The sequence below is a fragment of the Diadema antillarum genome, unplaced genomic scaffold (assembly GCF_040938485.1).
Source record: "Diadema antillarum isolate AM-2024a unplaced genomic scaffold, OU_Dant_1.0 scf00000143, whole genome shotgun sequence".
NCBI classification, from domain to species: Eukaryota; Metazoa; Echinodermata; class Echinoidea; order Diadematoida; family Diadematidae; genus Diadema; species Diadema antillarum.
In genome coordinates, this window is record NW_027271032.1 from 2,802,360 (window position 1) to 2,874,448 (window position 72,089).

The window sequence follows — 72,089 nt, forward strand, 5'->3', positions numbered from 1 at the left end:
CTGGGAAAGAGGCAAAGTCGACGTAAACACACACCATGAAACCCAACAGACTGGGTCAAACAACACACACTTTTTAAAGCTCTGCGTTTGTGTACCTGTCTGTAACACATAACACGGTTCATTAAAGATATATAGCACAAATTTCTAGCTACTGCATAGTCAGCCATACAGTATTCTATTCACTTCTCTACAGGATAAGATCACAATTTACACACACTCTCTATGGCAAGCAACTCGGCACACAGAAATTTTGTTGGAGCCAAGAAATAATATAAGGATTTAAAAAGATGGATAATATCTGGGGAATCTCCAAAGCGCAGGTTGAACTGTGAACATTCAACTCTCCAGGTACCAGCCATTATGATTGCTACACATGCCACCACATATCATGGATTCAAAGGGTGATCCACAACATGAAATTTGAGCAAGTTGCAAGCTCCGCATGTGAGGATGTTGCAGAAATTGTATGTGCACGGAGAGTATCTCACGAGTGCGCACAGTATTTTGCGACTGATTTCCCGTTGTGCTGCTTACATTCAATTTTCTGTCTCACGTTCTGTGCACAAATTTTCAAAGTAGTTTGATGTTTCTCAAGTTTTGCACACATTTTTCACACGTTTGAATACATCTTATTTTGAGTATGTTACCAATTCTTGAGGATGTTGCATAACATGTACAGTGCTGGCTTCTGAGGATATTGCATAAGAATTCGAGCATGTTGCAGCAAAATATTCAAACCCTCATGGACCACCCTCATGGAACATGCTTAAAAATAAAACAATCATACACTGAGGAAGGCAGTGTCAAACATACTGGCTATGCTTAAGGAGTACAGATATTCGAGGAAAAAATCTTTTGGAACAAGATCTCCGGAAAAGTCCTGCAAATTTCAAAATGACAAACACATTTAATACCACGAAATGAAATAAATTGCTCATTGTACGAGATGTATAATCACTATTAATCTAAGGGCTATCAAATACACACAAAAAGACTTCAACATAGATTCACTAATAAGCACTAAATACACACACATCTGATTGGCCATATATCAATGACAATTACTTACAGAAATCACACTATCAGTATCAGTTGCTTCTGTCATCACATAGCAAATGCGTTCCATGTATCTTTACAACCAGAATGGCATCCATCAAGAATGGGCAGGCACATTGCATTGGCAGTGAAAATTGAACGCATTTCATGAATTTTCACTCCTGTAAAATCTGATTTTTGAAAGTTTGACAAAATTGACAACAAATTGGCATGTATCCCTCTTGAGAGGGAACTTGGTTATCATCTATTTTGTTTTTGTTTGTTTTTTTTTTTGTGCTATTTTTTTTTTTGGGGGGGGGGATGCACTTGTTAATGGTTTCAACATACATACATTTTGTATTTAATCCCTGAAAATCATTGCATCACATCAAAATAGTGACAACGAAGAACAGGTTCAAGACAAATTAAATCATGACTTACACAAAATGGGGAAGACTAGTCACATAGAAGAACTGCTCAAGATGGTGAACAAATTGATCAATTTCAGTTTACGCAAAATATTTCAAAATTTGCAGACAAGAACTAGCAAAATATCATATCAAGGATGATTAACATTTCATTTTAGTTTACAATCAACAACCCATGAAAGGTATGCATATATCTTTACCCTTCAACTAATATCTATGAAATATAATTTCATCACATGATCTTTATTTGTTCAAACACACAAGGCATTCTGCACCTCACACACTGCACTGTTTCATCAGATGAACTGGCACACGAAGACACTTCCTATGCCACATTTTATATCAACAGTACAACTAGAATTTCTACTTCAGGCCACACAACCATGTCTAAAAAGAATTATGCTGAGTGTCAAAAATAAGTATACCATCGATATAGAATGTACATTTTTCACCGCAATGGGGTTCTTTGTTCGTGTACAAGCACAACAAATTGTATTAACAAGTCAACATTTCTCATATATTCAGAGCACTGCTCAAAAGCAATGACTCGCCTTCACTGCATACCCATCATATGTTTAACCTACCCTGTCACTTTAATACTCCTGAAAAACCACACATGTCTGGTTGCCATCAGGCACCGAACGCTATTTGATTATCAATCTATATCTAGGGGATGCATATTTTATGCATCTACAAACAGAGGCAGTCACTAAATCTTGCACACTAGGATATTGCCTCTATGTTAACAAGGCGTAACAATACACGAGTCACTGAATTTCATCTTCTAAAAGAGAGTAAGAAGAGAATTCAAGATCAGAAGAATGAGGCAGGATAGGTTTGCAGTTACTAAATTAATGTCCATCAAGTGCATGATTCTGAAGACACTTGCGAACCAATGGAAGAGTTAGTACATGACTTATTTGCTTCATCTAATTAACATAAGAGGTCACGACCATTATCAAATTTCATAAAAACATGTGAAACTTTTACATTCTACAACGTTTTCTTTTTTCATTTTGCCTGATTTTAATGGAAGGTTATCATCCATTATGCTCGATCAAAGTATAACATAAACATGGAGTTACAAGCCACTTCAGCCATTTCAAGGCAACCTTACAACACCCTCATCCATGTGGTTAATGCAAACATTCAAATGGCTGTGCTGGACTGCTTTGTTCCCTCTGTTCCACCGTCTGACTGAGCCACGGCGTTGTAGTTGGCACTGTTGGATTGGTCCGGACTGTCTGAGCCCGACAAGCAACATCGCACAATTAACGAGGTTATTGATACCAGGGCCAGTAAAACAGTAAGACCAATGAACACCATCTGAACTATGAAGCGAACGTTTTTCTTCGGTTTTTCCTCTGCAAGTGAAGACAATATAAGCAGAAAGAATTGTAAAAGTTGATTTTTCTCTTTCTTTTTTTTTAATGGTGAGGGGCTAATTTCAATGAACTTTGCTTTGATTGTTGGAAGTATTGCAGCACAAAATCAAGTAGCTCCAAAAATGTTTGTGCTCTGTTACATTTCGCTTTAGCTCCAGCTCAGGAAAATGTTTCACAAACTTTCCACATAGTGAAATATTGCACAATGATATTTGTCCTTTCTGTGTCACACACTTTGGACAGTGTGTTCCACACTTTGGGGTTTCTTTCTTCAGAATCCTTCCTTTTTTTTTTTTTTTCCTTCTTTTTTTTTTTTTTTTTTTTGGGGGGGGGGGGGGGGGGAATCATTCCTCAAAGCACACCAAGGGTTAAGCTGACACTCTAAGAAACATTAAATCAATGGATTTTCATACATTTACTCGAAATATGTGATCTTATAATCAAGTATAGTTAAATAGTTTTGTGTATATATTGTGCACATCTGGCTTATCTTTCTTCAAGTGAATAAAACAATAAAATTTTGTCAGGCTGAATACATTCCATACATGTACACAAAACATTTAAACAGACAGAAACATATGTAAACAGCACATCAAATGTCTGGACAGACAACATACAACATACAACAGAATAAGCACAGCATCATCTGGACTACAGCAAAGTTCTCAAGGACTCTACTCCATTTGCAAAAAAGCTTCTTGCCTGTTGGCAAGCTGATACACACTGAACTTGCGCCTTGCTATTAAAACCTTTCCTAAATACTCACCCTTGGGAACAACTGCCTCACAGTCCAGTAGAGCGATACCTTGCTTGTCACACCCCTCCAACGGAAGCTTCTCATTCAGAACAAACTTGCACTCAGACAGTTTGCCCCTCACACTCTGGCTGCAGTTGAAGACCAGCGGTGAGGCACTCAGCAAAGTGGCGGGCCCTCCCGCCGTCAGATTGGTGTTCGCGGGGTCGTGTCCAAGCTTCTCGCAGAACGCCTCGCCGCTGTGGCTACCCAACGAGGAGAGACAGAGGTAGCCCCACGAGCCGTTGTAGAACACCTCTGGCCTACCGAATGAGGACGATTCTCCGCCGGCAATACGTGCATTGAAGTCTGATGGCAATGTGACAGGAGAAGTTGCAACTGATAAACAAATTTGCCCTTCACTGGTAAACATATGCAAGTAAACACCAATTATTCAATGTTTCAGTAGAAGCTATGATAAAAACCATGGGCATTCATATTCAGGTTGGACTGATTACTAGACAGGCATCATATCCACTAGAATACATTTTTAAATTTACTTCAGCATTCTTGATTAGTAAAAGTCTTTCTTGTCACTAACCATCAACACTGCTTTGTGATTATGTTCTTGAGAAGTTGAATCAGAATACATAATGCAGAGCAGTGCATCTACTTCAAACTCATGTCCAGCCCAGTTCTAGAATCTATCATGAAAACATATCACCCCTAGACTAGATCACGAAGTAGAAGTTGACATTCTGCAATAAAGACACTACCACCAAAATGAAGACCAGAATGACTCCCACCATAACACAATCGAAAAGACAACAATGACGGTGACAACAAAATTAATACAGTGGACTACAAAACCTGAATTTTCGCATGCATGAAACGTTTGCAATTTTCGCAAGGAGCCAAGATCTGCAACAATTCATGAAAGTTGCATGCCATGAAAAAAGCGGCTGGCTCCAATTTGCTAAACTTTTGTGCCACAAATGTTTCTGGTTTTACAATATGCATTACTACCCTACAATCCTGAAGCAACAATAATTGGCAAACCTTGATAGTTCTGCACCGACCCGGAGCAGTACACGCCAGCCAGTTCTCCGGATGGGCAAGATCCCGGCGGGCCCTGGTGCAGGCAGTCTGCAATGTGGCTCTCCCTCTCTGTGCATGCCACTCCCGACATCACCACGGGACCCTCGGAGCTGCCGTAGTCGCCGGCCCACTCGATGCCGCCCCACTTGCCCAGCATACGGCAGACTACAGCCGCATCTTCATGAGTAAAGCCAGTCCGGCAGATCCCTCCCCACTGTCCATCGTACCCAACCTCGACTCTTCCTTCATACTTCTCGGGTGAGCCAACAAGACGAACTTGATAATCTGCTCATGAAAATGATAAACAAGACAGAAACAATGTGTGATGACAGTTTCACACAATTGGCAAAATATTAAAATGACAAGTTCGACACAAATGTGCTGAATGTTCACTTTCCTAGAACTAGGTTCAATTGGATGAATGATTAAAATGTCAGAGTGCAGGTATTTTGGGAACTGATGATTTTTACTTGACTTTTGACCCTTTTATAAGTTTATGCATTGAGTAATTGTCAAGGTATTGAGAAAAAGTATAATTTCAGTATCAAATGGGAAAATAGCATTATCTAAACCTGGCCTTTGACCTTTGACCTCACAGTTCCAAAGAGAATCACTGTTAGGTTGAACATGCATAGATATGTAAGTTTCATGATGATACCTTGAGTTACTTTCGAGATATGGAGGAAAAAGTGCAATTTAGCACTTTCACTTGACCTTTTACCTTTTGACCTTTTGGCAAGAAACTTCCCAAAAAATATATATTTGGTAATACATGCCATACATCAAGTTAAAAAAAAAAACAACCTTCAGGCATTATTTTGAGGAGTTGACCTTGACCTTTGACCCCTGACCTTTGACCCATGACCCCCAACTTCCCTAGATAATCACTGCCCATCGGTACAAGCATACATTGTATATACTAAGTTCCATGAAGATACCTTGAACCATTTGCGAGATATGGAGAAAAACATGAAATTTCAAATTTTTTTTCACAAAATAACCTGCAATGACCTTTGACCTTTGACCCTGTGACCCTAAAATCCACACAAAGTATTATCCCCCAAGGATATACCCTCATACCAAGTTTGATGTAAAACCACCACACGGTTCTTGAGATATCGACAAAAACAAAACGGGACGGACGGACGTACGGACGGACGGACGGACGGACGGACGACCCGAAAACATAATGCCTCCGGCCACTTCGTAGCGGAGGCATAAAAAAAACACTTGTGCCACATGTCATGCATGCCATGCATAAAACTCACCCATTGATAGATCTGCATCTTGTCACAAGCTATTAGGCAACAGTTATTCAACTATCACTTTACAAATGACTTCAACATTCGAAAAAAGATTACCGTCATTTAGTTTTGACCAATTTGCTACAAAAACAAAAAACAAAAAGAAAATCTTAGTTCTAAAACCGTAAGCCATAAAAGACTACCATTCAGAAAACACAATCCTAAAATGGCCGCCACAGACTTATAATGTAAAGCAATAAATCAGAGTGATTTATTAAAACCTGGCTTCTTTATCCTTAAGGGTTGAAACAAATAGTAGGCCAAGTTGATGAACATAGCTCAGTTTTATTTCTTTATGAGACACAGCCACTGACTGCTCCGACTCTGTAAAATTCAAGTCGTCATTTCATTCACCTTCGGGCGCTCGGTAATCATTGCCGCAGATGACGCTGGCAGTCTCGCCCGACGAACACCTCACACCTTCGGGACCAGTAAAGCTGCAGTCACTGAGAGCACTCTCATTCCCGTAGCAGACAACGTTGGACATGTATGACGTCCGCATATCCGATCCAAAGTAGGCCAATCTGGGAGCTGCCACGGCCGGTTCAAAGCCAAGCTGGCGACACAGCACATTACCCGCTTTCAAGTCCCAGGTACTACTCGAACACACAGCTCCATATCGATTGCCAACAGCAACCTCTACCCTTCCCTCATACTCTGTCGTTCCCTGAACCAAGCGCACATCAGAACCTAAGAGAGAGAGAGAGAGAGAGATTGTAAGAAAGTTTGGATAGAACAAACGGCTCAGCATTTCAGTAAATCAAATTTCAAAGTGCTATTCATATGCAACTATTCCTTTGCATATATATTCAAACGAAGGCAAAATTGCTAACTCATGAGACAACCATATACAGCAGCAAGGATGAAATTGGAACCTCTACAAGCATGTCCCATAGTGCATACTCTGAAAAAAAAAAAATTTCATGTGCATCGTGAATTTTGCGAGAAGCCAAGATTCGCAAACTTAAAATACACACAAAATGTTCTTGCCTGCACTAGTCTGCAATGAATGCCGGTGGCAATTCATTAAAATTTCATGCTGTGAATATTTCTGGTTTCACAGTACATACTTGACGTCCATATTCTGATTAAATGATCATGATTGTCAGGTAGTCTTTACAAAAGGCTGAATGATTTTATGTTATACCATGTCTGGTGGTATATAAGTTTAGTAATCTGTGGAGATCATTGGTCTCCATACTCACTTCCTACTTGCTTGCACACAGCATACCTATCTAGGGCCAGCAAACTTGTAGGTTTTCCAAATAGGTTATCTTTTTAAGACTACCATACAGGTGGCATGGGAGTGGTCAGACTGTACTCACCTAACGGTACAAGTGTCTCATTGGTGCATATGATAGTGATATCATAGTCACCGAAGTAACATGAGAATTCCCGTACCTCGTAGTCACAGTCAGCAAGGCTGGTTTCATTCCCCAAGCAGGTAATATCACTGGGAGACAATAATAATCATATCAATGTACCAGTAATCAAGCTTCTCTAACTCTTTGCGTGCCATGTTCGCACACCTCACTCACTCGACAGCTTACCATTTCGCATATTTTGCTCAAGAACAAACAGTGCACAAGCCTATAGATTAATCACAATATGCGTCAGTACATTACAAACGTCACAGCCATAGCTTTGTCATAAGATTAACATCACAGCAAGCCCGCAATTTTTGCGATAACTTTGCTGCAATGCATTTCTAGCACAAGTGCCTCTATAAAAAGTAAAATGGCTTTGAAAAACATAATATTTTCCAATAGCACTTATGTGCCGAGGTTTAAGAATAATGTGGCAGCACACAGTGAGTTTACATCATGACACATAAGGAGTTAATAGTGTCAAGATAAAAATTACTCATCTGTCATCACTTCTGGTCCAGGCCTAGCACCAATGATCAGAAAACATCTGACAGTAGGACAGCAAGGCCTGGATCCTGTTTCATAAATCTTGTTTTCAGTGTGATGACAACTGCCACATCTCTACAAACAAATTTGCTCTCAGCCAATCAGATGCAAGGATTTCAGTAGCTTGTAACAACTATCGTAACTTGTTATTGATGACAAATTTTATGAAACAGGGCCCTGATTTAGGTGCAGAAAGGCGCTAGAAAGGATACCAAGACTACAATACAGATCAGCTGTGTTCAGCGGAACACACACACACACACACACATACAAAAACAAACAAGGAAAAGTAGAAATTACGCGGTGCGTAACATATGTCCCCGCCGGAAGTAGCATTTTGTAACAAAATGTGCAATATAGGTAAAAAATCAAGGTCAAAGGTCAAAGAAGTCAAAGGTCAAAATTCTGTGTAGAAGTTTTGAAGCCCTCACCTAGTGCCATCACATAAAGCACATGGAATCGAAATTGGGTTAGAAATGGCGAAGGAGTAGCATTTTGTAGCCAATGTACAATATAGGTCAAAAATCAAGGTCAAAGGTCAAAGAAGACAAAGGTCAAAATTCTGTGTAGAACTTTTGAAGCCCTCACCTAGTGCTATCACATAAAGCAAACGGAATCGAAATCGGGTTAGAAATGGCTAAGGAGTAGCATTCTGTAGCAAAATGCACAATATAGGTCAAAAATCAAGGTCAAAGGTCAAAGAAGTCAAAGGTCAAAATTCTGTGTAGAAGTTTTGAAGCCCTCAACTAGTGCCATCATATAAAGCAAACGGAATCGAAATCGGGTTAAAAATGGCGAAGGAGTAGCATTTCGTAGCAAAATGTACAATATAGGTCAAAAATCAAGGTCAAAGGTCAAAGAAGTCAAAGGTCAAAATTCTGTGTAGAAGTTTTGAAGCCCTCACCTAGTGCCATCACATAAAGCAAACGGAATCGAAATCGGGTTAGAAATGGCGAAGGAGTAGCATTTTGTAGCAAAATGTACAATATAGGTCAAAAAATCAAGGTCAAAGGTCAAAGAAGTCAAAGGTCAAAATTCTGTGTAGAAGTTTTGAAGCCCTCACCTAGTGCCATCACATAAAGCAAACGGAATCGAAATCGGGTTAGAAATGGCGAAGGAGTAGCATTTTGTAGCAAAATGTACAATATAGGTCAAAGGTCAAGGTCAAAGGTCACGACTGAAATTCTGTGTAGAAGTTTCAAAGCTCCCATGTAGTGCTATCATATAAAGCAAACAGAATCAAAATTGGCTCATAAATGACAGAGAAGTAGCAAATTGAAGATTTTGATCACACACGGACGCACACACGGACACACGGACGGACGGACACACGGACACACACACGTACGGAGCCCGTTTCATAGTCCCCTGCTCGAACTCGTTCGGCGGGGACAACTAAACAAACAAACAGAAATTTGAAACATCAAATCAACTAACTCATAGATTGGGGTAATGCCCTTCCTTCTGGACAGTCTATCGTCTCTCATCAGAAGATGGCGGTAGCCTAGCTGATGGCAGATCACTGTGGCTACCTCCTCAGCAACTTGGTAGCTGCAGGTCAGGCGCCACCACTGGCCATGGAAGGAGACCTCCGCCAAACCCTCACCAGGGAACTCCCCCTCCACCAGTCTGACCGTGTCTCCTGTGGAGTGTGAAGGTAACCACGAAAAGTGCAATGTCACCATTTCTATAGCAGTAGACTAATTCTGCTTTACAAACACTTCTTGATCTCCAATGACTTGTATTAACCCGCTGAAGATGGGTCCCAAGAATACTCGGGCAGGTGTCTATGGGAAATGTGTGTTATAGCAAAACCAGTCCGTCCTCAACGATATCATTATAGTAAATTATCAATTGCTTGTACATGTATATCAGTTTATCTCTCACTTTGTTTCATCAAATTCTTTCAGTGAATTATGACGATGGTCATGACCTTCGTTGTGACCTTCGACCTGTAACCTTTGGGAGAGAAGATCAGACAATTTCATATTCAACAAGCCAGATAATAATTTCATTCACATTGATTTCATAGAAACTGCATTTCCTAGAACTTGATTTACAAAATCTTTGCTTCTTACATGTACCTTTTGAACATGTAACCCAGAATTGTTGAGACAATATTTTTTCTTTTTGATTCCTTCAAGAGAACTATCCTAGATTCAATCAAAAGAGCTGTGGCGGTTATAGTTTGTCCTTGAACAAAATTTGATTTCATTTCTATCATGTACTCCTCCAGTTATTTTAAGAACCTTTGAATCAAACACAATACAATGTCTTGCAGTACTGGTGTATGTACTGTATACGCCATATATTTCGCGAGTCTAAATTTTCGCGAATCGGGAATTCCCGATGATTTCGCGAGTGGTTAAATTCGCGATCGTGGAGTCCTGCACTGAACGGAGAAATGTACACGCGAATGTTACATCCACATCGGGATCAGAGTCAATATTTTCGTGTGTTTTTAATTTCGCGAATAGCACCCAACTCGCGAAATTCGCGAAAATAAAAACCTCGCGAAATATTCGGCGTATACAGTAGTTTGCAGTGTTCAGTCTAAGAGAAGTAATGGACCTGGAACATAATTACGGTACCATCATATCAATACAAAAACACTGGATATTTGCTTTGGTACACAGACTGCACTACATAGGATAAAAATAATTATTGAGGGAAGTCCATGTGGAATTATAAGTGTGACATTGGTCAACAATGAACTTGTAGCATGTTCTTATTGTGGCCTTTGTCTTAGCCACAGTCTATGTACATTTAATGTATTGATTATGACGTACACTGTATGTGCGTGTAAATAAGTTATATGCGTATTCTATTATTGAGTAATAATGGGCGCTGCGCTATTTGAGGCGCGCTTCTTTGTGTGTTTTCTGAGCGCGATGCGCTCATTTTTTAGCATTGTTGTCTCGTTGCCAAGATGTGGGATTCTACCAATGCTTTGGTTTGCAGACATTTGTAAGAGATAGATACTTACTTACTTATGTACTTACTAGACAATTCACAAGACAGGAGACAACCAGATAATTGCCCGATAAATTTTTATGGAGAGAACTCGACACCATTTTTCTTCAAAGACAGTTGCTACACTTTCCGTTCGGACTTTGTTGTTACACTCAGTTTAATCGCTACCAGAACTCTCTTGACTGTCTCATCGCTACCCGAACTCTCCTGACTGTCTCATCGCTACCCGAGCTCTCCTGACTGTCTCATCGCTACCCCAACTCTCTTGACTGTCTCATCGCTACCCGAGCTCTCTTGACTGTCTCATCGCTACCCGAACTCTCTTGACTGTCTCATCGCTACCCGAGCTCTCTTGACTGTCTCATCGCTACCCGAACTCTCCTGACTGTCTCATCGCTACCCGAACTCTCCTGACTGTCTCATCGCTACCCCAACTCTCTTGACTGTCTCATCGCTACCCGAGCTCTCTTGACTGTCTCATCGCTACCCGAACTCTCTTGACTGTCTCATCGCTACCCGAGCTCTCTTGACTGTCTCATCGCTACCCGAACTCTCCTGACTGTCTCATCGCTACCCGAACTCTCCTGACTGTCTCATCGCTTCCTGAACTCTCTTGACTGTTTCATCGTTACTCGAATTCTCTTCACTGTCTCATCGCTACCCGAACTCTCCTGACTGTCTCATCGCTACCCGAACTCTCCTGACTGTCTCATCGCTACCCGAGCTCTCTTCACTGTCTCATCGCTACCAGAACTCTCTTCACTGTCTCATCGCTACCCGAACTCTCTTCACTGTCTCATCGCTACCCGAACTCTCCTGACTGTCTCATCGCTACCCGAGCTCTCTTCACTGTCTCATCGCTACCCGAACTCTCTTGACTGTCTCATCGCTACCCGAGCTCTCTTGACTGTCTCATCGCTACCCGAACTCTCCTGACTGTCTCATCGCTACCCGAACTCTCCTGACTGTCTCATCGCTTCCTGAACTCTCTTGACTGTTTCATCGTTACTCGAATTCTCCTGACTCCTGACTGTCTCATCGCTACCCGAGCTCTCCTGACTGTCTCATCGCTACCCGAGCTCTCTTGACTGTCTCATCGCTACCCGAACTCTCTTGACTCTCTCACCACTACCCGAACTCTGTTGACTGTCTCATCGCTACCCGAGCTCTCCTGACTGTCTCATCGCTACCCGAGCTCTCTTGACTGTCTCATCGCTACCCGAACTCTCCTGACTGTCTCATCGCTTCCTGAACTCTCTTGACTGTTTCATCGTTACTCGAATTCTCCTGACTGTCTCATCGCTACCCGAACTCTCTTGACTGTCTCATCGCTACCCGAACTCTCCTGACTGTCTCATCGCTACCCGAACTCTCCTGACTGTCTCATCGCTACCCGAGCTCTCTTCACTGTCTCATCGCTACCCGAACTCTCTTGACTGTCTCATCGCTACCCGAACTCTCTTCACTGTCTCATCGCTACCCGAACTCTCCTGACTGTCTCATCGCTACCCGAGCTCTCCTGACTGTCTCATCGCTACCCGAGCTCTCTTGACTGTCTCATCGCTACCCGAACTCTCTTGACTCTCTCACCACTACCCGAACTCTGTTGACTGTCTCATCGCTACCCAAGCTCTCCTGACTGTCTCATCGCTACCCGAGCTCTCTTCACTGTCTCATCGCTACCCGAACTCTCCTGACTGTCTCATCGCTACCCGAGCTCTCTTGACTGTCTCATCGCTACCCGAACTCTCTTGACTGTCTCACTGTCTCGCTACCCGAGCTCTCCAGACTGTTTCATCGCTTCCTGAACTCTCTTGACTGTTTCATCGCTTCCTGAACTCTCTTGACTGTTTCATCGTTACTCGAATTCTCTTGACTGTTTCATCATTACCCGAGCTCTCCTGACTGCCTCGTCGCGACCCGAACTCTCTGAACTTCATCATCTCCGCAAACTCTCTGGACTATTTCATCGCTACCAGATCGTCATCATATCCGCGAATTCTCCGGACTGTTATATCGCTACCAGATCTTCATCATCTCCGCGAATTCTCCAGACTGTTGTATCGCTACCAGAACTCCATCATCTCAGCGATCTCTCCTGCCTTTTTCAACGATACCAGAACTTCAACGTTCTTGGCTTCCTGTTACCAGTATAGGATCTATCCCTTTGTATTCATCATCTTAAGACTTCACAGACTTCACACCTGACTGTTCGTATATAGACCTATTTAATAATATTCTCAATTGTCACAGTAACATGTTACTCTAATTTAATTGCCTTATTTTGGTTATAATTCGTACAGTTCAAAGTAATCTAACTTAATGAGTGTATATTGAAGTTGTTTATAATCCAAGAGAGTGTAGAACGTGGTCTATTACTTATATTAGATTTATTTCGGATCCCAATACAATTGTCAAGTCCTCATTTTTGTCATCGGTTTCAAACAGATATAATTTCAAGTTTCAGTTAAGAAATTCACTGAAGAATTTAATATTTCATATTTCAAATAATAAAAGAACATAATTGATTATTTAATCAATTCCCTTGTTTACATTTGTTGATATTTGTGTTGTCTCAACCGATTTTCTCATAGTTTTTGGAGGTTATACACGAAAGAATATGTGTTAATATATTTGGTAGTTTCAAATCCTCCACAAACTCACCCAATCTTGTCCTGGGCTGTGAAGTGCAGTTCACAGTTGCAACACTGTTACCAGCCCCGCAGAGGGAATAATTCTTGAAGTTGACCAAGGAAAGAGAACAGTCCAGGAGGTCATCTGTAAATTAGAAACACGTGGAGAGAAAGGGGAGTGGGAGTAACAAAACTGATAAATCTTCTCTTCTCTTCTCATTTAGCCATATTGTTATAGCAGCAAATTATCACAGATAAAAAGGTTTCTTCTGGTATTTGTTCTCTTCCTATCTATATCTGCTCACATCATTACAATAGGCAGCTACCTAACTGGACATATTCTTCAGTAAACTATGGGATGAAATCACATTTGGAAGTTCATAAACATATTTCAGAGTTTAGATCAAATTTGGCAGCAACAAATTCAAATGATTTTTGTATGATATATAAATACATATACACATATATTACATGACTTGATAAGGGAGAAAGTAGATTATGATGTATTTTTTTCTTCTTGTGTGTGTGTGTGCGTGTGTGTGCGTGTGTGTGTGTCTGTGGTGTATGTGTTTTTTTTGTAGGAATAGTACATATCAGGAATTTCTATCAATTTGTATGACAAAATATTCATTTTTTTTTCATTGCAATATCTCAAAATGTATCTGATTTTAGTCAACAGAAAAAGCACAGCAGCTTGGAATTTGGCCAGTCCTAGGCAAATAGGAGTCCTTTATGGGTAAAAAAAAGGCTGTTTTTGTGTGTGTTTATGTGTGCTAAAGTCCCATTTTGTAATGTCTTCTTTTTCATTTGTTGTTGATGTCTTTCTGTACTTTCCTTAGGTATTCCATAATATTTGATGTCCAATTTTTGTTGTTGTTTTTTTTTCACAAACTGATAGTAGATTCACACCAAAATTTGCAACAAAAGTATGCATTATAAATGGGAACAGTGCTGATTTATGAAGATAAATGTTGTTTTGACATACACTGATTTATGAATATAAGCAGTTTTCCCACAGGATATCACACATTTAGATGCTAAAGATCCAAGTTATGATGGGCATGTGATCCGTTATTGTAATTCGACTCATGAACCATATGTCCAAACCCCCACAAAAAGTTGGTATCAAATTTGTGGAGACAGATGAACACACTATGAAGCCACAGTTTGATACCATTCACTCCAAAGACTGAAACTCTTTCAACCACTGGATTGGAAGAATACCATTACGGTACAAACAGAGCAATTTTGCCATGCAAAAGGGAGGAATATTACCATCAACACGCTCACTAAACAAATGAGAAGATTTTACACTTGACTATTGACTGTGGGCATACATTCAATACACCAGTAAACACATATTTCATGCCAATTTCCTCCTTGTAAGTTTTTCTCCAATGTGGGTCAGAACAGGGTGTGTTCTCAGCAATCCAAATAAAAACAGAGCTTAACAACGCACAGCTGCAGTCAAAGATCTCATAGATTCTCATCTACCACAGCAGTGGCACAGCATAATTATCATTTTAGTATTGTTCCTCCTGGCTGTTCCTCCAAACGCAAAAATCAAATCTTCTTCAAAATTAGTTGGTGGGCAACACACTGCACTCAATTATTCTCTTTGTCAAAACCTTGCCTTACCTTCATAGCCAGTACATTCCGTAGACACAAGAAGTCCATCAGACGGGGCATCGACATCGAAGTCATCAATGCCGGGAATGCCAAAGGCGTAGTCAAAGCCCAGAGTCCTGCAAGTCGTGTGAGCATCTGCCACGGTCCAGTCTGAGGTGCACAAGGTGAATGGGCGGCCATTTTGTGTCACCTGGACGATGCCTACTTGAGGTTCAGAGCTCCCTGTGAGTGTGAGAGCTGAGGGAAAGACAAAAACAGCAATAAATCACATTCAGAATTGCCTTCTCTTTATCCACTTGTGTACAGTTGAACTGCGTTATAAAGAGGTTAAACACAACAAAACTCTCTTATAAGGTCCCAACTTTTCATAGATTCTTTGTTTTCGTTTTTGTTTATATCCCGATATAATGAGAAACCTGATACAGTCAGATATCACTTTAGTTATCCGGCCATCTGTTATCCAGACGTCGAATGGCAGGCATCTTTTCTTTAAAGTTGTCATATATTTTCAGTCCCAATTCTCACAAAAAAACAAACACATGTTCAACCATTATCGTGTGAATACATGACAGGACATACTTCAATCATCGGGGCGGACTGTAACTTGTAAGTCAGTTTGTGAGACGATGTTAATGGCTGGTGCTGCCCTTGTTTCTGGCACTGAGTGCATAGCAGTGATTACAGTACAATACTGCAGCAAAATTCAATGAGTCCTAATATCGACCTCATTATCTTGTAATCAAACAAACAATACATGACGGAACATGAAGAGATACCCTATGTACATTTGTATAATCAGGGCCGGCGGAGTGTTTTCAAAAAGGTTTAATGAGCTAACAAGTAAAAAAAAAGAAAAAAAAAGGTCTTCAGCTTATCTCTCCCCTTCCACTTCCGGGTTTCTTCAGTTGACAAGCAAAAAAAGAAAGAAAAAAAAAAAGGGTCTTCGGCGCAAAAACATAACCTTACCGTGCTCACACTTCAAAATCTGTATCTATTTGTTTTTAGAGCCATTTACGTACTTCCGGGTTAAAAAGTGGGGGGCCTAAAGTAATGACACCTTATGTATTCCTTTTTATGGTGCAAATGATAATTTCATTTTATTTCTGTATCATATGAAGTATGAAACATGACAATGCCATGCAGATAATCATAATATTAGTAAGTTGGTAATATGGCTATACCCCTTAGCATGACATGCTAGAAAGTGCTGTATTTTGAGGAAATCTCTCTCATGAATTTGAAATTGGTTTTGAAGTATATTCTTTTGTAATAACATTTGTACATCTACTGCAGTAGCCAACATTGAAAAATAAACCTACCAATGACTTAAACAATATACAGAAATCTGATACCAATGTTTTATTGCATCACTGCTAATCCATATTCATTCTTCTCTTAGTCTTATGAAGACACTTTTTTTTTTTGCCTATACAGTACTCTCCGCATAATCGGGTAGGCTCGGGCAGAGCGTTTCTTACCCGATTAAGCGGAGTACCCGATTAACAGAAGAGCACGTCTCATTCAAAATTGACACACACAATGTGTATGCACATACATTGTACACTGCACCAACTACCTACACTGCATGTTTAACACGCGTGCTTGCACGGCACATTATACATACCTTACACTTGCTCAGTCACGAGCAATAATTTACACTCTTTTTATGGACAAATATGTCTTCAGAAAACTTTGCCGTTTGACTATAGACTCCTCGTCATCACGCAGGCGTTTTCCGAAATGAACACGTCTCTTTGCGTGAACTAGTCAAGTAGAACGTCGGGTTACTTTTCGAGAAGTGACTGGGGAAAAGCAAAATTATGGAGCTGGTGCATGACCTGATTTTCGTTGCAAACTTCTCATATTGTGAATATTGTTGCAGAGCACAGGTGGAGCGCAAGTGTGTTCAATTCGTGTCTGTCTATGCAGTTGTGAGTGCCAGCTACATGTGTAATGTTCATTTACGTGTGTCAAGTTGGTACTGGTACATGTGTTTTCATGTTTAATCACTCCCCAAATGATCAGTCTTCTTTGCAAATTAAGCAGAAAATGCGATTAGCCGTGGAAAATTTGATATTCATGATTTCTTAAAGTGTTATATCTGCGATAAAATGTGGGTAGAAATGAGATAAGAAGAAAATTATTTACCCATTTATGCGGAGAGGCAACCCGATTATCAGGTAATTTTAATGTGCATTGGAACTGATCTTGACATTACTACCCAATTACACGGAGTACCCGTTTAAGCGATACCCGATTACGCGGTGAGTACTGTATTATCTGGAGCTTCTGGGTGAGTGCACTGAACATGGAGGCCAGAATGCTAATCAGGAAGTGGAGTAAAAGAATTGAAGGTGTTAGTTTCACTGCAGTCACCATGGGAATGATATGTGAAACTAGAAATGTCGCGGCGACTGGTATGCCTCCGCCATAATGCATGGTTCTTGTAATGTGTATAGTACAATGTCTTCACATGTGTGATGAGAGTTTCACATAACTGGCAAAATATTGAAATGACAGGTTTGTCAGATGTCTTGAATGTTCACTTTCCTTGAACTGGGTTTGCTATTGTCTAAGAGTGCAGGTACATGTATTTGGGGATTTGAAGATTTTTACTTGACTTTTGACCCTTTTATAAGTTTATGCATTGAGCAATTTTCAAGGTATGAAGAAAACATGTAATTTCAGAAAATAGAAAAATTTTTGCATTTAAGCCTGGCCTTTGACCCTTAACCTTAACCTTTTGACCTTTCAGCAGGAAATTTCCCAGAGAATCTCTATTAGGTAATACATGTATACATGTACAGTATATATAAAGGAAATTTCCCAGAGAATCTCCATTAATTAGGTAATACATGTATACATGTATATAAAGTTTCAAGAAAAATCCTGCAAGCATTGCATATATATATATGAGGGAAATAGTGAAATTTTTAGAAGTTGACCTCGACCTTTGACCCCTGACCTTTGACCCATGACCCCTAAATAATCCCTGCCAGTCAGTACATGCATATGTACCAATTCAAGTTCCATGAAGATACCTTGACCCATTTGCAAGATATAAAAGTGAAATTTTAACATTTTCACCTGACCTTTGACCTCATGACCTGAAACTCTCTCTGGAGAATCTTTATTTAGTAGTACACGTCTACACTAAGTTTCAAGAAAATACCTTCAGGCATAGCATAGATATAGGGGACAAAGAAAAATTTCTAGCATTTGACCTTGACCTTTTGACCTCTTGCCTATTTTACTAAAAAACTACTTAATTAATTGTCCCATCATACGTCATCCTTGGACCAAGTTTGGTGAAAGTTGCTTCATCCAGTCTTGAGTTATCGCGTAAAGAGATAAATTCTTAGCATTTGACCTTGATCTTTGACCTTTGACCTCTGCCAGATTTCACTCAAAAACTAATTAAGTAATTGCCCCATCACATGTCATCCACAGAGTTTGGAGAAATTTGCTTAATCCAGTCCGAGTTATCGCATAAACGGATACAATTTTATGATTTGACCTTGACCTTTGACCTTTGGCCACTGTCCGATTTCACTCAAAAACTGATCAAAAATTGGCCCATCATACTTTATACTTGTACCAAGTTTGGTAAAATTCCACTCAATATTACTCAAGTTATCACGTAAACGAATGGGGACGGACGGACGGACGGACGAACGGACGGAGGGACAACCCGAAAACATAATGCCTCTGATAAAAAGAGATGTACATCGTATTTAAGCACCAATACAGAGGGGAAAACTGCTGGCTATAGTACCATAGACTTGCCATTATCCCCAAGCACAATTAATTTTTTTTTTTTTTTGGGTAATACACACAGCATAATTGTGAGTTACTGCATATACCATATATTTTGCAAGTATAGTACTTGCGAGTTGGGACAAGTAAAACAATTTTTGGAATCATTAAATTCATGAACGAGAGATGCAGTGAAAGAATGAGAAATATGCAGTTTATCCCGATTCAGGAGAACAATGAGTGATTTGCTACCTTAAAGGCACATGGTCCCGGTGGTTTAGTCAAATGCGTATGCGGGTGCACGGCGCAAGTTTCCTATAGAGACCTACGCTATCGACTCCTCTTTGGCGCTTACGCTGGGACCCATTTCTCCGAGTCAGAAGAAGTCCGATCCACTGTAGTCAGTGGTCCGATCACAGTTCAGCTCATGATTCGGCTGAGGGGGATGACAGCTTAGCAAACTTCTTTTGTGATGTCATAATAACAAGCACATATGCACGCACCCTGGCATCACTATGAAGGCAACGTTACCTAGCAACACCTACGCGTTTTACTCTTGATGACAGCTCAACTTCAGCAATCTTCGTATCAATGCTAACGGTGATCGGCAGTATCATCAACAACGCCCTCTACACTACCGGGACTATGCGCCTTTAAGGATGATATATAGTGTATTCCTATTATGGACAGCGATATTTTTTTTTGCAAGTTGAATTCAGAAATTCCAACTTCAATTTAAATTTTGAAAAGATCAGTTGACTCGAAATACATTTCCAAAAGTCAAAACATGTTGAAATATACTGTTTGAATGTATGCTACTGACGCTAAAAGAAAAAAAAAGAAAAAAAAAAACTGCTGTACTTAATGATCGCGGAGGGTTTCAATGATGAATATATACCAGGTCTTATTAACCCTCCACGTGTCACATTTATCTCCTGTCCATAGGTTTGTGTGTGAGATTTCTGCACATTTGACTTACTGGCACAGAATGGGTTAAGGGTGTTGCAATGTGGCAACCACCATTGACAGTTTTGTGTTCTGAATTTTTAGTGTTCTCTTTTTCCTCATTTTTTTTTCTGGATTGGATTTGTCTGGTATCTAATCATCCACAAGATCTAGGTGGATGCTGTGTTTGTTAAACTTTAAAAAAAGATAAGGAAAAAGAAAAGAGGTTTGTAACTTCAACAAACCGCATGCCATACATGTATGTCTTCAAGCATGCAAAAAGTACAAACCTCTCTAGCTTACACACATACACACACACACACAAGGCTTTTGCCATACTGGCCTAATGAGACAGGAAGGAAGCCAAAGGGAATGTTAGATGTTCGTTACTGATATTGGATTTGGGTAATAACTGCCAGCTGTGAGCCGTCATTTGTTTTGATTGATACTATTAGTTCCACTCCTTCCCTTTGATATCACTTTCACTCAGTTAAATCACTCTTCCTTCCTACTCATCTTTCTCTTTCTTTTCTTTTTTTAGCTCATCCTCTTCTCGCTACCTTTCTAGCTCCATGTGTGACAGTGAAAATGCTTCAGGGAAGGCTTGGCTTCGCTAAACAAAGTCTCTTCAGCATCTTTTCTGAACCTCACTCTTAAATTGGGCTTTCGCTAAAATAAAGCAATATTTAATAAATTTTGCACCTGTACCTAGCTTAACAGGTTTTCTGTCTGGAAAATGATGGTATATACAATCAACTGATCCCCTCTCTGTTCCCACCCCTCTTTCTACCTTCTTCTCCTCCTTTGTCTCATTCTCTTTCTCAATGGACCCCCCCCCCCCCATCCCCCAATTTCTATTTAGATTTCTCCTCTTTCTTTTACAGCTTACCGTATCCTATCTAGGAGACTGCATGGACGGAGGTAGATGCTGGGAAGAAGAATATGACAAATTATTTGACATATCTATTTTTACCTATACTGTTATGTTCTGAATGTAAACATTCATACATACTCTTTCTTTTTATACTCTATTAATGTATTATTATACCCTGTATAATTTGATATCATTTATATCACATATGCCAGTTTAGGGTGAATTTCAGTATATTGATTTAAACAGACAATGAATACTCTCCAACTCATTTACTCTTTATCTAGAGCAGGTTGAAGAATGTATGATGAATCCATGCAACTGACATGTCGCTGAGATTTATTAGGCTTCCACACTACGAGGTACCTGGCATTGACCTGCACACAGCACACCAGCAGCATTGATGATACAGGTGTTGTTGTACTCCGTGCCGAAGACACAGCCAGACAGCGATGCCTCCGACCCCGAGCACGTCAGTCCGTATAGGTACGTCGTATTCACGGATGGAACGCCAAACTCTCGTATCGTTTCCAATTGAGATGTTATGGTTGTCACTCCAGAATAGCCTAATTGACTGGAAAAGCAAAGACACAAAAGATGCATTCTCTATTTAAAATACAAAATGCAGGGGGAGAAAAGAGAAAGAGTTCCATCTAAGCAAGTACAAGTTGTAAAAACTAATTCTACCAAATCAATCCAAACTGTAATGTAAAATGAAACCCAAATTCAGACCTAAATGTTGGATTTGGATTGAAAAAAACAAACAAAAAACAAATAAAAAAAATTCTCCAATGAAGGCATTGGATCATAGTTGCAACAGAGATAATTCACACAATGGTTGGTACTCCACTGCAAATCATTGCTGTAGAAATGACACTAATGTGGTGGGACCACCTTGTGAAAACCATACAGTTTGATAGAACTAGTGCTCAGAGGTTAGCCAAAACTGACTCCATCTAATGCACATCAAATGATAACACTAACTTCTTCCATTAACAGAAATACTAGAAGCGAAGGAAACAATGGAGAGATCGTTGCCTCAAGAATGGCCTTCAAAATACGGTGTACACAGAAACCACCCCACAAGTAACAAGAAACTTGCCTGATAAAGTTTGAGATTGACTTTATTGTATCACACGGCTGAAATAAAGAAACATAACAGAAATTTATCCTGAAAGTCAAAGTCAGTGGCTGTTTGTGTAACTGTAATTAAGCCTTCTTGTCTGATACATTGTTCCTGTGACTGCATTACAGTGTTGTTTTAAGGTTGAGGAAATCCACAGTAAGCTTGGAAGGTTGCCATTAATAAGCCCTGTTTAGGAAATATGTGTAAATGCATCCTTGAAGTAAGGTAGACACACTGGTATGTCTGCGAATGTTCTCAGTTCATGAGATACTTTACCTGGATGACTGAGAACATTCACAGACATATCTTGAACCAATTTGGCAAAGATTGCCTAATTTGGTAAGGAATTATGAGAGAGTGTTGAGGAAATTAGCCGACTACAGGAATCATCTTCGGTTCAACCTGCGTTGTCTTCACTTGGATGTTGCACCGCGGACCTGGCCGGAGCCTACAACCCGGCAGTTCAGAAGAATCCCCGACCCTGTTACGGGTCAACAACCAATTGCCGCTAAAGATCAGTCGGCCTGATGAAAGGTCCCGGAGAGGACGTGAAACGCCGCTACTCTAAATTACAAGTAAGTCCAGTTGACTAGATTCACAGATACAGTTCAGTAGACACACTGGCTCATTTCAAGTTTGGTGCTAGTACTGGTGTTGGTGTTTTCTCCGAAACAACTGAATAGGGTTGTAACAAGCACCAGAAGTTAGATTAATACAAGCAATAAAATACTGCTTATAACTTTTGATCCCCAATGGGGCTAATGTAACACTAATGTAATCTTCACACTGTTGCACAGTCTGTAGGAATTGCATTGGAATTGCATGATGGTTAAAGTGATTATATAATGATTCAAGTCATATAAAAAAAGATGCCACAACGCTTTGTTTCAGACAACTGATGAGGATAAAGGACTAAAATGCCACATACTTAACTCTCAAAACTTTTGCTTCAAGGCACAGATTTAGCGTATGAGGCCATGTCTAGAGGTGTCTTTCAACAGGCAACTATTGCACTAGCATACATTGTGCAAGTACTTGATGTGAGGAGAAATGACCTACACCCATTGATGTGAACAAGCGTTTCGTATTAATGCTAATACGATTACTAAATTTACAGGGAAAATTTTCATAATCCATATAGTAGGTGGTGTAATTCAATGGGGACAATTTTCATAATCCATATAGTAGCTGGTGTAACTCAATGGGGACAAAGCACATGAATCACCAACATGAGCTCCCAGAACTAAGTCATGATCTTGAGGTCAACCTGTTAACACCAAATGATTTCCAGTCATGGATTATTAAAATTGCTAAGTGTTAAGATAGCTCCAATACCAGCACTAGCACTGAATCACCCAAAGTCTGTCTTCTCAAACTGTATTGGCACAGCCATTCTGTCAGTGTACAATGTACTCACCGGCAGATCACTTCGGCCTCATTCTGTCCGAAAGATTCCCCGCACAAGTTTGTCCACGACCCGTTGTAGAACACGCTGACAATGCCCTTGTTGAACTCAGCTTTAGCACCAGTGAGTTGTGTATCGAATTCTATACAAAGAAGAAGTGAAGGCAATGACTTAGATTATAATCTCCATCGATATAATCTCGATCAAAGGCAAGGGATGAGGTGCATGAGAAGAGCTGATATGCAGGAAACTGAACTGTTTTGTATAATTGCAAAGACACTGTGCAGTGGAAACCTTTTTCAGAAAACTGGAGAAGAGCCCCCCCCCCCCCCCCCCTTCATTTCAATCTTCTGTCACCTTCAGATTACCATGGGGATCTCACAAATCTATTTGTAGTCCATACTAAACTCTTCCAATACTATAAGCTGTTATTTTCACATACAGATATTTTCGCAAATGAGGAGACATTGGACATTTTCACGAGATGTTGTTTTCACAAATTGACACCAATGCTATCATAAGTGTGCTATTGCCCTAGCGCATGGCAACATTTATGCATGTTGCTAAATTCGCGGTCCAACAGTGATTCATGAAATTCACGAAAATTAAACCCTCGCGAAAATAACAGTTTATACAGTGAGAAAACATACAGAAATACTAAGATAAAAGAGAGATAAAAAGTAATGGAATTTGTACTTCATTTCAACAGTCCTCTTCACTTTTACGCTAGTATTGCACCATTACTAAATGCAGGATTTGCAAATAAAACCCCACCACTTTATGCTATCAAAAGGGAAATTACATAAAGGTAGGAGAGTGCAGGTTTGCTGGCATATTAATTCATGGGAAAAAAAAGCTTTGTGCAAGGAGGACCCAAGAAGTAAACATGACCATCTAATTCATCTGTTGCTTTAGTGCAACTGATTGACAAATTTCCCTCCATCAAAGTCACCTCATGCTGTTGCGGACAATTCAACGTTTGAAATCCACTTTCCATGCTATATACGTCAATCCCCAGGCAAGTCCTTTCTCATTGTCAGGAATAACATTCATTAGCTTGCAAAGGTACAATGTATGCAGATTAGACTGTCAGTACACCTATTTGGCAAATAATGTGTGCTGCTAGATACGAGTAGATTATGGTTGGTCTGAACAAATGTCACGATGGTTACTCCTCTTGACTAGAAAGCTTACCTCAAGTTTTGAGCAAGACAGGAACTATATACACCAATTATGCATGGAAAGTGGAATTCACACATTGAAATGCATAAAGCAGGAACAGGTGAATTTATCATTCATTTCATCAGGTCCTAGAATTTTAATGAGCTGAGATATTAAAGAAAAAAGAAAAAAAAGTGGAAACTCAACAACAAATAATATTGGTCACCTGTTTGACCCATGGTCCTGGTGAGCAGTATGCACAGCCAGGCAGTCAGGCCAAAATCCCACAGGCTGAGTTGGTGCCTCATTTCTGCTCCTGCCTGGGCCAGTTAAACCTCAACAACCTGTAAATAGACAAGCATGTACATTGTATTCAGGAAAAGCATTGCTCTTGCATGGCCATGCATCACCTCTGATGACAGTACAGTGAGTCGGTTGTGATAGTACTGTAAACACGATATTTTTCACGGCATGAAATTTTCGCGAGTAGCCTCTAACATTCTATGCATATATAGTGTAGACATAAACTTTCATGTGCATTTTAATTTCGAAAATCTTGGCTCTCGCGAAATTCACGAAATTAAAATGCACGCAACCATTCCTCGTTTCACAGTAATTAAACCTTAGATTAAAAACTAGAAATGTCGCTATGGCGACTGATGCCTCCGCCATAATGCATGATTCTCCCAATAGGTGTATAGTACAATGTCTTTACAATGTGTGATGACAGTTTCACATAACTGGCAAAATATCGAAATGACAGGTTTGTCAGAAATATCTTGAATGTTCACTTTCCATGATCTGAGTTTGCTATAATTGTCTATTAAAGAGTGCAGGTACACATATTTGGGGAATTGAAAATTTTTACTGGACTTCTGAACGACCTTATTATAAGTTTATGCATTGAGTATAATTTTCAAGGTATGAAGAAAGAGTGTAATTACAGCACAAAATATATATATTTTTTTTCATTTAAACCTGACCTTTGACCCTTAACCTTTGACCTTTGACCTTCTGGCTGGAAATCTCCAAGAGAATCTCCATTAACTAATACATGTACATACATTGAATTTTAAAACTAATAATGCAATCATTGCATAAATGAGTATATGAGGGAAATAGTAACATTTTGAGGAGTTGACCTTGACCTCTGACCCCCTGACTATTGACCCATGACCCCTAAATTCCCTAGATAATCCCTGCCAGTCAGTACATGCATATGTACCAAGTTCCATGAAGATACATTGAACCATTTGCGAGAAAAGTGATATTGCAACATTTTCACCTAACCTTTGACCTTTTGACCTTTGACCTTATGACATGAAACTCTCTCTGGAGAGTCTTTACGCAGTAGTACATGTCTATGCTAAGTTTCAAGAAAATAACTGCGGACATTGCATAGATATGGGGGAAATAGCAACATTTTTAGCATTTGACCTTGACCTTTTGACCTTTGACCTCTTGCCAATGTCACTAAAATCTACTCAACTAATTGTCCCATCATACATCATTCTTGGACCAAATTTGGTGAAAGCTGCTTCATCCAGTTTTGAGTTATCATGTAACCAGATAAATTTTAGGATTTGACCTTGATCTTTGACCTTTGACCTCTGTCCGATTTCACTGAAAAACTAATCAAGTAATTGTCCCATCATACATCATCCTCCAACAAAGTTTGGTGAAATTTGCTCTAACCAGTCTTGAGTTATCGCGTAAACGGATGCAATTTCATGATTTGACCTTGACCTTTGACCTTTGACCTTTAGCCGATTTCACCCAAAATCTAATCAAATCATTGCCCCATCATACTTAATACTTGGACCTAGTTTGGTAAAATTCCAGTAAATATTACTCAAGTTATCGCGTAAACGAAAGCGGACGGACGTACGTACGGACGTACGGACGTACGGACGGACGGACAACCCGAAAACATAATGCCTCCGGCACCACTTCGTGGCGGAGGCATAAAAAGTGTGGGGGGGGGGGGGCGAAGCTAAGAACAGTTATTTCATGAATCATCAATGATATCAGAACAATTGACAGATGACATTATGATGGATGAAAATAATGTAGATTTTACAAAGAGAGAGAGAGACAGACAGACAGACAGAGAAAGAGAGTGACAGTGAGAGAGACAATGGTGTAATAGTACAGGTACTCAAAACTGAAGTTACTCACAAGGTACTTCTCTCCATATAAAATCAATATATTTGCATCATAGGCAGTGGTATTAGTATTTCTTGGTGTCAATGGTTATGTCTCGGAAATAGAAAAATTACCAAAATCAAACTGCTATATCAGGCAATCATTAAAAAAAAAGGGGGGGAAAGAAACTCTTCAGAGTGTTCTTGTATTTGAATGTGCAGACAAATTACTATACACTGTACTTTTACTACATATGTATGTAACTATTCATGTTTTCCCTGACTTATGATATCATCTATAGTTGTAAAAACAATTCAAGCAAACAAGCATCCAATTTTCCTCGAAATCTCCAGCATAACTCACTAATCTAAAATCATAGTACTCATACAAACTTTTTGGCAAATATTCAAGTCAAATTCTGTGGCACCACAGTGGCACATTGCTTCATTCCAGAAGAAAGAAAGTGAGGTAACAATAACTCGCTAATGATATATTAAGAAACCCAGATAAATGAGTCTTTGAATCATCTCTTCCATAACTGAAATTCTGACATCTATGGAGTTTTGATGCTAAGATGCAATGCAGAGTAGACCAAGAAGTAAAATCAGTTGTTTCTTTAAGTATGATCCAGGAATGACACTGACAGGATACCTTAAAGGGATGGTATAGTTTTGGTTGAGACCTAATTTCAAGTTTCTAACATTTTTGGTGAGATAATGAGAAACCTCTTATGAAATATGAAAGAGCATTTAACTCTATGAGGAATTCAATGTTTATTTCATGAAAATTGGTTTTGAAATGGCTGAGATATCCAAAAAAGGGAGATTCTAATAAAGTGTGGGACCCACACTTTATTACGATCGCTTTGTTTTACTTTGTTTTAGGATGTTTCAGTCATTCCAAACCCGATTTTCATCAAATAAACTTTGAATTCCTCTTAAAATGGTATGCTCTGTACTATATCATAAGTGTTTTCTTGGTATCTCACAAAAAGTTGAAAGCCCAATTTTCATCTCCACCAATACTGTACTATCCCTTTAATTTACCCACATATCAATATTGAGGTTTGATGACATTATTCATGATTTTCCAATTAAAAAAATAAGATATACAAACAAACATAAATCAGGGGAAGAAAAAGCATTCATTTTTCACACAAAAACAAAATTGATGTACACTGATGTACATCATATCCGGCATGCATAGCTGCTACAATCATGATCATCTATACTTACAGATTGTGAAGACCGGGTTAGCTAAATTTACGCAAGCGATTATAGGTGAACCTACTTCACGCAATGTGTAACACGACACTGCACCAGTGAGATCATCTTTACCAAAGTACTATTACTAATATTACTATTTAAAACTACAGGAAATACCTCCTTGACATTATCCCACTCTTCTGTGCAATGGACAGAATGCTTGATATACTATAACTACTTCTTGAAGGTTAAACCACTAGGCCCTAGGGATTGGAGAGGCAATTGTCATAGATCATGTATCCCCTCTGGGGACGCCAAGTGCTGCAAGTACAGATACAAAGTCCTACAGAATTGTTGTTTATTTCAAGGAGCATTTTTCTACTCAGAAAATAGATTGCTCTTTAAAAATGCTGATTTGCATTACACGAGTCATCTATCACTTCGTTTAACATTTTCCACATGTACATACCTCAGAAAAGGAGATTGTATTTGTTAGCAATGCTGTTTGTTTGTTTGTTTGTTTTTTGATTGATTTGGAAAATTAATTTTCAGGAAAAGTTGATATTGACACAATAAGAAACAGATGAATAAATGTTGGTAGTGATCCAGATCATCGGCTGCATCCAGGACTTTAAAAAAAAAAAATGGAGGATTTTTATCATTGGGAAATAACTTAAGTTGAAAAGGAGGGAATTTAGGCTGTATGTATTTGAGGTGTGCATGTATGTGATCATTCACTGATTCACATGGATGTTGAACGCACAGCAAAATGATACACAGACACTATAGGAACTGACTCTATATCATTGCCTTGGGAATTGAGCAATTTCTAGCATACTGATTACTGGTATGTGTAAAAAAGGGTGTAAATGACCTCTTGGCAGAGGTTAAAGACAGAAAGATCCATCTGTCCGGAGGACTCTTTTATAATTTGCCATTAACGCTGTCCTCCATACGGAGGGGATCCATGAAGCCAGACGTAGTCTCCGCGGAACATTCCCCGACGGACAGATACTATTAGTTAAGGCAGAGGTCCGCACTCTGCAAATACATGTATTGATAATGCTTTTCTAGTTGTTCACACAAATGCAGATAGGATTCCTCACCAGTCAGCCAACATCTACGATCTAGTATCTACTCTACCTGGAATTTGACGAAGACCCCTTTAATGGCCTTTAATGACCAGTACAGCTACCCATAACCCCCTTTACTAGTACCGGGTATTACAGATTATGAGATATGGTGGACATGCAGTATGTACCGGGTACATTAGCCCAACCAGATGCCATGCAAAGCAAGGCGTAGTGACTGGGCTGTGTATAGTTAGCACTTAGCAGTAGGCTACCTGCAGGCAGTGGAGACAAGTGTAAGCATCTTGAATTGCAGTATTCAACTTTCAAAAGTATTAACATTGAGTAAACATACACACACAAGTGATTTCTCTCTAGTCTGGCACAAATTGAATTTATGTTTACAATCTGCAGATGGTCAAGTCAACCCCTGCCCGGATGCCCTGGCCCAGCTAATCCAATGTACATGTACCTACATTGTACTACAAAATACTTTCTGGTGTTGGTGACTGGAAACTCAGTCTTACCAAATTACCGGTATAGAGTTCTGCCACTGCACCAAGTGCGGCATGCACTGTAACACCGATTAGGTCTCTGTCTAACAAACGCTGAGTCTCAATCGTGTTTCATCGACACAGCTCCAGCAAGATACTGCTTGTATATGCCGACATCAATTTTGTTCCTGCCTGCCTGGAGCCGGCTAGCCGCATGCACTGTGTATGAGAGCTCTGCACTACTGACGTTTTAGGCCTTTGGAAATCATCAATTTTCAACCGTAACCTACGGTGAATCACCACTGTCATTGCACCATTGCATTTGCGACCTGTACCTGTCGTCACGAAAACGCTCTAGCCAGAACAATTTAACATTAGACATCACGGACTTTCGATCGTTGGAACATGACAGAGATTTCTGTGCTAGAGCTCCACGCCCACCTCGTCGCCTTGAACTTCATGCTGATGAGTAGACAGCAACGCTCTTCGTCATCGTCCAGCCAGCTAGCCAGGCGGTATACCGCGGTTGCGGCTAGCTGTACATGTGCTCCATGTACACTGTATCATTTATTTACTAATCATCGCACCCTTTCGTCCATCACCTTTCACGTGCGTGGCCTGCAGCCCCCCCCCCCCCCCCCCCCCCTTCGGAAATTGTAATTCCCCAAAGTGTACTAAGTCTATAGAGGGGACCAATCGATGGGAGGGTGGCAAGATATCCCTCCCATATTCGAGGGAGCTTTTTAGAACTGAAATTCAACTTGTTATGGGCACTTTTCTGTTGGAATATCTGGAAATTTAAGTGCAAGTCCGTGGAAGGAGACATAGCAGGCGGATGCGGGAGGGGATAAGCCGTATATAGCAGTTAAACGTTTTGGTGCACACATTTTGTGGCATATATTTGGAAACCTCAAATTGTAGCCATATACTGTAGTCTATTAAGTTGATAACACGGGGGGGGGGGGGGGGGGGCAAACAGGGAGAAAGCGTGGGATAGTGCTATTCCCATCCTTCCCGTACGAGGGAGCTTTTGCCTTTTTTTAAAGTTGAAATTGAGATATCTCGCATACGCATTGATGGAATATTTGGGAACTTAACCAAAAAAAAAAAAAAAAAATGATCGGGGGAACTAAGAGAGGAAAGGATTGATTGAAAGGGGATATTCCCTTTGTACATGAGGAAACTATTGATTTTTTGGAATGTAAGTGATAATGGAAAGTCTTGTGCACTCAGAATTATTCAGAATCTTAAGGGATCGACCGCCCCCATCGCCCCCGCCCCCTTTTGCTACGCCGGTGTTTAGACGGGAACTTTATGTAAGGGCGGAATCTTTGGAAATTCAATTCAAGTGGGTCTTGTGATTTTCCCCAATTTTTCCTCTTTTTTCTGTCCTTTTTTTTAACGAACCAAATGTGTGTGTGTGTGTGTGTGGGGGGGGGGTCGGGCTGCACCCCCCCCCCGGTTCCGCGGCCCCTGTACATAAGTGAATAGGTAAAACATTACTTTACTTACCGTATACTTATTTTACTTCACTTTTCCGGAACGATGCTGTAGATCAGATAGTCAGAGCCTTTTCATCGATCAGAATTGAAATTACATAATGGTCGAAATTGTCAAGACCCAAGCAGATCCCTGCAGCTGCATCGATGAAATCCGTGGGTGCTGGAGGTGTTCGGATGCTGTACAGCACCCCTGACTAGTTTGTTCCATGGAGTGGGGGACGCATCCCCATTTAAACATGCAAAAATTGAAAAATAAGGAAATATTTAGCATACATGCACCCCGCTAATATAAAGACATACCTTTGTGTGTAGGCCCTATACAAACAGAGGACTACATATAAGGCTATCACACTGTTTTATGGTTGACCATGAATTACAAGTGTTCGTCATCATGCACTATATATTATTGTAGCTTCTGGATGTGGCAGGACTATGTGAGTCATCCTTTCATTTTCTCATTTGTTAACACTTTACTGTTTTTGGCCGTCCTCACCGGCTTAGGCCTATTATAGGCCCTATTGTTGGAAAAGATGGAAGGAATTTACGATACTAGTACTGCTCTGTCAACTATATCGCGAACATTCATCTTTCGCGAAGAACATATTCACAACCGGTCACTCCTCCTGTCACCGTAGCAACGCGATCATGGACATCTTTTTCCACCAATCTCTTTCTTCCTTCACTCCACGCCTCGAAGAAGTTTGGACACGACATTTGTTCCTGGAACAATTGCTCCGCCGGTCTTCCATTTTTTCCAAGGACTTGTAGGGTTAGGTTTAGGGTGGTGGTAAGGTTTTAGGTTTAGTTTGATTGTAAATTTCACTGGTTGTATTTTGATCGTGGTTTGCGAATTTATATATCACCATTTTTATCACAAGTCAAGCCTGCATGGATGCATCAAGTAAGATATCTCCGATATTCTCTTCATGTGCAGGCCTTTGTAGCAACTGTAATTATTCATAACTAGCCACTAACAGTTGGGGGAAAGTCAAAGATCTCTATACACGTGGCGTATGTGGAAACATATCTTTGTACTTTGTATGTATGTATTATCTTTATTAGTTGGCTATCGTTTCTTTCTCACACAGTCGAATGTATGCCTACTGCCTATGAAACAATATTACTGATTTATTCTATATGTTTTGTTGAAAAAAAAGAATGAAAATAAAATGAATTGTTAGGAACGAAAGGTGTGGCAGGGAAAACAGGAGTTATCTGGTGTGAGGCCCAACTGCCACTTATAATTTTCATCCGCACTATCAATCTAAACTTTCACGAACATATAGGTCTAGAGAATCAATAGGCTCCTGTGGATTTGTATATACTAAGTGCGACCGGAATGCATAGGCTTAATATGACGCCAGATATGGGTAATGATACTTTGGGCCTATCATCTTGGACACTTGCGGTTCTCGACTCATAGATGCAGAAGAGAAAGAGGGGAATGTATAATAGGGGATGTCATAATAGTGACCCACCCTTCCAGAGAGTGACATATATTATGTTCACATTCATCGTGTCTTCCAAGAGTGTGCTATGCTCATTTACGTGAAAGATGAAACGATAAGCTCTTTGTCTTGTGGGGTAAGCATGGACTGCATTTTTTTTTCTGAAACATATAGATGAGTAAATATGTCGGGCAAGTCGTTGGCTGATAACTGATACATGAATGTCCCTAAGTTGTATAAAAAAACAAATCAACAACCTTGAGGAATCTATTTTCAAAGAAGAAACAATTCGTGAGGTATAAAAACAGTTCAGTTCAGTTCAGTTTATTTTATTTCAGCACGGAACCTGCTTCAGCCAATGGCTGTTCTTCAGCTGGTCCGTGCCTGATATGAAAATCACATACTAGAGTATACAATCATCATGCATTGTACAATAACGAGCAGATCAAACAAACAAAACAAAATACAATACATTGATTAAAATAACAAAAATGCACACTAATACAAGAAAGTATATACCCCCCCCCCCCCCAAAAAAACAAACAAACAAACAAAACAAAACAAAACACAAACACAAAACACAAAAAGTTTAACCTCTCCCACGCCACCCCCGGTCCATTCATAACATAATACTGAGTATTCACATCAAGTTATATATATCTTTATCCTTCAAATATATTTCATAATTATCTCCATTTCAACCTTACACCCAAACAATAACCTTAAAACCAGCCAATGTCTTATTTTTTATATGTATTGATACTCAGGGAGTAACAAATCAACAACCTTAAGGAAGCTGTTTTCAAAGAAGAAACAAGTCGTGAGGATAATTTTAAAACCAGCTAGGTTGGCTAAGCGAATATAGCCCGTGTTGTATTTTGAAAATTTTCTCAATGTGTAATTTTGCTCAATGATTCCCCTAGGTAATAGTGTAATGTATACCGTCATTGAGATACGGTAAAATATGGAATATGGAATACAAGTTTTTGTTTTTGTTTTCAAATAAACTTTGTGAAATATGGTTGAGTTGGTAGAGAAGTGGCAGCAAAGCTGTGAAGACTTTTTTAATCTTCTTCTTTTTGTTTGTCAGCTGATTCTGGTACAGAAATGGCAGCAAAAATAATGTCCCCCTTCCATCCTTAAAGGTCCTGTTTACCTTTGGGAACAGTGATTTTTAAAAAATGTCAAGATATGACATTTAATGCATATGTGTAGGTCTGTTGTATCACAAAACATCCTACCATATAAAATTTTCGCAATAAAGCCTAAAATATGAGGAGATATCAGTGTTTTTCTCAATAAACCATAACTGTAGACGGTTTAGTCTGGAAACATTTTTATTATAACTATTGTTCACATTTTGTGATTTTAACAACACTTAATTAACATTGATTTTACGGATAAAGTTTTTACAATGGTTTCTATCCCTCACTCACATTTTAAAACTATTTTCAAGCACTACTGCTGGGTTTTTGTTTCATCTGCAAATGGTAAATGTATGCCTTTAAAAATGAATGGACGTCCCTGTTGCCATCATAAAATCGGCACCTCACTTTGAAAAATGTAGCGCCATTGCACCCCTAAAGGAGGGCATATTGAAATTGATGCATTACTTAGTACATGGAATCTCACGGAATATGAAGAGATTTTGGACATGTTGGAGTTTCATCAAGTATAAAAGGACTGATAACACAGGAATAACAGAACTGAAAACTGATGGTGTATAACACTACAGTCACTGATCCGATGGCACACGATGAAGCGCCGAATCGACAGTTCAAAAGTGCTTTCACCATGCAAGTAAAGGCCATCCCATGGCCTGAGGATACTACCCGCAAAATCAGATTTTAAAGAAAATAATGAAGGATTATTGTTCAAACCTAAAGGTTATGAAGAAAAGTTGCTTTGTGGCTTGAAGATATACAAAACTCCTTTACCATGCCAGATTGTATAATTCCACGGGTCTTGAAGCAGCTGAGTAAACTCTGGCTCCCATTTTTGTGTGTGTAATGTATACCGCTTGTCATAGAATTGAGTGAAATACCAAACATACAAAATTATTGGCTAGAGGCAAATGTTGTGTCAGTCCACAAGAAACGAAATAGATCCACTCCCGTATTAAAAACGAAAACAAAAACAAAAACAAAACAACTACCGTCCTATTTCGCTTCCTGGTATCCTGCTCACAACCCAATGGGAAAAGTCCTAGCTAGCAATATTATAAATCATAAAGGGACGAAAATAACACTGTCTTCCCCTTCCAATATGGTTTTCGTATAAGAACACATCATGTGAACAACAATCAGTAGGATTCACAAGCGACCTACATGGATGAAGGGCGTCAAACGGATGTCATAGTCATGGACTTTTCGAAAGCCTTTGAAAAGGTTGGACATAAACGGCTTTTACAGAAATTGGACTTCTATGCGGGTATCATGGGGAATTCATGGGATTCAAAGCTTTCTCCATGGAAGAAGTCAGAGAGTCCTTTTAGATGGTATCAAATCTTCAATTTATAGCAGTAGCATCTGTTGTGCCATCATCAGAAGCGATTAAGTCTAACTATACACGTTGAGCAGCATAACCTTTGGAAACCGAATTATGAAGCATTTTATAAAGTTTTAATAGCTAAATCCAACGTTTGCGTGTACACAATATAGTATTGTACTATTTACATGTTTTAGCAGTCTTGATATGTTTTCCCCCACATCTCTGGAATTATGGAGTGGGTATGGGGGAGGGGGCAAGACCTGCAAAATGCTATTCCTGAATAATCGACAGAACCAGAATCGGAATCAGAACTATAACATGCTGTATACAGGTAAATCATGATTCTTTTAATATAGTAAGAAAATCGATATGTATATGTATATATATGTATGTATATATATATATATATATATATATATATATACATTTATTGCTGACCATAATGCGTTCATGTTCTGGATGATCAGTCGTTATGCTGGATATTATTTTTGTTTATTACAGAAACTCTATAAATTGACTGAATTGAATTTTACACTAAAAAAAAAAAATCTCATCAAAACTCAAACTTATGTCAATAATCATTGTCAGGGAATGTTTATGTACACTATAAAGGACTGTTTTCGCACACCTGTTCACACAAACCGTTTTTGAAAATCGATTGTTGCAACGCGATGCGAAAAATAAATAATATTGCATGCACGACCACGCGGGGAGACCAAAATCAGAGTGTGATGGGGGAATATTTGTTGAGAGTACAGAATATCTGAATGTTGATAAAGCTTGTTCGAGAGAGAAGGGGGGGGGGGAGAGAAATCAAATCGTATATTCCTAAGTCACAGCTGTGGGCGAGCATGTAGTCACTCCAAGTGATGTATGGCGGATCTTTAGTTATTATTTTTTTTTTTTAACCACAGGAGGACTGGTGTTCATACGCCTTGTAGAACATATAGTGCAGTTAGAATTGGTGATTTATTGAGGTATTTGAGGAAATGATCATGATCAGAGATTGGTTTGGGGAATATCAATTACAAAAATATGAAATAGAAGGGTATAGAATAGTAAAGTTAACATTTTAGGGTATATAGAGGTGGAGTGATACGTCATGTACGTGGGGCATCATAATGGAAGGGGAGAAAAGCGTTGGGAAGCAAACAAAAAAGTTTTGAGGTTTCTAGAGCATTACATCATTTTTATGGAGGTACGATAGGATGGGAAGATGCAATCGAACGTCTCTTCTGGAAAATTTGATGTAAGTCATCTTAATTCTTACTTTTTTTTAACATTACTGCTTAATTATTCATTGCTAATGTTACACTGCTTACAATATTAAGAATATGCATAGATGAAAGTATTTTGATATACATTTGGAGATATTATTTTATAGGTATAAAGGGAATAATTCCTTATAGCATGCAGCGAGTACTGCGTAATAATTCAACTTCATGAAATTCTTCCGTGGAGTTGTTTTTACTACAACTGATTGACAAATCATTGGGGTTTTTTTTTTCAATCAGTTGCAATGAAAACAACTCGACGAAACGGAATTATTTTCTGGTCTGGTGTTAACTTCTTCCGCTTTCTGTTTCTCACAAATAACATTTGATTATTCGGGGCTTACAGCCAAACAAGCTTGCTTTTATGAAGGTCCCGTCAGATTTCGAACCCGATTTCTATTTCGACCATTTGTATTCATTACTGCATCTGGGTATTGTTTGTGTACATTCTTTCATTTGTATGTTATTGACAAGTATGAAAATTTGTGCTATTATTCTTAATGTAATAATGAGAAGTATATGAAATGAATTGAGACTTGAACTAATTGAGATTTGTTATGTGCGCATTGTACACTATGGTCAACCGATACACTGATCACGTTCTGCACTTATATGATAAAATTTGAGCTTTTACATATACTATCATAGTCTCATAAGAGCAATATAAGAAGTCTGTCAATCGAATTGGTTTTGAAATACATGTATGTATATCGACGGTAAATAATTGTAGTAAAAATTAATGTAAAATAAGTAAACGTACAAGTAAGATAAATGTATAAATGTTGTAGGTTTGTTTCAAGATATTTTATACTGCTGTATTAGCTAAATATTTGATCAATGTAATGATAAGTTCTTTTTCTTCTCCAATGTTCTTTGTAGTTTTTTATAGGAAAACAATTGTATGAGCATTAATGTAAGGCCTGCTAAGGCAGCTCTCCGCGCAATGGTTCATTTATATTTCAATGCTCTTCTGGGCAACTCAACCTCTAGAAGCTACCCCCCCCCCCCCTCTCAAAAATGAATGCAAAGAAAATAACTAAAATCTGTCGTGAAAATCGAACAAAGTATAGGCCTAAACAATAGATGTACAATTTCCATTTGCGAAACTACATGATATCGGGGGAGAAAAAAAAAATCACACAGTCATTCTGCACAAAATACAAGCCACCTGATGTGACTGCTTCATGCTCTCCCTGCAATTTGTCCACAAAAAATATCCGATTTTTTTGTTTTCTATTTATTAATAATCAATCAAAGGTGACCCCCTTTTTCTCTATATCACCACATAGCTGCAGTGAATTGTTGAATCTATCAATTTAATGGGCTGAATAACGTTTCTTTTGAAGCCGTGTCCAAAGAGGAAGCGATATTGAAACAAAACTGTTCATGCATGCAAAGATGTGTTTGACCATCGTGACATGATAATTACCTCATCTCATAGATAGAGTGTGACTGCGACCATTATACCATACTCTTCTTACTGCACGGTTTTATCTCTATACTGATCAAATCTCGTTTAACATGAACTGGATTTTAGCTTCAAATTTTAGAGGAGTACAGAGAACGAATACACAGACAGCGATGATAAAACACGAAAAAACAGATTAGGCCTACTAATAGTGGGATTCACACGGACACGAAACAAAATAGCGGGATACAAATCAGAGCGCAAATGCAGTGAATGGGACTGATGAGAATCTATGTCCCCTCCACCATCATGCAATAATTATATAATATTGACTGGCCCTGAGGGAGGTACCAGAAAATATTGCCCAAACTGAAAGCATATTGCCCGAGTCGAAGACGAGGGCAATATGTTTTCAGTGCGGGCAATATTTATCTGGTACCTCCCGAAAGAAAGGCCAGTCAATATCATAATTATTACCTATCCCCCTAGGGAAATTAAGAAAATATGTAAATACGGCTATACACTATATATGACACAGATCAAGCCACATTTGACTACCTGTATACACCATCAATATGTTGAATAATTGCAAATTGATTGTTCATCAATGTATATCATTCAACTCCAACTTCAAAGATACATGTAGTTGTAACGGGCAAACTTCAAACTTCTGAACGTTCTTACATTTTATTTTTACTTCTCTGTTTAAAGTTTGAGAGTTGTAAAACTGATGGTCACTGTGCAATTACTGATCACAAATGGACTAGTCATTGCCTAGTGCTGCTGTAAGTGGTCGACCTTGTATGACATGATTTATCAGCGTTCTTCTGCGGTGCGTGTAACTGACACCCTGGACGTCCTGGAATGTTTTCTTTTCGTGGTCGATCGGAAAGTTTACGTTTAAAGCAGGGAGGTGGAGAGAGAGATTCCACTCTTTCTCTTCCCACCTCCCCAAACCGGAAGATTGCACTGTTTGCACATACTGTTACTGTTACGCAGCGACGTGGCGAAAAAGCATATTGACTGCTGACCTTTAACCCTGCAAAATAACAACTCCTGACCTTTAACCCTGCAAAATAACAACCGGAATTGCCTCGCAAAACTCCCTCGTAGAGGTAATAATTGTTTATACCCAACGTTCACTCATTGTTCTATCGCGTATTTCAGCTCCAATTCAGTCTTCCGATATCTTTTACAATGCTCATTACAAACATAAGACAAGAACGTCGACACACTTTGTCGTTTGGGCTAAATCCAGTGGTGGATCTAGCGGGGAACGCACCGAAAGAAATAAAAAGAAAAATGGAAGCAAGGCGGCGCGTGCGCCCCCTCCGGGCAGCGTTTTTTTTTTTTAAGACGGCACAGATTGGGGCATGGCACGTGTTAAACCTATGGGAAAAACGTTGGGTTAGGGTTTTTGGTTAGGGTTAGGGTTAGGGTTAGGGTTAGGGTTATAGGGTTAGGGTTATAGGGTTGGGGTTAGGGTTAGGGTTAGGGTTAGGGTTATGATTAGGGTTAGGTTTAGGGATAGGGTCCCCAATAGATTTTTAGGGTTCCCAATCTGCGCCGTCTAAAAAAAACACGCCTCCGGGCACCACCTCCCTTACGGAATTCCCGGATCCGCCCCTGAAATCCATTAATTTCCTTCTCAATTTCCTGAGTATACAGGAATAGGAATGCGTATCAGATATTATAATATCTATATTTTTTTTCTTCTATTGATACTATCCATCGTCTTGTACAGATCACACAGAACACTGTCAAGCATGTATTGTTCAAACACTTAAAATTGTTCCTCTCAACTTGTTCGAAGGTCGCTGTGAATTGCTGTAAATCTTTTGTGGTTGCTATTGATGAATGAATGATAACGATGTGTCAATCATTGAGTAAAGATTATTTTCTTTTTCTTTCTTTTTTCAAACAACCTTTAATCGAAGGTGCATGTAGACCAGATGCATTCATTTCATTCACTTCATTGTTATTCATTGTAACATTGAAACTATACAATACATGTACTCCCAGTTTCATTATGGGTAGACACGCATTTACATACCTTACTTGTATTATCGACATAAGTGCCATTTAAGCATACAGGGAAGTGAACCTACGTAAGTATCAGAAACTTGCAAAAGGCATGCGAAATACCAAAACATGCTGTTGCGCGCGGTTAGATGAAAATAGGGCGTTTGATAATTAAGGAATGAGGGGGCAAGTCTATAAAGACAAAACTAGAGCTATAATAATTGAAGATAACATGTACTGTCTTGTAGGGTGCAACATGGAGGATTTCATCCCTCGGAACAGGTAATGTCTTTTCATAATAACCTCGGGGCGCTCCTTGGGGCTGGTCGCAGTTAGTCTTTCCATACAGAATAAAGTGGCCGGGAGTGAAATGTCGAGAGACTGACAGGCAATTTTCACGTGACCATCCAGTTATAAACTTGATGGAAGTTTGAAGAGGAAGGGGTATTATGACCTGACTGCTAAACGGAGGAGAACCTCTTGCCTTTTATAGTACAACCAAGGAGGTAACGTATACGACTGGCGAGCTTTAGCAGTATACCTCCTACAATATTAACCCATTAGTAACTGAACCGCCCGAAACCGCCCGTCTTACTCCCTAAAACGCCCGAAATCGCCCTTATACGCTTTTGTATAGTTTTATGCTTTACTATCTTTATTGTTTTCATATTATAGAATATATAATTACGTGATTTTAAAGAGGTCAAAGTATGTCAGAATTATTTCTGTGACACACCAGTCTTTTGGTAAAGTCTTAATAGGTTCTCAAATAAACATAACCTATAATAGACAAAATAAACATGTGAGCTAGTTTGCATAATTTAGAAAGTTGTTAAATATCATTTCATTTCATTTCATTTTACTTTCATTTTATTGTTTCTGCATGGTACAAATAATCACATTTTTTTGTACTTTCTATATATATATATAGAGGAAACAATGAGCCATTATTTACGGAATCTTCAGTTGCTAAAGGGTTGCGAAGTGCTTTAAATTGTGGTTGTCTTCACATTCTGGCCGCCTAAGATTTCTGCAAATTAATTGATCAATGTCAGTCATTATGATACATCAATACTCTTTCTTCTCAATATCATCGTCAGTGCTGTAACTATAACCAACGATCCCCAACGCAACAAACAAACAAACAAACAAACAAACAAACAAACAAACAAACAAACGAACAAGCGATCCCGGTGCTCTTGAAGATTAAAACGATCTTTAGATAAACAATAATAATCGAAATCTTTGGCGTTGTATATTATGTCACCAAGTAGTATACGTATAACTGACTAAGTGTGGACTTGTGGTGCTGTTATCTTTCCTTTGTTTATGCTTGTCAATGATATGATGGCGTTTAATCACTATCTACATCAGTCTCTTTACTCATGACACCAGTATAGCTGCAACCGTGTTGGTTATTTCCATATCTCATATCTACAAAGGAGTGCCGTTTCAAACAGATATGACAAGCTTTTTGAGTTAGAGGGAACGTTGATAAACACATCCAGACATTCTGTTGAAAATCGAACACAAGTCTCTTCAATTAGGAACGGAACATGATTAAGCTGCGGGCGATACTTATCGTAAGTTTTTGGGCCATGGTCTTCACTATATAGCCTTATGTGTATGGTGAGTATCTTACTGTGTGTGTGTGTGTGTGTGTGTGTGCGTGCGTGCGTAATACAGTAAATCTCGCTTGTGCAAACTAATGAGCATTCCCACTTACAATTCTCGCTGTTGTTAGTTTTTGTTTCGAAACCTATAATAATTCCTTCTTCAGCCAGGTGTAAATCAGGCAGGGCTGGGGGGGGGGGGGGGGGGGGGGGGGAAGGAGGGTGGTATTGGGGGAGTGAATTTTGACAGGGGTCATGCAGAGCAGTTACTATACCAGGCATGTTTGTATACGGTATATCCGTGCCTACCCCAAGGGTAGAGAACATAACGGTTTTCCGCTCAGTTTCATGATATGGTCATCCTTTTTTTTTTTACTTAAAAGACGCGATTTGGGCTGGTATGATTTTCAAGGTGTCATTCAAAATCTAGTTCTGGTTATTTATATTACCAATCTACAATCTAGCTACCAGTTTCCACAAAAATATCCCTTAATTAAATCAGAAGCACTCGTTTTCGTCAAGGAGCGTCCAAATATATTTCCCTCTGCTTTCACCAGTGGTATACAATATTTGGTTATTGATACTGATTATTATTCTTGGTATTCAACTCAAAGTGCTAACTTGCATTTCGCATGTTTATATTACAGTAATGCACATCTGGAATGAAGGACAATGTTAATAGACTCCTCGATACTACATTATATCAAGCTCTCTGGGTAAAAAAAGAAAAAGAAAAAAGAAGCAATTATAGATAAATGAAAGTTGGCACAGTCATAATACCAATTCATGACAACGGTTATATTTCTATTCCATAAAATCTGGGCCCTGTTTTATGAAGAGTTAAAATTGATTATAAAGTTGATTTCTATGATAAGTCTATGGCAGCCTGTGTGTTAAGGAAATCTAAGATTGATTTTATCTTTTAATAAAACAGGGCCCAGAGACCTATTGCTATACTGACTTTTCCAAGCTATTCGAAAAACTTGTTCAAAAGCGGCTTCTTTCTATGTCACATGAAGATTATGTGCCAAACAATTTGGATTACGACCTCATGGTTACTCAACTGGTTACAGCTCGTTATTCCGAAGGTTCGTAATTCCGAAGGCTCTTCAGTCCGAAGATTCGTTATTCCGAAGGTTCGTTTTTACGAATTTCATTTTCGGATGAACAAATCTTCGGAATAACGAACCTTCGGAATAACGCCACATATGTTCGGATTAACGAATCCTTTTTCATTTTCGGATTAACGAACCTCTAGGTATAGGGAATTTGTGTGTTTCGGATTAACGAACCTTCGGAATAACGCACCTTCGGAATATCGAACCTTCGGAATAACGAACAGCACCCACTCAACTTATGGCTCTCTATACTAGTACTTGATTTTTGTGATAAACTTGTGAAGGCGTTTGAGAGTTTGTCATTGTGTATTTTTAGACCTTTCTAAAGCATCAGCCATGATTATTCTTTAACACAAATCAATCTATTTGGCATCAGAAGGGACACTATAAAAGCTATCTTTAAAAAAAAAATGTATGGTGTACACCATGACCGGTCATGTGCAACATTGAATGATAAAATAAGCCAAAGTTCAAGATTGAGGTTTTTAGCAAATAAACTGAAGCTGCTGTTGATGAGACATCATGTGATTTTCAAAGCAAGATATAAAGTGATTATAGATGTCAACAATTTCAGAATTTTGTCTAGCATAGCAGGTGTCAGCCTTCCAGTAATACATAGAACAACATTTTTAAGAGAAACACTTGGCGACAACCTGACATGGAAAAAACATGTGGAGGTATTATAAAAGTATTTAGGGCGATTGGAGCAATAAATACCTATAGAGTAAGTGCAATAGTTCCCTATTATGTACTCCTAAGTTTATGTTTCACTATATGAACTTGCCATATTGTATCATGTATTGCAATGTCATCTGGGGGAACTGTGCTAAATCTCTTTTAAACCTATTTACATTCTACAAAGATGTGCCATAAAAATTATTAACCACCCACAGCTCCAAACCCAAAGGGGGCCCTTGTTTAAAAGACTAAAATTGTTGTTAGTGTACGCATTTAACAAATTTGCAATTTATTTGTACATTATTATCTTGCCGAATTTTCTTGACACTTGTTTATCTAACACGAAAGTAGAATTGCATACAATACTCAACGAAGTAATAATCAAATTTCATTCTATAACAGTATTTCACGTACTATATGGAATGTCTTACCAGATACTATATATCACCGTTAGTCTTTCGTCTGAGCTATAGAACTAGACGCAATTAGTCACAGCCCTGTACACAACATGCACTGAGACATGAAAAATGCTTTTAAAATGTTGTTTGATCTTGAACATACAATCAAAACTTAATTTGCTTTCTACCAATCAGAATCAAAGTAGACGCTGAAGTTCGTCCATGTATTTCCATGGGCTCAAAATTGAACTTAACTTGGGTTTGATTTTATCGAGGGGAGTACTCAACTCGATTTATGTTTGAGCCTGTGTGTAGGTTTTATTCTTAATATGTTTGATTTCAACAAATGATTTATGCAACATAAATAGTCCAGGTTATAGACGTGTCAAAGCGGTGAACACAGGAGCTGTATATTCAATATTGTCACGGAAATTTGATAAAAATCAATCAAATTGCTTAGTAGTTACTTAGTAACAGACTTGCGATAAGGAAAAGCGCACGTCATGGATGATCAGTTTGGTTGTGATCACTTTATATTTTGTACCAATAGTTGACTGTAGACTGAATATATAGCATTCATTCATTCATTCATTCATTCATTTATTTTTTCATCTCCAACAGAACTTGTAAATACATTTTTTTTTTGTATCTTATCCAAGTTACGTCTCTATTTACCAAAAGAAACCTTAATTACTCTGTATAATGCCATAGTTATGCCTCATTTAATGTACTGTAATGTAGCTTGGGGAAATACTTATAAGACTCATATAGATAAGTTGATTGTTCTTCAGAAAAAAGCTGTAAGGTATATTACAAATTCAAACTATAGAAGTCCAAGTTTGCCATTGTTTATTCAACTTCATACTTTTACCATTTGAAAAATTAGTGATCTTGAGTTGCTTGATTTTTATGTTTAAGACTCAAGGTGATCCGAAATCTTTCATGAAGGATGCGTTTGTGTTAAATTCTACCGTTCATGCTTATAATACGCGTAAAAGTAATTTCATTCATCAACCCTTTGTAAGAACTCAAACTGCCCAAAATTCATTTGTATATGTTTGTATTAGAGAATGGAATAATTTGCCATTGAGAATTAGGTCAGCCTCAACACTATCCAACTTTAAACGTACATGTCGCATTTATCTTGAGGGGAATTTGTAAAACAAGAATTGATCAGGGAAGCTGAATTTAAAAGTATAGTAAAATATAAAGTATCTTTCGGCAATTTCATGTGAATTACATGTATGTGCATGAGCGTTTTTGTGACACGTGTTTGTGTGATTGAATGTGTGTGTGTGTGTGTGTGTGTGTGTGCTTGTGTTGCATCTGTTCTATGTAAATATGTTACTATTATACTTCTTGTTAATATGTTTATCCGGGACCCCTTTTTTTACAAGCTCTGCTTCTTTTGGGGTCCCAAACCATTCATTATTCTTAATGCTGTATCCTTTTGTAAAATGTCAAATGTTTAATGAATTGGTTAAATAAACTTGAACTTGAACTTGATTTTTTTTCTCACATAAAACATAAGTACATGACATTATATGTGTCAACAATTACAAAATATGAAAAATTCAACAAAACTCTAAACATTCTAATTGCACAATAATCATATTCGAAGGTCTAATTTAAACTGATTGTTTTTGCTCATGAATTAATTCTTTTATCGTGAGCAAAAAAAGAAAAAGAAAAAGATAATTAAAACATGAACCATGAGTGGAAATGGAAGCATCACGACAGAGAAAGTGCCACTGTGAACAGTTTTCAAAGCCAGATGGTTTATGGATCATTACGTATTCATAGTAGCAATTCAATGGCTGTCTGGTTTCATCTGCACGTGTTATTTGGTCAATGTAAAATTAGTTGATCTTGTTTTCTTAATGTATACAACTCTAACTCCTGAACACTCTGTGTTATCGCTCCTCTTCTCTTCTCTTCTCTTCTTTCAACTTTTCCTATATTCGGGTTATCCCCTTTTTGTCCATTAATTTAGTTTTTGTCTCGTTATATCCCCAATTGTATTGTCCTCCCCATCCCCAGGCAAAAATGGCCTTGAATATACTCGGAAGTTCACGTTATTTCTTTCTGTGTGTATGTATTTTGTTCCTTCAGTTGAAAATAAGAGAAAATTTATGGTAACAAACTCAAATGCTTATCGATAACGGTCTCCATGCACCGCCGGTATACCATGAAATATAATCATGTACGTATATCATTTATGATTCATATTCCTTATGAGTACTCGTTTACACTTTCATGTGAACATTTTTGATCTTGTCGTATTGATTTCTTCCACACAAGTGGAGAAACGGAACAGAGTGGATACTAAGTACTAGTAGTTCATAAAACATGATGGCGTAATCTTTTCTAGTCGGTAGAGGGCGCCCTCCGATCAGCTTTGTTTGAGCTGTTCGATATGCGCGAGGAATAGTACACGGGGGGGGGGGGGGGATTTCATGAAGCGTTTTGGTCAGATATTTTTCTGACAAACTGTTACAAGCTTCTGAAATCCTTGCATCTGATTGGCTGAGAGCAAATTTGTCCGACAACTTTGTCGGACAAAATGCTTCATGAAATGCCCCCCTGATTGCCGAGGCATGGAGGTGAGAAGAAATCTCACCTCCTTGGGCATAGAAGGTTGTTACGCGAGAGAAATCTCACCTCCCTGGTAGAAGGTTGTTACGCGAGACCAGTCATGCACCGGCCTTGACACGCCAGCGCCTAACAAGAACGTTATAAAGAGAAAAAGAATATGTATACATGAATATTGTCAGCTTGCAATCTAAACAAACTTCATGAAAGGTCGACAAAAATAATACCCACTATCCATTGAGGCTGGGCTCACGCTTGCCCTCACACTTAGAACGAAAATTCCCTCTTTTGATTCCCTTTTCGGTGTAGATGCACTTTATTTTTGCACGACAAGTGCAAAAAAGCGTCACAAATCAGCAAAGTGGAAGGAATCAGGGGCGGATCCAGGAATTTCGTAAAAGAAAAAAAAAGGGGGGAGGGAATCGCAGTTTATATTGCTGGTGCCACTTCATGAAGCGTTTTGGTCAGATATTTTTCTGACAAACTGTTACAAGCTTCTGAAATCCTTGCATCTGATTGCAGCGCTTCAGAAAATTATGTATACATTATCCTACAAGATAGAATACCGTTCAGCTCTGTCACCTGTCTGAAGGCGGGCGTACGAACGTCATGCAATATGCCTCCATTTTATCCTCAAATTTCAGGGGGGATGTTTGTACAGGCCATCCTGGCCCTTCCTCCATTTCAGGGGGGAGGGATTCATCCCCCCATCCCCCTGAATTTTTAATGGTTAAAAGAGATTTTAGAAAAAGAAAATCTCATTTTTATTTTCATAATCACCCTTTCATGTCGATTTCAAAAGCTGTTTACTAACTCTTGAATTACCATTTTGGTAAGCTTTTTTTTCTTTTTACCACCGATTTTTTTTTTTTTTTTTTTGGGGGGGGGGGGCACGTGCCCCTATTTTCAGAATTGAAATTCAGCCATCTTTGGGTGAAACATTTAAATAATTTTCTATCAAAAAAGTTAAAACATTTCCACATCTCGGGAGTTACGAGAAGGAGCAAAATGATATGTTTGTCCCCAATACTTTTATGGGGCCCCCTCCCCCTCCATCGACGCCTCTGCATTAAATGATGGAGCTTTAAGTGAAACATCTGCTACACACTCTTTGATAAAATTCAATGAAATACGTCAATCTCAAAAGTGTGCAAAGTCTATCGAAAGGAACCCGGTACCGGAGCTTTTGCATATTTCTCATTGCAATTCAACGATCCGGTGCATAGTTCTGGCGGTATATAGTTGGACAATTTTCCATGAAGAAAGTTCGAGATTTGTCCTCATCTCGGGAATTGCTTGGGGGACAAATGATTTGTCTACCCCCAACATTTCCTTAGGGGCGGGGCAAATGCCCCTTTGCCCCCCGAGATAGATTCGATGCCCCTGATCATCCCTGGGTATATGCCAATAGATGTATCAGAGTCATCATTGTTTCAGGAATGATTGAAATGGAGGGGGGGGGGGGGGTTCAATTATGGCGGAATAGTTTTTGTTATTGTTTGTTTGTTTTCGTACATAATTTGGAGCTGGTCCCGAGTTGCTCGCGTCATAGCATGTTTACACCTAAGCCTATGCTATTTGACGTTGTCAACGTCTGGACCATACCATGTGTCGATATTACTTTCTTCGCGAGCGAGCGCTTCAGAAAAATTATGTCTGAAGGCTGGCGTACGATCGAATGTCATGCAATATGCCAAAATTGATACAATCACATTTCTGCTTCCTCCATTTATTCTCAAATTTCAGGGGGGGGGGGGGGGTGATTGTACAGGCCATCCCCCTCCTCCATTTCGGGGGGGGGGGGGAAATATATCCCCCATCCCCCCGGGATTTACGCCCATGGTTCCTATAGTTACACGACTAGACAAAAATTTGCCAGCTTGGCTATGGCAGGTATGGGTGCACACCAAAGAGCGTACACACGACGTACGTCTCAGCTATCGCGGAGTGGAGTTACGCTACAATGAAGACTATGAAAAATCAAATCTTTTGTGGCGTATTCCTCAGCTACCGAAAGCATTGGGGAAGTGGAGGGCTTCCCCGATCTTGCATGTCATTTCCGCGGGTTTTGAATTAATACAACCGACAAGAAAAACTCATGGGATGCTCGTTGAACTTGCATGATAATCGGTTAATTGCAAACGTATCATTTCGTTTTGACCCCAGGCGCAGAGTGAGTCTGCCTACTGGCGAGTGAGCATGAGGAACGTCCGAAGGCTGTCTGCACGTGGCTACCTGGTGCTTGCAATCGTCATTGTTGGTGTTATTTATGTAGCCGTGATCAACGGCATCGCTCCGCTCTCGCGTGTGGCTAACATTGGCAACTTTCATAGATGGGATCATACACGGTGAGTTTGACACGATGCTGTAATACACCAGGAAGCTATGCATAACTCCATGCTTTCTCCAGTTTCATACATAATGACATCTAGTGTATTCCCGAGATACGAGAAAGAGCTGACACAGTAGACATGCAACGCTGTGCGCTGGAAGTAGAACATTATAAAGCTGTTTGTTGCGGCACATTTTGGTAAAGCGGTACATTTTTGTAAATTACCAAAATGTGTAAGTTACCAAAATGTGCCGTCACTATATATGTGACTGCACATTTTGGTAACTGCACATTAATGTGTAAGTTACCAAAATGTGCCGTCACTATGTGACTGCACATTTTGGTAACTGCACATTTTGGTAATTTACCAAAATGTGCCGATAGTGCATCTATACCTGACGGGATCAACTGTTACCAAAATGTGCAGTTAAAAGTGGATTTGCCTGCACATTTTGGACAATTTTCACATTTTGGTAACTGAAATAAAAAACCCATGGATGGGCTTGAGATTTATAATACGGTCAAGGAGTTAAGGTGATGGTCCTACTGCAGCAGTGAAGACAGGCAAGATACTTATTTAGCTCACCCGAGCTGAAAGCTCGAGTAATTGCGATTACTTTTCGTGCGGGTATGCTGTGTGACCTGCGTGCCAGGTGCGTGGGCTGACAACTCAGTGACGGAATTCCTCTGAAGGAATGGCAGAAGTACCACAGAATGTCATTTGGCCGCGTACGGGGACTGCGAAATACATGCATGGGGGTTGCCTGCGTTGCCTGTCAGGTGCGGACCAACTGCGGAGACCTCCGGGTAGCAAATTTTGCTTCCCCGCAAGTCAAACTTCCCCAGATACGGTATGACAAGGCTTTGAGCATGTTCAAAATATGTTCCGAGTGAGTTGCGAGGGTACACGCAGAACACCAGTAGGAGACCTTACCGGCAGCACCTTGCAGACAACCCCAACGCAGGTACTTTGCAGTACCCGTAAGTCGCTCGTAACAGAAAACGGATCAATTTCAAAGTTCTCACGCAGGTCTAACGGAATACACGCAAGTAGAAGGTAAGTAGCACGCGTCTAGCAAATAAGACACAAGTGCGAAACTCGTAAACATTCTTGTCCGCCCGCAGAAAATTTTTCTGAGTGCTGAAAAAAAAATCACTTCTCGCAACAAGCCCGCGTAGCTTGCCCGGAAAGATGTGACACGGCCTTACAGGCCTTACAGGCCGTGTCACATCTTTCCGGGTAAGCCTTGCGTGCGACTTGTGAAGAACAATTTTTACTACCCAGAGGTCCCCGCAGATGACCTGCACGTAACAGTACCTAGCACGTATCTCACCCGTAGTCGCCCGAAGGTGCGCACGCAAATCCTTTTTACCCGTAACCTTGTCACACCTTTCCGGGCAAGTTACGTGTTGCGTGTGAGGATTTTCCAGCATACCGGACAATTTCTGAGGACGGACAAGGATTTGCGCGCATTATGCATATGTGTCTTACTTGCTGGATGCGTCTTCTTGCGGGTATTCTGTGTGACGTGCGTGTCAGGCGCGTGGGGGCTGACAACTCAGAAATTCATCTGAAGGAATGGCAGAAGTCCAACAGAAATGACAGAATGTCATTATCTTGGCCGCGCTGACCGCATAGGGGACTGCCAAGTACCTGCGTGGGAGTTGCCTGCGAGGTGCTGCTCAAAATTTGGCTGCGGGTAAATCGGACTTCCGTGCGCAGCTCTGGGCAACTACGTGCGACATAATTTTCCTGCGTGCTGGGAAAACCTTACTCGCAACAAGCCCGCGTAGCTTGCCCGGAAAGGTGTGACACGGCCTTGAGGCTTCCGAACTCATTCGGTGCATGGGGACAAAAACCAACTGCACAATTTGTTTTTGTGATGATTTTGGAGGAGCAGAAAGTTACCAAAATGTGCCGTCAATGTCCTGCACATTTTGGTAAATTTACTAAAATGTGCAGTTACCAAAATGTGCCGTAACATAGTCACGGCACATTTTGGTAACTGCACATTTTGGTAATTTACCTAAATGTGCAATTTACCAAAATGTGCCGCAACAGCTGTTCGTTGCGTCACCCGTTGTAAATAGGAGAACATTGGGGCATATTTTCTGAATTTTGATTTCGAGGTCATCTGAAGAAGCACCAGTCTGGGGCTTTCCCTATACTATTTTTATATTCTAGTAACTTGGAAGTTTCCACCATGTTATCGGTGAGCCAGATCTAGTACACTGATAGTCTTTGCTCAAGTGACGCAATAGGCAATTTCGACGGGTTACGGGGAAGAAAAAAAAAATCGCCTCCAGGTCACGCAGGTGTGATAAATGCATTCTGCACAGAAATATGAAAGCTACAAACACCTACTTCTCCCCCCTCGGCACAGCGTATGGATGTTTTCCCAACTGTTTATAATGCATCCCCCCAGGTGGGGCGCACCGGGTGCGCCCCCCTTTATTCTTTTGTTAAAACAAAAGAAATAAAAGAAATAAAAGGAAAAATGGAGGGGGCGCGTGCGCCCCCCCCCCCCCCTTTCATTCTGTTAAGGCGCCCCCTCTTTACGGAATTCCTGGATCCGTCCCTGTACACAATCTCATACGCGAGACTCACAACACGTATACTCTGTACCCCCATACAAACACAGGGCCTGCAAGCCCTCCAACAAAAGGAAGGCACTAATTAATTTAGGATATCAAATAGAATATAGTAGTCAATAATAGAAAACATAATCCGATGATATCAAATTTGTGCATTTCCATTCCCATGCTTTTGTAGCTGAAATATTAGGCCAAGTAAAAAAAGAAACCAGTTTCTCGTCCTCGCGCGCATCGATTTTGGCCGCCGCATCTATTTTTTTACTATTTACTATTTCCAAAATGGCGCTGAAAATACCAAGAAATTCATAATTCTCGTCCCAGCCCGCTCCCCGCCCGCATCGATTTTCAGTTGCCGCATCGACTTTTTGGATATTTACTATTTTTTCGGCCGCCGAAAAAAAAAATCAACAATTCACCTACCAATCGTGATGTCTTATTTCTAATTACGCCTTGCGTCATCTACTTAGCTGTAGTATTGCTGTAGCTTCTGTAGTGCGTATTGTAATAACGCATGCATTTCACACTGCGAGCTCGGCAAGAAGGAATGACCCACAAAGCAGTTGAACTGTAGTTGGTGGATGGGCGGGCCTGGGCTGTGATGTACAGCGCACTCGGTACGTCGTGATGTAGACAGGACGTTGAGCGCCTTCTGTACATTTCTCTCGTGCTGTTGCCCGCTTCATGTGCTGCTAGATTGATTGCGCAATGTAACCACAAACCCCGTTATAACGAGATCCGTGCGACCGGCGATATTACCTCGTTATAACCGGTACCTCGTAATAACCGTACTCATCAAAAACAAAGAAAAACATAAGCATGACGTCATATACCCCATCAATGACTCTTAAACATATCCTTTGCGTTGTTATTACACAATTATTGAGCGTTATTATTGAGAGAATAAAGGGAGATTTTGTGAATTAGACGAAGAAATAGAGGCTGAAATGATAAGTTAATTCTTTACTGTAATTCTTGTTTGTTAAAGGGACTGTACAGTACTGGTTGAGGTAGGGATTCATGTTTTGAACATTCCTAAGTGAGATAATGAAAAGCCTCTTATGAAATATGAAAGAGCATGTAATTTTAAGAAGGATTCAACGTTTATTTGATGAAAATTGGTTTTCAAATGGCTGAGATATCCAAAAAAGAGCTAATAATAAAAGGCGACATGCCCCAACTTTATTAGTATCTCTTTGTTTCACCTTGTTTTTGGTAATCTCAGCCATTTCAAAACCGATTTTCATCGAGTAAACTTTTGATACCCCTTAGAACTGCATGCTCTTTGACATCTCATAGAGTGGTTTCTGAATATCTCACAAAACGTCAAAAGCTAAATCTCCACCTCGACCAGAACTGTACGCACCCTTTAAGCTTTTTCTAAACACCAGCGCAAATATGGGGGCAAATATATAACTACTGTAGAGTAACATACAGACTTTGTTTACCGTAACTTGCTAGGTATTTTTACGCTGTTGGTGCCCAGCGGGAATGCGATGATTTCATGAATGATTTCGGCTGTAATCTTGTACACATGTACAATGTATGATCGTTGCGCCCAAATGGATTAAAAATGCGTTCTTTATTTTCTTCCGAAAATCTCTTCGCGTTTTGTACGACCGTTCTTGAAAATATGTGACAGGATTGAATGTGGGAGGTTGTCATCCTGTTTACGCAAATCTGTACCAGATCTATTCAAACTAATACATGCGCTTGTTTCTTTTTCTGATTTAGGTTAACATGCGTCATTCAATTCTTTTTACGCTACTGTCACCTGGCAAGATCGCGATGATTTCAGAATAACATATGTGCGTTGTTTACCGCTAACTTGCGAGGTATTTTACGCTGTTGGTGCCCAGCGGGAATTCGATAATTTCATGAATCATTTGGGTGTAATTTTATACAATGTATGATCCTTGCGCTCGAAGGGATTAAAAATGGGTTCTTTATTTTCTTCCGAAAGTCTCTTCGCGTTTTGTACATCCGTTCTTGAACTGTTGAATGCGTTTGTTTCTATTTCCGAGCACCGATTAAGTAAAGGTTAACATGCGTTATTCAACCATTTTTACGCTACTGTCACCCGGCGAGATCGCGATGATTTCATTCATTATTTCGGCTTTAATCATACACACTCATATTTAAATTATCATTCGTTAGGCCTAAAATGCCTAATGTATAATGAATACATCCAGATCTATTCAAACTAATACATGCGTTTGTTTCTTTTTCCGAGCACCGATTAAGTAGGTTAACATGCGTTATTCAACTATTTTTACTCTACTGTCACCTGGCAGGATCGCGATGATTTCACTAAATATTTCTGCTTTGATCATACACACTCATATTTAAATTATCATTTGTTAAATGATAATGAGCAAATCCAGATCTGTTCAAACTAATAAATGCGTTTGCTTCTTTTTCTGAACACCGATTAAGTATAGGTTAACATGCGTTACTATTTTAACGCTACTGTCACCCGGCGGGATCGGGGCGATGATTTTATTATTTCGCCTTTAATCATCCAAACTCATATTTGCTCAAAACCAGCAAAAGAACTGGAAGTCGGAACTAAAATAGGAAAGGATATAATGATGAGTTGCACACGCATTCCAATTGTCCATTTTTGGTCAATTTTTATTGTCGCTATACATGAAAAGTTTTTGAACCCGTTATCTATTTTTTTCTCGTTGCGCTGTGGTCTGACCTCATATCACGCACCCGTTTCTCGCGAAAAAGAAAACCGAATGATTATGTTTAATAATTAGTAGGAACATCGGAAGGTGTTCCTGTGTCTTATCGCGTGATTAAGAAGAAAACATGCTCTCTAAAAAAGAAAGAGTGAATTTTCACTCGATTTTCACTCCCCTTGGTAGTGACGTCAAGGATCACTAGAAGTGGAGTGAATTTCGAGTGAACAGAAATTTCACTCCAAAAGAGAGTGAAAAAAGACGGAAATGTTTTTGGTGGGATGTTCACTCCTTTCTCACTCTAAATTCACTCCTGACGTATTTCACTCTTTTGTCAGTCGTTTTTCACTCCTTTCTCACTCTCAATTCACTCCTATTGTATTCACTCTTCTTTAACTCCGGAGGTTTTTTCACTCCTTTTTCACTCTTTTTTCAATCCTTTTTCAATCCTTTTTCAATCCCAAACGGAATTACACTCTACATGAGTACACATCTCTATCACCATTGATCACAGCACTCAGTGAACTAGTTATTCAACCCTGGAAGAAAAAGTGACAATATGGTGATGAATTTGGGAATAATCTAGGTGGTCTGGAGTCATTTTTGGAATAATGAATACCAATCAAACTAATACAAACAAAAACAGCAAGCAACGTTCATAATATAGATATTTGTTAATATTAATGCATGTATTTAGAAGCCAACGATCAAACACTGGTAGCCCAGTGCATTGCCAACTTTGTGTTCCAGTTTTGAAAGTAATTCCTACCCGAGCTGGATCAATACATGAAACTGAATAAATATAAGCTAGTAATCCAAATGGCTGTTGTTTCATTCTTTCTTATTAATTTATTCTTTCTTTAAGTAGCATTGAGGGGGATATAAGAAGATAATGTACTAAATGCTACACATGTTATGGTTTTTTTTATGAGCTGATTCTCTACATCAAATAAATGTGTGATGTCCACTGGATCACCTGAAATTAAAAAAAAAAAGGAATATACCTCTTGAAATATCTAAACTTCAACTGCAGAGCAGTACACCACTACAAACAGTCTTCATGTGCTGAGTATCTGGTTTTCCATGAATTATGTGGCCAATAATAATTATACATATTTTTATCATTTAAGAACTGTCACCAAAATCATCACAAGGTCCCTGTAAATATGCTATTCTAGCTGTCATTCCCAAAGCTCTACAAATGAAGAGTTTGTTTGCAAAAACTGCTAAGTCCATATGTGCCAAATGGAGATATTTGCGATTAAAGGTCAAGAAAAATATAGAGAATAATAAGAAAATGTTTGCTTCTTTTGATCATAACTTCAAAAATGTACTTTAATATGTAGTGACCAATATATAATTTAAAAGGTATTATTTTGTACTTTATGACAGAGATCTACTTCAAAATCTTCAAAAATGGACATATCAGTTTTTGCGAACAAACTCTTCAAATATTAACATCACACATTTCCCCGAAAATATTCAAATTCATAAAGTCTATGCAAAAAGTGAAAAATTTTACAAGTACCCTTCCTGAACATGTTTAATTTTCGACTACACGTGAATATAATTATTGCATGTTCAATGATAAGCTACAAAAGACTTGCAAAGTATAGTCACCATTATCTATATTATAATACAAAAACAATTACACATGTAGTAGGAATTGTGATTGCTTCGAAAAATTGACAAAAATACAGAAATTTTCAATACTGCATGGTTAATCAAGTTTGGATCCTCTGTCATGTAACACAGTGATGCTCTACAAGTACATTGTACAAATACCTAAACATACTCGATCAGAGAAGCATGGTCTTGACTTTAAGTAGGCTTTAGGTGGGGTATTTATGTAGATGATAGAGCCAGAGGGGGCCTCCCTGGAACCCCCAGACCTCGGCCATCAACCGTGCGATCATTACAAAATCCACACACAATTTGCCTGTGACATAATCTATGAAACGGTAATGTTGATTTTCAACAACAAAAAAAGTCACTTGGCTAAATTATGCTAATTTGAGCATGAAATCAGACCATTTGCCATAAATAGAGTTCCAAAAAGGCACATTTTTTTTTTTGTGTAAATATTCTTTCTAGTGTCCATAGCAAATGAAAGAGAAAAAAACTGTGCCATCAAAAAATTCTGTATCTATTTTTTCCTATTTACTCATGTATTTCTTTGTTTCTTACTTTTTGTTTTTCATTGCCTTTTCAATGAAATTTGTCGGCAACACGTCCAGCATGAAAATATTTATGTTATTGATTACAATCAATAACCCCCCAAAATAATCATGCCTTCATGAAATTTGGCATGGAATATGTCAAAGGGGAGGCGGGCTCGTAGCCCCCCCCTCCCCCTCCCCCCCCCCCCTCAACCGGGCCTACTATTTATGGAAAAAGAATTGCAATCAATACAGTTGACACAACATGTATCATATCATTGATCTTCTTCACCTAAATAAGGCATCATTGTACAATATTGAACACTTGCAATCCTTCCGAGTTTTGCCAGATGTAGCAACAACTAATGCATGCAAACTGAATTTCTTATAGTGATTTCATGTGACGTCATGTTGGCCACCATAATGGTGGCTTCCATTGCAAAGACGATCAATATTCATTCATACATGCCTCTCTAACAAAGGTGTTCTTTTGCCTCAGGTTTCCCTGAAGTAAGCATTGCTGCAGCTTTTGTATGCAGTCTTGATTTCTAGTCGGTTTAGGCAATTGACTTCATGAGGCTGCGTTCACATAGAAGTATACGGTATTCGCTATTCGCTATTCGGGCACCCAGTACACCATCACCCGCATCGTCAACTCGCCATCCCATGCAGTGAGGATTTCTTCCTCCTACATCCCAGCAAATCTTATTAACAATTTCTCAACTGCATCAGAATGTCAGTCTACATGCTTATTTTTGCTAAAGGGCAAATCCAGACCAAAATTGTCATTATTTCATAAACGAGAGACGGTATACGCTGCAAGAAAATCGAACAAGCTCGAATCCCACTTTGCTATACTATTCTATGCTATTCGGTACATTCAAATAGTGCCCTCTTTCAATATGTGAACCGGTGTTAGGAAATCCTATCGTTCGATTCAAGCTATTCGCGTGCCCTCGAAAACGAGCCCCAAATACCATACTTCTATGTGAACGCAGCCTTACGGTGGGCAATTGTGACATCACTGCTAACACTCTATATCAAAATATGATTGTCAGTTGCAGGTTATCTTAATTATTTGTTACGAGATCAAGGGAAGAATTATCCATAAGTTTGACTTGGCACATTAGTGAACTAATCTATTTAACTCCATCTACTCTAATGCCGTGGATTTATCAATGATGGGCTGCAGATGTTTGGTGGAAAAAGAAGTTGAACCAATTGAGCTTCTACCCACAAGTTTTTCAAAGTACAGTACATCAATTACATAAAGGTGAAAATGTACAAAATAACTCTGGGTCCCGTAACCCTAGGGATCAATGATTCCCATCAATTTTGTTTTATTTTTTTAAAAAGATTTTTCTCCCTACTCCAAAGAAGATGGATGCAATAAATTTGAGCACATGCATATTGTACTGCATCAATGCTAATCAAAGGGGTGACAAAGGTATGTGGTAACTTAATCACAACATGGAGACATGATCTTCATCCCAAGAGCATGGATGACCATTGGAAGATTCTACTATATTTTAGCTGCTATTTGTAGCATTCCCCCCCCCCCTAAAAAAAAAAAAAAAAAATGAGGGGAAAAAAAATGAGGGAAAGAAAAAAAAATACATACGAGTGTCTGTCAACAGTTTTCTCTCTTGAATATTAGACCATGAAAAGGTTTTATTATAAAAGCAAGTCAGAATTGCCTGGAGAGAAGGGGGTGCTTAATCATGAGCGCAGCCAGATTCGTATCATGCGGAATGCCAAGCTGTGTGTGGCCAAACATTCTTTGATATGCTTGGAACACCTCACAGATGAATGTATTGATTAACTTGTGGCCATGAAGAGGAGATTTTTTTGACTATATAAGTCAAAACTATTTTCAGTTACTAGCATATACAACAATCAACAATTTAAATCATTAACAATCACACATTCTATGCAACAAACTCTTTTCATCGGCGAGCCCTGTTCTACTTTGAATGTTGAAGTGCTGCAGTACATCCTGGTAACAGCTTCATGCTAAACTACCGCTGAGCCTGATGAGGCTGACTCTTCAACAAGAATGTAAGTTCCAACGTCAGAGGAGCATATGCTGTATCTCAAAAGAGGAAAAAGCAAGGGTATTTAGACCTATACACCGATGGTAGCTGTCTCTTCTCATTGGGCTTCTAATCTAACGTTGGAATGGTGTCATAGCGGTGTCATAGCTCCTCAAGGTCTTCAAACGATACTCATTGAATCCATGATCCTTGCCATACAGGTATACTCCTGAAATATAAGAACACATTGTAAGTCAAAGCTTTTTCTTGAGTCTCAACAAATTTGACTTTGGCACAGAGTTGACTATAACTGATGAAGATCTGATAGCAGTAGAAATACATGTAGTGGCATTCTTATGGAAGAAAACGAGAATAGGTTTATTATAAATGAAAGGCGCAACTGGCATGTTGGAACTTAGGTTACATTACGTTACGTTGAAGTTAACGTTCATCGAACCTAAGTCATGGAATCAGGCCAATCTGCACACAACTTTATTAGACATCTATGAGAAGGTACATCACAATCCCCACATTGCCTGTATATTTGCACAATGAGTTAATTAAGAAATAGATGCAATTTCCCTGTAAAGGCCATTTTTTTTTTTTGGGGGGGGGGGGGGGGTCATGCCCCCTAACTAAACAAGGATGATCAACTCCTCGTTTGGTTGCTTAATTCTGTCCACTAGCTCTTGAGAAAAGTTGAAAATGTTGAAGTTTTTGCAAGCTAGATGAATAAGATACCATGTATGTCACTTAATCTTTCTGCTAAAGAGGGCTAAAAAAAGTTGTAGATCACATAAACTTACGAGCATAAACTTACATGTCCTTTTGCACCTTGTGTGGTGTCTCACAAAGTGGGGGTACTGCATCGCAACTGCCTTGGCTACAACATCCTTTGCTCACTACTTGGTATCTGAATTTAAAAAGAAAGCAAGAAAAATGTTAATCATATTCTATGACGCAAACATCAAAAATTTGGCCCTCATTTTAATCTTTTAAGGGGCTGAACTATTTTTATGTTTTTTTTCTTGGCATTAATTTCCATTGCTATTCAGTACCACTGTTTCAAGTACATTTATTGCTACTTGAGCCAGATATCAGTTAATACATATGAAAATTTCATGCAGATAGGTTAAGTGTGAATGTGCACAGTTAGTAGAAAAATTTATACAAGATGTGATTATCCATTGAACTTCATTGCACATCAACTCCCACTTTTTTATTAATCATTGTGATGATTAAATCATAAGTATTAGGACTATTATCAAATCAATATACATGTGGCCCGATGGGGCTACCACGAAAATAAGTCAGCGTGGAGTCTTGTACGTACACTCTGTTTACATGTTTAAAGGGGAAGGCTAGTAACTGATCAGTGGGAATCAGTGGAAATGCTGGGAGATGATTGTTCCAATCCTTATGGGATTCATTCAAGAGTTCATTGTATATCTATTGTTGTGTGAAAATGATTTGCTTCAGAATGGTCTCATATTCAAGTAATGTGCAGTTTAATGCTTCCAGGTTAGCGTCCCTGGTCAGTGACGGAGCATTAATCTGCACATTACTTGAATATGAGACCGTTCTGAAGCAAATCATTTTCACACAATAGATATACAATGAACTCTTGAATGAATCCATCTTGAATGAATCCCATAAGGATTGGAACAATCATCTCCCAGCATTTCCACTGATTCCCACTGATCAGTTACTAGCCTTCCCCTTTAATACAAGTATACCAGTCTTTATTTTTAAATCTATAACCATCACTTCATTAACAATGTTATACTTACCGGTCCCTTCTACTTTCTTTCCCCCTTTTTTTTTTTTTTTTTTTTTTTTTTTTTTTTGGGGGGGGGGGGCAAATTTTAGTCTGCTTTTCTCTATACTTGAGAAGACCAAAAAAACAACAACAAATGAACAGGCAAATTACATGGTTATATATTGGATGGAAATGTACATTGCAGTACAATTCATTACAATGGGAAACTGGTATTCCAGACCAATTTTCAAATTATAATAATAATATATGAATAATAATGATATTTTAAATAATTGAACTTACGCTGTACAGTTTTCTGCTTCCATTTTCAACAACAAATATGCTGCAATGATCTGGATGTGCAGATGTCTCCTCGGAACAGTCAGAACTCCTTCCCTCTGCTTTTGAAGTATCTCTTCCCCCTTGAAGTGATGTGTGTGTTGAATTCCTGGGCAAATAAGTAAAATTTAATGGTTTTATGAATAATACAAATGGCATGAGGATAGTAGGTTCCTCCAGTTTACATTATAAACTTGAAGAGCAAAATCATTTAACATGTACATATTTGACATAAGCAACAGCTCTACTTACACAACTCAAGACTGACCATAACATGGTTTTCACTTCTGTCGATACGGCAAGTACACGGTACACATTTTTCTTAAATACAAGTACTAACCTGTCAAGACATTCATTGTCAGAGGGAAGGACAGCTCCAAAACTGCTCCATGAAGTATCTTGAAAATCATTTCTTCAAACAAAATAAAACCAACCAAGCATTCAGTCTCTTGATGTAGCCTCTTATGTAATCACTAAGACTCTAGAATGTAAAATAAATATAAATCAATTTCAAACTAGTCTCCCTTCATTAATCATTGTGGAAAACAACAGAATAGCTTACAGCAGGGTTAATGCAATGGAAGTCCATATCTCAGAGGCTCCTTCGCTGATGTTGGCCCGGTGTTTCCAGCATTCGTCAACCCTGAATTCAATGGCTAGTCGTTGTATGACCACATCTGGTACTTTGCAATCTGGTGATCTGCACCCTCTTCGTGTGACAGAGACTGTACAGCTATCAATATCTGTCTTTGTTCTCCAAATGATGACCCCTACACCGAGTTCCTCTAAATCACCATCACTCCCGAGGAGCTGTCATGTCTACGTCCTTATCTGGAGGAAAGTATGAAAACACAAGGTTCAGAAATGGATTTAGAACTCATTTCCACAAGACAATATGCAGTTGTTTTGTCCACACAAATAGTAAGTGAGCACCAATACAAAAGCTAGTATAGGCCTGATTACTTTTTTAGCTACATCAGCATATTTAATGTTAGAATTAAAGACCCAAAGATGTCAATACCTAAGGTCACCTGTAACTTTCATAAAAAACAATGTTGAAAATAGTACCAGTCATCGTCTGCTACAAGGGGGATCGATCTCCATGATGTGTGAGCACGCTGATCTTCAGCTAGAAGTGTGATCGTCACAGTGGACCAACACTGAACACGAACAGTACACGCATCATACTTCTTACCTAGTACAGTAGTAGATGATCACGACACATGACGTGGGAGCTAGTGTACATGTACGTGGTATTCTCCCAGCTGTTTGGATGCTCAAATGTAGTGGCAAATAAGTCCTTTTTACTACATACAGTGTATATAATGAACAATAATCATAAATCACTAAATTTCACCATTCTTTATTACCGTACTGATCGAGATCACCATCTCATTTGGCAACACAGACCAGTGTCAGTGATTCGGCTGTCAACTCAACAATAGCAATGTACTAGAGTACGTGTCTGGCGCTAGGCGCTTCTAATGTATTGCTTTAATTAGCACAGCTTAGTAACAGTTAGGACCCTATAGTGTAAGTTCGATCTCTACACTCGACCACAGTAATCTCTGTGTGATGATATGCTTATACGAATGTAAATTCAATGACTAACGACCAACGTTTGGTTTCATTCATCACTCATTTGTTGTTTTTTTTTTTTGAATAGTTCAAGCCCTAGATCCCAACGTGTGTTGTCTAAAGACTCAACGTATTACTAGTATTAGATCCCAACACCTAGCGTGTACCATCAGCTGAGTTTCGGCCTCGGATTCTAGCTGTTCGTAAGGTGTTCTATGGTATGACCAGCCCCATAATAGCTAACTGTGTACAAACCATTGTACATTAATTGTTCGAAGGAGCGCCAGTACGGGCCCGGGGTTATTCGTATAGAACCCGGCCTAAAGGTATGGTCGTTTACGGAGAGGTATAATTAGATCGATCTATGGTTTGCTTACCTTCAAAAATGTGAATAATAACTCCGCCCCACTCAATTTGAAGACAGACATTTTCTCCCGTCCATCACGACATCCAGGCTCAGATTCTCACGATTGCACTTACACGCACGTAAATCTGTGATCCTATGCATAATACACGCACAGCTAGCACACAGCACGCAATTGCACACAGTCCACGCACAGGCGACGCGTCGCTCTTCAGGTAAACCTGCCCGCGCCCAAGCCAGGGGAAATTGCGGCTGGTGATTGGCTTAGAGTAAACACATGACAGGGGAATTCTCAATTTCTATTGGCCTAGCCAAATGCGTTTAATTATGTATTCACTCGGAATTCACTCGGCTTAATTTTCACTCGGAATTCACTCGGCGAATGGGTTTCACACAAATTTCAGTCGTTACAAGAGTGAAATTCACTCGACAACTAGTGAAAGTCACTCTTAATTGAGTGAAATTTTATTCACTCCTTCCGAGGAGTGAATTATTCACTCGAAATTTTTTAGAGAGTGGAAGGAACGGTTCTCTGCAAAACGGGAAAAGACGTGGATAGCGAGATTTCGGTTTCCAATCTTTCATTTGTCGCGTGTTTGAAAGCGGCAATTTGGTCAAGAAATGGAACCTCGTTGTACGATCAAATTGCTTATGTTTTTCTTTATCATGATTTACCGAAATTGTCCTCATTGTAACCGGAATCTCCTTATAACCGAACACGTTATAACCGATTCGTTCTGCCATTACACGCAAAAGAAAACGGGACCGACGCGATCACCTCGTTATAAGCGGTTCCTCGTTATAATCGAACTCGTTATAACGGGGTTTCCCTGTAGTAGAGGAGACCAGCCAGCCAGCAATAGCATGCGTTCTGGAGCTGGAAAAAAAAAAATCGTGGAGTGATGGAGAGAACCGATCTCAAGCGCACGTGTGCACAGCGAACGGCTTTAAATAGTGAATAAAATAGTATTCAACTGGTTCGTATTTTGTCTTTCAGTAAAAAGGAAATCAGGTGGTTGCTTCACAGGGTTGACAATTGGCAGTACTGTCTGCGGCATTTTAAATCCTTGAGCGAATAAGTTTTCATATGAGAAAAGATCTAACTCAGTAGGGCCTAAGTTTGTGTTGTGTTGACAGGCAAAAATAATGCTATGCATTTCCAGAGATAATGGTTGGATTCATAGGTTCAACAAGTGATGCATAAATGTGTATATTTTATGTTAAAAAAACGTGTTTTTTTCCATACCCTTGATATGACTGAATGAATACAGTCACAGTGTAGTTAAATTGGTATACTTGTCATGCATAAACAGCAATATACGCAGATTTGGTATTAACTGTGCATCACTCAAATGATAAGTGGTTTATATCACACATATTACTTTCATTTTGACAATCCTCGAAAAAATAGTAAGATATCAAATAGTAAGGACCTCCCTCATCGCCTTGCTCAAAAAACCCGGACGAGAAACTACTTTCTTTTTTTACTTGGCCTTATAACCAGAATGATGTTCCTTCGTTAAAGAAAAAAACAAATTGTAGCCGCTGTGTCGCCATACGATCGTGACGGTGAGTTCGACGTTGTTTCATTTATGGGCACTCCTAGCATCGATGCCGAAAAATCGTAAGGTTGTCTGCACATCTCGGTCAAGCCAAACTCACCACTTTACAACCATGCAAACCGTTGAAAGAGTCACGCTCTGTGATAAAAAACAAACAAACAAAACGCTGTGCAAGTGGTAGTGTCTCATGAAAAATACCATCCTCTTTTGGTTGATCGCTATCTCAATTAGCAAAAAAAAAAAAAGCTTTCAAAATGCACGATCGTTGGAAGGGAGCTATCGCGAAGTGTTCCGGATGACAGGCGTAACTAATGAAAAGTAACGATGCTAGTAATGGTATGTAATAGTCGCTCTTTACATAGTAAGAGGCAAAACACTCTGTCCCTCGGATAGCACATAAAATAAATAAATTAAACGAGAACTTACCTGTTTGAAGTTTGATTTTTATTATTTGAGTAATAGGAGTGTGAGTTAATATGAGATCCCACTCGTACGCATGCGCAGTCAATATTCGTCGCCCAGGCAAATCTCCACCTAAGCAATCGGACTGTCTTCCGACGTCTAATACATCGTCGGCGACCATCCGAACCGTCGTATCTGTCAGCGGCGTGCGAGAACACGTTTTCGAGAAAAACGCGTTTGAAGTTTGGTGGTCCTTTGAAGTCTAGTGTAAAGAAATTTCTTGCTTTTATTCCCGATCTTTTTATATGAAAAGAAAGGCAAATTCCAGACGATTCGTATAATATATGTATTTACAATCATGTATGAATAAAACTAATGCTACGTTCACAAAAAGAAAGGCCTCCGCACAGGAAGAGTCGAAAAACAGGTATACGACGGTTCGGAGATCGCACTCTCAGTACGCGCGGTCATCCGAACTGACGTATCGGGGTGATACGTCAGTTTGCTGAACGCGCGTACCGAAAGTGCGATCTCCGAACCGACGTATCCTATTCTTATAACACGCGCGTCTATGCGATATGCATGGTTACGTGGTATTTATCTGTAAAACGAGTGATTTCGTGCATATTTTTGTGTGAATGCAACTATTCTGTGTCATAATTTCATAAGATGTAGTACAAATATGTCCAAGGTCTAGTTTTGGCATGCATGATGAAACACTGGTAGGGGAGGAGGAGATTTCTCTGCAGATTTTTTGTTTGTTTGTTTTGTTTTGTTTTGTTTTTTGACATGAATTACACTTCAGGCATCAGACGAGAGTTCCTTTGATGTAAAAAACAAACAAACAAACAGGCAGACAAACAAACAATCAAAAAACCCACTCCATGTTTAGGACACATTATGTTTGATCAGTTTGTATCTAATTTGTATCACGCAAAAAGTGGTTATACATGTATTGTGAAAGAGGTGGGGCCTATGGAATTATTGCTTTTTCATTGCAGCCTGCCTCTTCTTTTTCCTCTCATTTCATCTTCTCACTGCTCTCCTCCACCTCTTCTCTTTCCCTTGCAACGCTTTAACCCTCTCTCCCACTCTCCAATACTGTAAACAAAAACCAAAATCACACATCCAAGCCTTGCTATTCTTTGTGATAATTCATGCCGCAATCATGACTGCAATGACCTAACTTTCATTCTTTCTAAGCTGCCATGATGAATACTGTACATTTTAACCCATGAATAACGATTTTTTTTATAGCTTACATGCATGGCAGACATAATTCATGATCATTCAGTTGGGTAAAACTCAATTATCAGCTTGCTCATCAGAAATAACATGCAAAAATTTACTTAGCCACACGTCTGTCTCACATTATTGTTTTTTTTTTGTATAATTATACATGTATATACGTTCAGGACTCTGAAACAGATGCAAATTAATTTTCTACGCAGAAACATCCACACACACAAACATGGATTGTACTTGTTCACACAAATAATAAAAGGTGTATTGTCCTACAGACTTAAATGATATTCAAGTAGTACTATGAATATCATTTCACTTCCAATTATATATGCTGACATTTTAGTGTGCATAATATTATGATTTCCTCACGATATGAGATCACAGTACATAGAAGAGAAAAACAAAACAAAACAAAGAAAGTGAGTCTTGAGACAAGGCTACATTAAAATGCAGCAATATTTATTTCAAAATCAATCCATATCTCACATCCAAAAAGAAAAGAAAAGGAATGAACATGTCCTTAAATACAATGGTAAAATTTCATTAAAAATTTTTGAATTTACAGAATGATCAAGATGTCTGTGGTAAAATAGATATTGATTTAAATTCATTGATAATGAACATGTCCTTTAATACAATGGTTACATTTCCTCGAACATTTTTAAATGTACAAATCAAAATGTCTTTGGTTAAATAGATATTGATCTAAATCAATTGTTAAACCGATTTTAACATGAGAAAATTGTACACAATACAGTTTATATTGAAAAATATTCTGAAACATTCATCAGATGGAAATGGCTTAAAGCAGAAGGCCAACTTCCTCCTAATATTAGTGAATCTCTAATAACTCAGGTCTTAGGGCTAAAAAAAAAAGTACATTGTATGATTTGAGTTGTTATTATGTGCATGTTTGTGATTGTACTTTCATTTCGATATAATGGTAATATCTACGCAACGGTCCTACAGAAATCAAATCACATTTGGAAGGAGGAATAAAGCTGTTACATGTACATCTTTCACATGAAAAAATATGACAATTATTGTTAAAGAAATATCAAAGCTTATTATGATATCATAGAATATTTAATAGCTATAGAATAGACAAATCATAACATGGCGAATTGTGGTGGGGAGATAGTGCGGAGTGATAAATTATCAAAAATTTGAATACATAGACTAAATTGCTTTTGCATGCACAAACAACTGTAGGCACCATAGGCAAGCAATAATTAGTGAGAAGTTGGTCAGAGCTGACATTTTGCTGGGATGGATCTGATGGTGCTTCATTGTTCAATTCTGGTACAAAGTGTGTATTGGTATCTCTTGAATGCAGTCAATGTCCTTGGTGATGCCAACTGGAAATGAAGAAAACAAAAAGGAAAACAAGATACATATGGTGCATAAATATTACATTTGTTTTATCATATTTATCAAAAGACTGAATTTATCATTTCTTTGAAAGGACAAGATGTCATCCAGCTTACAACTCATGGTGGATCCATGCGAGGACATATGGGGTGTAAGATGCCCTTATTGTTTTTGTTTTTTTGAACAAAATATCAACAGAGAAAACTGGAGGACGTGCGTGTGGTCCCCCCCCCCCCCCCCCCCCCCAGACACACACTTTACAGAATTCCTGGACCCACCACTGACAACTGCATAAAAAAATAATGGTACATATTAGCAAGGATGCTACATTCTATGCTTGTGTATAGTTGATGTCATTCTTTTTATTTGTTATTATATGACAGCAATAGCATCATTTATTCCGGATTACTAATGGTTATTCCAACAAGATTGAGTCAGCAATATCTGGTTGGGTTTCCCGATTAGATTAAGTGCTTTACAAACACTCACCAGTGAGAAGTTGCAGGTCAGAGATGACATTCTGCGGGATGGATGTGACGGTGCTTCATTGTTCAATACTAGCATTGGTATCTCTTGAATGCAGTCCATGTCCTTGGTGATGCCAACTGGAAATGAAGAAACAAAAAGAAAAACAAATGCATATGGTGCACAAACATTTTATTTGTTTCCATCATATTTATTGAAAGATTGACTTTATAATTTCTTTTACTAAGATTAACCTTTTAATAGCACAATTTTCAGGTAGCTCTTTGTAAATGTCCACAAACAAGAATTTTTTTTTTTTGCCCAGCAGAGATCAGACAGATTGGTGATCTGCATCAAAGCAAAAACAGTCAAACGGTACATGCATCCTCATTTGAAAATTGCTCATAGATTATCACTCAGCTTGGAAGGTCCAGGTACAAATGGCAGACAAGCTACATTCTCCAGTTGTGTGTTAGCCATTTGCTACAATATGACAAGAAGGATAACATGTCATCCAGATTGCAACCAGTGGTTAATTCATGTGGGGCACATCAGGTGTAAGATGCCCTTTATTTTTGTCTTTGTTTTTAACAAAAGAAATAAACAGAAAAACTGGAGGACGTGCGTGTGGTCCCCCCCCCCAACTTTCACAGAATTCCTGGACCCACCCCTGACAACACAAACACTGGTACATGGTAGCCAGGATGCTACATTCTTTGCTTGTGTGTAGTTTATGTCATCCTTTTTAATTGCTATTAAAGTGTATAAGACAGCAATAGCATCATTTAATCTTAATTACTGATGGATATTCCAACAAGATTAATGCAGCAATATCTGGTTGGGTTTCCCAACAAGATTAAGGCTTTACAAATACTCACCAGTGAGAAGTTGGTCAGAGCTGACATTGCTTCGTTGTTCAACTCTGGTACTGGTATCTCGTGAATGCAGTCCATGTCCTTGGTGATGCCAACTGGAAATGGAGAAAACAAAAAGAAAAAGAAAATACACATGGTGCATAACTATTACATTTTTTTTAAAATCATATCTATTGAAAGATTGACTTTATCATTTCTTTCAAAGGACAAAATGTCATCCAGATTACAACCCATGGTGGATCCATGCGGGGACACATAGGGTTTAAGATGCCCCCCCCCCCTTTTTTAACAAAAAAAAGTAACAGAGAAAAACTGGAGGACATGCGTGTGGTCTCCCCCCCCCCCCCCCCCCCCCCAATTTGCAGAATTCCTGGACCCATCCCAGAAAACTGCAAAAAATACTGGTACATGGGAGCCAGGATGCTACATTCTATGCTTGTGTATAGTTGATGTCATTCTTTTTATTTGCTATTATATGGCAACAATAGCGTCATTTAATCCGGATTACTAAGGGATATTCCAACAGGATTGATTCAGCAATATCTGGTTGGGTTTCCCAACAAGGTTAAGGCTGTACTAACACTCACCATTGAGAAGTTGGTCAGAGCTGACATTCTGCTGGGGTGAATCAGACGGTGCTCCTTCATTGTTCAATATTAGCATTGGTATCTCAGGAAGGCAGCTGATGTCTTTTTTTATGCCAACTGTAAATGAGGAAAACAAAATATACATAGCCTATGTTTATTTTATTGTTTCTATCAGGTTTTTTTTAAAGATTGAATTTATCTTTTTTATATTAAGATTAACCTTTTAATACCACAATTTTCAGAAAGCCCTATTTAAATGTTCACAAACAAGAGGGGTTTTTTTGCCCATCAGCAGAGATCGGACAGACTGGTGATCTGCATTAATGTAAAAGTAGTCAAATGGTACATGCATCCTCATTTGAGAATTGCTCATAGATTAATTATCACTCTGCTTGGAAGGTCCAGGTACAATTTGCAGACAAGCTACATTCTCCAGTTGTGTGTTAGCCATTTGCTACAATATGACAAGAAGGATAACATGTCATCCAGATTGCAACCAGTGGTTGATTCATGTGGGGCACATCAGGTGTAAGATACCCTTTATTTTTGTCTTTGTTTTAAACAAAAGAAATGAACAGAAAAACTGGAGGACATGCGTGTGGTCCCCCCCCCCCCAACTTCACAGAATTCCTGGACCCACCCCTGACAACTGCAAACAAGAGACCCGTGGGTCACGCGCTCACCCGAGTATCGCAATTTCACCTTCCATGCATTCTTGCACACTTTTACCTGAGAACATTGGACATTTTAGGTCTGCATATGGATCCCCCCCCCCCCCTCGGGGGGGGGGGGGGGGGGGAGGGGGGGGGGGGGGGCAGCCCTGGATCTGCAATTAACAAACTTGGAACTAAAGTCATCAATGTACAAACTCATGATATTAACTTTGCTTTATCATTTCTGGTTCTAGAGCAGAAGATTTTAAATATTCCTTAATGTGGGGGGAGGGGTGGGCCCCCTAGGGGCCCCCCAAGAGGGACATGGTGCCCATTTGAAGGAATTGAGATTCTATCCCCCTAGGGATGCTACCTGCTAAGTTTGGTCAAAATTCATCAGGAGGTTTTCAAGAAGATGAACATGTACAATTCAGGCTCCATTACAACTGTAGGACTTCTTCCCATCCCTCTCCTGGATCCCCAAGGGGGGGGGGGGGGGGGGGAACCCCTGATTCCGCCATGAACAAACTTGAAACTATGTGTGTCATCAATGTACTAACTCATAGTATCATCCAAGCCCTATCACTTCTGGTTCTAGAGAAGATTTTTAAAGGTTCCTTAATTTTAGGGGGTTTGGGCCCCCTGGGGACCCCCCAGGTAGGCCATGGTGCCCATTTGAACAAATTGAGATCCTGTCCCCCTAGGGATGGTAACTACCAAGTTTGGTGAAAATCAGACATGGCGATCTCAAAGTGAAGATGAAAATGTACAATTTAGGCCCCATTAGAACCCCTCCCCACCCCCCTCCCCTGGGTCCCAAGGGGGGCACCCCTGATTCCCCCATGAACAAACTTGAAACTACAGTCTTCAATGTACTTACTCATAGTATCATTTAAGCCCTATCACTTCTGGTTCTAGAGAAGAAGATTTTTAAAGATTCCATAATTTTAGGGTGTTTGGGCCCCCCTGGGGCCCCCCAGGTGGGCCATGGTGCCCATTTGAACAAATTGAGATCCTATCCCCCTAGGGATGCTACCTGCCAAGTTTGGTGAAAATCGGTCATGGGGTTCTCAAGAAGAAGATGAAAATGTAAAAAGTTTACGCACGACGGACGACGGACGACGCACGACGGACGACGCACGACGGACGACGCACGACGGACGCCGGACGAAGAGCGATCGCAATAGCTCACTTGAGCCCTTGGCTCAGGTGAGCTAAAAACACTGGCACATCGTAGCCAGGATACTACATTCTTTGCTTGTGTGTAGTTTATGTCATCCTTTTTAATTGCTATTAAAGTGTATAAGACAGCAATAGCATCATTTAATCTTAATCACTATTATGGATATTCCAACAAGATTAATGCAGCAATATATGGTTGGGTTTCCCAACAAGATTAAGGCTTTACAAACACTCACCAGTGAGAAGTTGGTCATAGCTGACATTTTGCTGGGATGGATCTCCTGGTGCTTCGTTGTTCAATTCTGGTATTGGTATCTCGTGAATGCAGTCCATGTCCTTGGTGATGCCAACTGGAAATGAAGAAAACAAAAAGAACTAGAGATTGTAATTTGTCATTACTGACAAATTAAGGTGATCCGATTTTTTTTTAATCAATGATTCGAGTCCTGATCGCAATAGGCATGACCATACAGGTTTCATCTGTGTTTAGAGACATTGGCCGTGTGATGTTTGGATTCTCATTTAGAAAAGGGAGTCATGTCTGCCATCTTTGGTACTAATTCTGTATACACTAGATAACGATGATACAGCAACAAATACATGTGGCCTTTAACCCACCTTTACACTCCCAAAATGGCATCTGAGGAAAAAGTGGTTATTTTGTGAAATGATTCTCGCGACATCGTCTATACGTGTGCAAAATATGGGAAAGATAGGACAGGTATTCACCAAGATACAAGATGAAACATTTTTGACCTTTGACCCTAAATTACATACCCAAGATGGTGTCCGATCAAGTAGTTGTTATTTTATGAAATAATGTACGTGACATGAACTTAACATGTGCAAAATATGGGGGTGATAGGGGCTGTTTTTCTTAAGTTATAGCAAAGAAAGTTGCAGAATGAAAGCAATATCTCAATACATAGAAGATAAGCTTTAATTTCAACCAAGTTTTTTTAACGTGATCGCGACATTGTATGAAAAAAGGAAGGCACACTGGCGATAGCGCAAAGTCTTAGCTACAACATATGACAATCTGGGAGAAATTCACCGAAGGGTAGGAGAGCTAGTGCTCGATAAAGACAACCATGTCAATTTTCACATTAAAAAAAATTTCCCTCCCATAGAGATAACACGTCATAACGAAGATACAGAAAAAAGTACATATGACCTTTGACCCCAATTTGCACAGACAAGATGGCATCTGAGCAAAAAGTGGTTATTTTGTGAAATGATCCTTGTAACTTGGTCTTTGCGTGTGCAAAATATCGGAAAGATAGGACATGTATTCACCAAGACACAGGATGAAACATCTATGACCTTTGACCCTAATTTACATACCCAAGATGGTGTCCGATCAAGTAGTTGTTATTTTATGAAATAATGCACGTGACATGAACTAAACATGTGCAAAATATCGGGGTGATAGAGGCTGTTTTTCCTGAGTTATTGCAAAGAAAGTTGCAGAAAGAAAGAAATATCTCAATACATCAAAGATAAGCTTTAAATTCATCCAAATTTTTTGACGTGATTCTGACATCGTATTAAAAAACGAAGGGCACAGTTACGGTAGCGTAAAATCTCAGCTACAACATATTAAAATCTGGGAGAAATTCACCGAAGGGTAAGGGAGCTAGTGCTCGATAAGGATAGTCATGTCAATTTTCATTTCCAGAAAAACTGCATTCCCATAGAGATAACACGTAAACTGGTCAAATTTGACAAGATTACTTTCAATCCATTTTTACGAGGTGATGCTGTCATTCAATCAAAATGTTGTTATTACATTAATGAAAGAGCATTTCATAAGCTACAACATACTGAAATCTCGGTGAAAATTAGCTAAGGGTTAGTGAGATACGCTCGAATGAACTTGAAATTTGATCATGTCATTTTGAAAATTTGCTTTTTTTACCTTTTAAAGAAATTTGATATCTTTTAATCATTTTGCCAGCATTGCCACCGCATGAAATGACATGTACAACTCATTAGCTTTCAGAATATGTAAAGAAAATTGGGGGTCACCGTCCATTCTGACAAGTAAATTCG

General features: G+C 39.2%; 1 protein-coding gene across 1 annotated transcript; it reads right to left on the minus strand.

The window, feature by feature from the left end:
- Positions 1 to 684: 684 nt before the first annotated feature.
- On the minus strand, positions 685 to 29,440 carry LOC139721433 (scavenger receptor cysteine-rich domain superfamily protein-like). The gene is made up of 12 exons (XM_071632748.1): positions 29,343 to 29,440; positions 24,622 to 24,739; positions 23,247 to 23,376; positions 21,081 to 21,277; positions 15,141 to 15,368; positions 13,534 to 13,647; positions 9,334 to 9,538; positions 7,309 to 7,436; positions 6,338 to 6,673; positions 4,641 to 4,964; positions 3,615 to 3,950; positions 685 to 2,827 (listed from the first exon to the last, which is right to left on the minus strand). The coding sequence occupies exons 2-12, from the start codon at positions 24,701 to 24,703 to the stop codon at positions 2,613 to 2,615; spliced, it is 2,295 nt and encodes a 764-aa protein (XP_071488849.1). The 5' UTR covers positions 24,704 to 24,739; positions 29,343 to 29,440; the 3' UTR covers positions 685 to 2,612.
- Positions 29,441 to 72,089: the final 42,649 nt, after the last annotated feature.

What these genes read in the sequence shown, in the direction of transcription:
- LOC139721433 (XM_071632748.1), bottom strand. Translation starts at nt 24,703, where the DNA reads ATGAGGCACCAACTCAGCCTGTGGGATTTTGGCCTGACTGCCTGGCTG. An exon ending in GAGGCCGAAGTGATCTGCCG is followed by an intron (nt 21,278 to 23,246) that starts GTGAGTACATTG and finishes TTGCTTTTCCAG; the next exon opens with TCAATTAGGCTATTCTGGAG. An exon ending in GGAATGTACTGGCTATGAAG is followed by an intron (nt 13,648 to 15,140) that starts GTAAGGCAAGGT and finishes TCTAATTTACAG; the next exon opens with ATGACCTCCTGGACTGTTCT.